Source organism: Manis pentadactyla, chromosome 16, assembly GCF_030020395.1.
Source record: "Manis pentadactyla isolate mManPen7 chromosome 16, mManPen7.hap1, whole genome shotgun sequence".
NCBI classification, from domain to species: Eukaryota; Metazoa; Chordata; class Mammalia; order Pholidota; family Manidae; genus Manis; species Manis pentadactyla.
In genome coordinates, this window is record NC_080034.1 from 20,017,027 (window position 1) to 20,089,115 (window position 72,089).

The 72,089-nt window shown below is 42.4% G+C and overlaps 1 long non-coding RNA gene across 2 annotated transcripts; it reads left to right on the forward strand.

Annotated features, from left to right (window-relative positions):
• Positions 1 to 24,460: 24,460 nt before the first annotated feature.
• LOC130681284 (uncharacterized) lies at positions 24,461 to 59,698 on the forward strand. 2 transcript variants are annotated; one of them, XR_008994327.1, is made up of 3 exons: positions 24,461 to 24,839; positions 31,342 to 31,474; positions 37,937 to 38,491. It is a non-coding gene; the product is annotated as an uncharacterized LOC130681284 (long non-coding RNA). The 2 variants fall into 2 exon arrangements; XR_008994326.1 differs by lacking the exon at positions 37,937 to 38,491 and adding an exon at positions 59,486 to 59,698 and having other exon boundaries at positions 24,462 to 24,839.
• The last annotated feature ends 12,391 nt before the right edge of the window (positions 59,699 to 72,089 follow it).

Here is a 72,089-nt window from a genome sequence, read left to right on the forward strand (position 1 = left end):
AGTAGAACTTCTCATTTACAGCTGGGGACACTGAAATCCCTTCGGGTAACACAGTTTGACTGGGAACATACAGTAGCAGTGTCAGGAATGGTCTTCTGAGTCCTGATGCAGTGACCCCACCTACCATGCTAGCTGCTTCAGAAATCTGGAGAGCAGCAACAAAAACGTAAGCTTGAAGAGAGGTGGGGTTCATGCCCAAAGGGATCATGAAAGGAGAAGGAAATGCCATAGAGCCTATCTTCATGATTTTGCAGTTTCACTCAGGCTTACTATATCCCATGCTCCTAAAGCAGTTTTATTTATACCTGAGAGTCTGCTACTGATGTCATTGTGAGACTAGTACAGTGACTGGGGCCCCATCAGCACTGAATAAATATTTGATAGATAACTAGTGGGTTACCAGTGCAGATTTTCAAAGACGGAGGAGAAGGGGAAGGATGTCCCAAATGCAAAGGAGAAGCCAGAGAGGGCAATTCTGATTTCTCTCTCACTCTAACAGTCAATACAGGTTCAGTTGCCAGAAGCATCTCTGGTTTTGTCAAAGACTTTAAGGATTCCAAGGAAACTTCCAAGGATCTCCTATGAGATAAGGCAGTTTTCAAACTCTGCATAGGTCCAGGAAAATTTTTAACACAGAACCCTTGGGGATTCTGGAACTACTCCTTAATTTTTTCTTTTTTAAGATGCTCTGGAATTAACCTAAGACCTCAGTAGAAATTAAGGGTCTTTAGAAGGGCTTTTCAAATTTTAATGTGCATAGGAGTCACCTAGAGATCTTCTTCGGCTCCAGATTCTGATTCAGTAGGACTGGAGTCGGGCCTGAGATTCCCATTGCTGACAGGCTCCCCAGTGATGCCGACCAACGCTGCTGGTCCAAGGGGTAGGGTGCCAGATCAGCTTCAAGCCAAATCTCGTTCACAATTATAATGCAAATCAACAAAGCAAATGGCTGCCTAATCTTTTTTTTTTAAGTTTACCAGTATATTAAAGGATACAATAAAGGATCTGGGTTAATAGTCAGATGAAGAGATACACAGGGAAGGTTCCAACCAAAGGAGCTTCTCCGAGCCTCTGATAGGAACTAACTTCTTAGGAATTCGGTCTTTTCTATTTTTGCGTCAAGATTACCTGGGGGGAATTTTTAAAATACAAGTTCTTGAGTCACATCTGTGAATTGATAGATCTAGAATGTCTTTGCTAGGCCATCAGAAACCTCATTTTTGAAGAGCTCCCCAGGTTTACTTACATATGGCAACTTGAACTCCTTCATTTATCTTCACTCCCTGCTGATATGCTACTGAATTCATGGGACTATGGCTCATTAGTCCTATACTCCACTCCTAGAAGGGCATTAGGGGAGAAGTGAAGGGAATTCTCAGGATAATGAAGGGCGGGCCCAGGATAACCACGTGTGGCTGTCTTTGGGAGAATCACCCCAATTGGGATGTGAGGAGAGGTTCCAGGATGGATATCTCTGATGAAAAAATAAAACATAATTTTTCTGATGGGACTGACAAAAAAGGCTTAAACTTCATTGGAAAGTTTAGGCCTTAATTATTTGTTGGAAATAGTAAAAATACCTAAAATTTTTCAGTTGCTTACTACATACCAGTTACTGTTCTAAGTGCTTTTCATGTAGTAAGTCATTTGTTCCTCACAACAGGTCCTCCGCAATAAGTACTCCTATTATCATCCCCATTTGAAGGATGAGATATGTGTGGCACCAAGAGGTTAAGTAATGTGCCCAGTGCAAGGATAGAAGCCTTGCAGCCAGGAGGCCACACCAAGCATCTGGCAGCAATGTTCATGAGAAAACAAAAATCGTCATAATAGTTGTGATCACTCAAAGCTTCAACCAAAAATCATGATATAGCCCCAACAAGAAGATGAGTTGGGAGAGTTAATATGTAGGGTGGAGAGGCACGGGTGGGTGTGTGGCTGGTGGGGGTGCAGGAGAATAACACCCTCAGCTAACAGAATGGATGCAAATAATGCCTTCAGTGGGAAATTTAACACATAGCATTATAGGCATGTTTTTAAGAAACTGCCGAAAGAGCTAAAAGTGATTGCCTATGGAAGGCAGACATCCAGAGTAGGGATGGAGCAAGGAACCCAGGCTTTTAAATTATATGCCATGAAGTATTATTTGACTTTTTAACTTAGGAGCATATTTTGCTTTGATGATAGTTTAAATTAGAAAAGTAACAGATTATTCTGACACCCAACCAGATTGATCAAACACGGAGGTAAGCTGCACAGTGGGCAACGACAAAAGGAGGAGGGACAGAGCAGCAGTTCTCAAACTTGTATACATAAGTTTATTTGAAGAAGTGGTAAAATTCAATTTATTGGGCCTCACTCCAGACTCACTGAATCTATATCTCTTAAGTATTGGTCCAAATATTTGCACTTCTAACAAGTACTGTCTTTGATTCTGATGCAGGGGTCTTTGCGCATATTTTCAGAAACATTGAATTATAGGGTGGGTAGACCACTTAGAAAGCTGTTCTACCTTTTTCCAATTAAAAAGAAATAAGCACTCCTGAGGGAGAGTTGTATTTGGAAACCTAATGTTGATTTTTCACCAAAATATTAACAGTATTTGTCAAAAGGATGTTGGAATGCAATCAAATATCAACTTAAGAATGGTCACTGTGGAGAAAGTGAAGGTTTCTACGGCCAGGATTCTCACCTGGCCCTGGTCAGTGTGCTCACTACACACATGATATGGGCAAAACGTTGTTATGGACTCTATATAATAAAGATCTCTGCCCAGTGCTCTGGGCTGCAGGGCTGCAAGGCTGCAGGAGAGCAGAGAGTGTAGTGGGGGCAGCTCCGAGGAAGAGACGGCTGCAGGGGTGGAGATGCCCAGAGGCAGAGACTGGCTTGCTGCCTGCAGACTCACTCTGAGTGGACGGGATTCTAGTGATTGACCTGCCACCGTGGAAATAACCGTGGAAAGTTGGGTATAAACTCTTTCACGCCAAGAATGTTCCATTGCCATTCTTCAGTTTCACTGAATCCATAGTGAACTTGTCCAGGGCTGAAACCCATTGGCAAGACAGTCACTTCATTAAAAAGAAATGGTAATAAAAAGAATAGTAATCATAGCTAACACTTTGGTAGCGCACTCTGTGCCTGATACTGTTCTAAGTGCTTTGCACTCATTAAGACCTCAGAACAGCCCAAGAGGTGGACACTATTATGATCTCCACTTCATAAATTGGGAAACTGAGGCACAGACAAATTAAATATCAGGCTTGAAATCACTAGCTAGGAAGTAACAGAATATCAGGCTTGAAATTACTAGCTAGAAACCCAGGTGATCTAGCTTCAGCTGCCATACATTTAATAACTACCGTAACTAGTCTCAAAGTATTAATGTTAATAGGTCAATTCAATTAAATCAGGCTTTGAATCCCAGCTCTGCTGGGTGAATGGGGGCAAATTATGTCACCTACCTCAGAGTCCTCATTTATAAACTAGGAATAAAAACACCTGCCTCATTGAGATATCATTGGCATTAAAATAGGTGATCAATAGCACATAATAGGTGCTTCTTAATTAGAAACTAATTATAATAATAATAATTATCTGAGCTTGGGGATGGAGGGCACATAAAGAATGATCTTGAGACCCAATCTGGATAGTCAAGTTTAGATATTCTCCCCAACTGAAAGCAGAGAACCGGAGTTCATCAGGTCTGTGTTGGAGACGTGGATCAGACCTGTGCTGATGAGAGTGTAGGGCTGACATCATGGGACTCTTTTTACCACCGTCCAGGGAGAAAGCAAAAATAAGGAAGAAAGGACAATCCAGAAGCTTAGGATTAGTCTCTCCAGACTGTGGGAAGAGGAGCCCATGAAAAAGCAAGGAAGGACCCAGAGGACAACCAGAGGAGTTAGCATCATAGAGGAGAGTCTCAGGAGGGAGGAAGTGGTGGCGAGGGCCCGGAGGCTCTGATTCACTAGGAAGGAGGCATTGCAGCAGAAGTCCAATGGCAAAGTGTTTAGTGATAACTGGAGGTGAGTAGAAAGTGGAGAAGGAATGAAGAAAAAAGAGCAATAGCTTAAATAGGCAAGAAAATCGAAAGCAGACCCTTACAAGGTAAGGGAGACCTGAGTAACAGAAATGGAGGAAGGATGACAGAGAGAAGCGACCGTTGAAGGAAGCAAGAGCAGGGTTGCAAGTGTTAGTTCCAAGAAGGAAGGCAAGAAGATGGAAGGAAATAAATGAAAATACTAAGGAATTGGCTGAGGTTGAGAGGAAGGAAGTTGAATCTCACCGAGAACCATCTCCAAATTCATAGTAAAGGCACGAGGCAGCTGTGTAGAAAGGTTGAGAAGCTGGGGCTTGAAGCATGTGGGGTACTGCTGTAGGAAATATAATAGGGACTAAACAAGAGCTGATTCAAAGTTTGAATTCAGCCAGGCCACTGAAGATTAACTTTAGTGCACAACTGAGTTTCCCCAGGGTGGGCAGCCCCAGACCACCTTTACTAAACAGGCAGAATACTACACTATTTCCTCTTCATCTTGAAGCCTACAACTCTGTTTGGATGCTTATGGCATGACCCTTGGCCATACCAGTCTGTTTGAGACCTGAGCCCTTCACATAACTTGTGTCATCTTTGAGCATTAGCTGTATGTCCCTGGCACCCATCAATGCCCACCTGGACTCTTCAGTTAACTTCTTGCATGCTGAAAAATCCTCTAGCTTCCAAAGGATTTACTTCCAATGGTACTGATTTAATTTAACAGTATGTGACATTATTAAATCAGAGAACAAAATCAGATGGTAAAAATTATGCAGGAGTGAGGATAGGAAAAGTGAGAACTGAAAAACGTGTGTGGGGTAGTCATTTTGAGATACTATTTACAAAATTAAATGATTGAAATAAATGAAGCCAGAATACAGATTATAGTCTAAATGGAGAGAGAACATCAGGACAAGACAATGACTATGTTCAGTAAGAGTCAGGAAATGTACCAGCAATAGCACAGGACTTGGAGTCTGTCAAACATGAGCTCAAATCCCAGCTGTGTGTCCATGGGTAATACGCTTTGCCTCTCTGAGCCTTGTATTTTTCAGTACAAATAAACTTGGGTGCTCTTAGTTGACCAACACCTATTAAGTTTCCTCTTTGAAAAAATGAATTAATGGAATCTGCCTTCTATGATTGTTGTAAAAATGTATATAAAACATCTCTCTCACGACTGGCATACAATGGATGCTGAAAAAGTGGTGGATGTTATTATTGCTAGGGAGAGGTAGGGAAGTTTGATTAGGGGAGGGGATTCTGAACGTCTTCCATGTTGGTTAAAGTCAGCTTTGACTGGATTATACATAAGTTTGAACCAATTCAATGTGAGGAAGAAGCAACTGGACATATGGTAGACCACATGCAGTTCTCTGTATTGCAAAGCAAAGTATAGTTGCAGCCAAATCTCATGTTTCTCTGGAGCAGGAAGGAATCAGATACTGCAGTTGTGCCAGATGGCATATTAATTCACTAACCTCGAAACAAAGGTCAGGTTGAACTTGCCCTGCCCCTGTCACATCAACTTGCTCTCCCCATTTCCCCTATTTCTGCTGCTGGTGCCACTACTGTCATTCGTGGTACCTCCCGTCTTTCCCCTCCTGCCCCTGCAGCTGTTGATCCCCTCTCGATGTTAGGCCTCTCACATGCCCTCTTACTTCCCATTCATTGCAGCCCCTGCTCTAGTTGGGTCTTCTTATCTTGTTCTTGAGCACCTCACTGGTCTCCTTTCTACATACAATCTCCACTGCTAAAAGAGAAACTGAGGCATATTAAAAATGTATTGGAAGTGAGAGACTTTCATAGGCAAAAGGCAGCAGCAAAGAAGGAAATTATTGATCAGCTACAGCTCAAAGCCTATTTGGTTGTTTGTTATTGGTTGTTGCATTTTGGTTTTACAACCCTGAGGTATTTATAGACTCAGATTTTGGTTTGCTTAGGTAAGCCCTGGAGCCTCCTCGGTCTGACAGTATCCTTGTTCAAGTATTTAATGCCACTAACATCCTCAAACATCGCTTGGTTTTCCATGCAAATATTGTCCATATGTATTGTGATGTACAGAATGAAGTTAAAGCTGTAACCTGACATTTAAGACTCTCAAAATCTGGTTCCTACTGACCTCTTCAACTTTTTTCCCAGCCCCTTTGCAAAGTCCGAGGTTGGAGGTCTCTGAACTTGCCTCATGTGTTCCTGCCTTCCCGCCTTGCTCTCATGATTCCCGGGCATCTCTTTCCACAGGGACTCTGCTCAGCTGCATGTTGCCCATCTCATGAGACTACTTTTCCTCCACCTCCCTGAAGTGCTTCCCTAGAACAGCAATTCTAGCCCAGGGTGATTCTTCTGTCCTTACCTCCTCAGCATAGTTCTTCAGCAATAGCAGCTGCCCCATTTTTTGTTTTTATTTTTTTGAATGTTAATACACATTATACAAAAACGTGTTCTTTGTTCAACTAAATGGGGAACTCCAGATTAACAACAGGTGTGCAGATTATATTGTGGCAGGATCTTTTACTATACTAATATTCATGGAGGATCTCCAAGGAAGGGGCATAGTCTGAGAGTTTCCCGAACTTAACTGACTGTGGGACACTCTTCACAGAGAGTCTCAAAGGACTAGTGTTTCTCAGATGAGTTTTCTGCATCATTCATGTAATCATGTGACATTTAGCATATGCTACCCTGCAGTTGCACTTTGCATTTAATTTCAGCCTCCCTACAGCATGTGGAAGCTCCAGGGCAAGAATAAATCCCGGCCATATGTGCACAGGAGATGCTCTATAAATGGGTTGATATAACAAAGCATAATCCACATATCAGCTGGCCCTTAATTTAGGGTCACTGCAGTTTGAGAACATCACAATTTTATGGGGCAACATTCCCCTGTATTACAATGAGAGTGACATTTCCCCAAACAGTGCACTACCTGGGTGAACATACATACCCAGGGCACCCCACCACCACCCCCTTCAGCTGCTGTACACAAGAGTTCTGCTGTGTTTCCTTCACAGCCACCAGCACATGGAATATTGCAAATCTTCCCATACTCTTAAATATCCCACTCACATAAGATCAATAGTACCATACAATTCACTGAAGATTTTATGAGAGAGAGAGCAGAGGGAGCCGGCACAGTGCACCTTCAGTGAACATTTAAACAATGCCCCATTAGACATTTCTGCCCTCCTAAAGGCACCCTGCCTTCAGCTTTGCCACTAGTGTGGGCATTTTTTTTCTCTCCTTCCTCCTAGAGGCACACTGACTTTCCTCCTTTTTTCTTTAATTTCCCTGAACCACTGTGACAATGCATAGAACAAGGATGTACATAGTCTCAAGCCACCACAGAAAGTCTTTATTACATCCAGTAGGAACAACTGGTGTTTGAAGGTTTTCAGCAATAGTAGGAAGGCCAGCCAAACAAATCAGCATGGAAGACTATTTAAATCTATTTAAATGGATCAATTATACATATCTACATGTATCAACTGCTGCAAATCACAGTGGGACAATGTCTACACCGTGTTACATAAATAATTCCTGGGCTGAGTTGATGAATACTTTTTGGTTCTCAGCACTGCTCTACCTTGTCTGAAACCTTCAACAGCTCATGAAGTGCTGCTAGGCCTGTATGAGCCCTGAGCACCCCCAGCAGAGAAACGAGTTGGGCTGCAAAGCCTTTTAAAGGGCAGCATTGAGGGTCATGCTTCCCATGGGCAGAGAACTTTATGGTCAATCTTCAGGCAAATGCAGTTTGTACCTGAGGTGGGTAATGATGGGGGTGGGGGGAGGGAGAGGTCCGTATGAGGCAGGATCAGCTGATTTCCCAGTCACATGAGTCCAGAAAACAGTCCTCTCTCACCTCCTGCTTCTCCTGAAGCTGCTATTAAAGGCTAATGACCTTCTGGGAGGGCAAGACCCCAGGCTGAGGAGAGCCCCTTTCTTTTACTGAAACAAGGTTCAAAGCATAGAAAAAGTAAAGCCATCCTTCAGCTGTGAACTACTGAGAAGCCCAGGGGTCTTTGGACCATTTTATGAAGCAGTTTTCAGTCCAACCCTGGAACTTCCCACAGAAGGGCAGAGCTGTAAGTTGATTTACACCCAACTGTATTATGTTAGACTCTTGTTTCTCTGATGAAGCTACTTAATGCAAAAATAAAAAAGACTGGGAAAACATACCATCGTGTGCCGGTGAAACCCTGAGCCAGTAATTAGTGTAAATCGGCTGAAAATATTTTATTAGGCCTTTTAGTTACCTGCAAGCCTGTTCTAGCTTCTGTGTACACTCTCGGATAAGCCTTTCTTGTTTCTTTTAACTCCACTCACGTGACATGGGACAGTGCATGGCAGGCAGCAGTGTCCTTGCAAGCTCGTCTAAAGCAGCAGTCTTAGCGTGACAGAGCTCTCCTACTCCCTTTTCCAAAGTGAACCCAAATAGCTGCTGCTCAGGGTTGGATCCACTGACACACAAGAACATTGGAAATGTCCTCAGTCCAGGAGAGCAAGGCTCTTAGCATTTGGATGCAATTTTCTGGCCCCTCTGGCATCCTGCAATTCCTTCAGAAGATGCTGACTGTGTCCTTGGGATGCATTCTTTAGTGCCCTGGGTTCTAGTCCCTGCTTCTCAAGTCTGTACTTTTCTCTCCAGCTCTGTGGGTTTCTGAAGAGCTTTAGTTTGGCCAGCATTGCATATAAGACAGCCCAAGTGATAATGTTTTTAGTTACAAATAGCAGAAAAAAATGTTTTTCTGGTTATGTAACTAATACTAGCACATTAAAGAACATTTAGAAGATATGAAAGAGTATTTTAAAAGGTGCCTGTATTCCCATCACCCTGAGATAAATCAATTCAATCTTCTCTCTTGTGGAATGTGTAATTAAGATAACAGGCAGTTGGATGTGGGACAGAAGCTACAGTGCATGGAGAGACACAGAGACAGAAAAAGAGCCGTGATATTGGTCGAGCGCCAGAATAGGGAATCAAGTAACCCTCTCAGCTGAGGAATTTAGATCCTCTCTACTCCAAGTGTGATCTGCCGACTAGGAACAACAGACATACCACAAGTGCTGTTTGCAACTTCAGAATCTCAGGCCAAATCCCAGACTTAATAACCAGACTCTGCAGCCTAGATTCCCAGGGGATCCCCACTCTAAAGTTTGGGAAGCACTGCTCTTGGTGAGCTAGAGGCCACGGTATGCTGGAACCTGAAAAGCCTTCCTCTGGCCTTACTGAGCCCTGATGGGATGTGTCTTCCTGTATTCCCATGAATCCTGTCCAATTCCAAGTTAATAAACTGAAGAGCTGGGATCCAAACAGGAGTCTGACTCCTTAGTCCATCTACTTAACTATGATACTATATTTCTAGGCCTGTAAACTAGAAACACACTGTATTTTTTCATTCATTTAAATCTAGTATGTATCTCAAAGTTTTATTACTTTTTTCATATGGACCTGTGCTATTTTGATTGACAATAAGAACTATATATTGAGTCTTCATATACTGTTCCTGGCATGGAGCTCCTAAAACCCTTGGAATTTCCTTAAATGACGAGAGTCACAGATGTGTCTATTTTAGGTTATTAGGTTAATGAGGTGACTTTTAGAATAAACCTGATGTTTGGGGGCTGGTTGCCAGGAGAACCAGTCACTGTGATTAGAGGGTTGGAACTTTAGTCCTTTTCCCCTTGACCTCCAGAGAGGGGAGAGGGGCTGGAGGTTGAATCAACTGCAGGTGGCCAATGATTCAATCAGTCGTGCCCATGTCCTGAAGCCTGCAGAAAAACCCGGAAGGACAATGTTTGGAGAGCTCCAGGTTGGTGAACACACGGAGGTGCTGGGAGAGTGGTGTGCCCAGAGAAGGCGTGGGAAGTTGTACACCCTTCTCCTACACCTTGCCCCATGCAGCTCTTCCATCGGCCTGTTCCTAAGTTATATATCCTTTTATAATAAACCAGTAATCTGATAAGTCAAATGTTTCTCTGAGTTCTGTGAGCAGCTCCAACAATTTAGTCAAACCCAATGCTGGAGTTATTGGAAACTCTGATCTATAGCCAGGGGGTCTACAGCTGGCTTTCAGTTGGCACCTGAAGCAGGAGTGGGCGATCTTGCGGGACTGAGCCCTTAACCTGTGGGACCTGATGCTGTCTCCATGTGGATAGTGTCAGAACTGAGTTGAATTGTAGGACACCCAGCTGGTATCCAGAGAATAGCTTGTTGGTGTTGGAAAAACCCTGTCACAAGTTAGAAATTGGGTCCAGAACCCATTTTTAGGAAACTATGTGTTTTAATAAGAAATTGTCATTTTCTGTTTGTTTACAAAGCAATTGTTAATGCTACCTTGAACTATTCTTTGTTGTTTCCATCATTTAGGATTATATTTATTGATTTTATGTTACCCTAAACAACTAACTACTTCTGTCCTTGCTTGACTACCAAGATTGGCCTTTTTCACAGAAGGAAAATTAGCAGTTAAGTCATAGAACAGGTTTCAGAAGAACTACCAGAAAATAGGTATAAAGTGAGTTGACAGTTCAGAGTCCCTTCTAGTCCAGGGCTCAATCAGATCAAGTTTCTATTATGACTTTGCTAATTACTTTTGGATGTTTTGAGATGCTAAGAGGATGGTAGCTACTAGATCAGTGGTTTCTAATCTTAGTTTTGCATTCAAATTATCTGGGAAGCTTATCAAAATCTTTGTGTCCTACGCAGGTTGCACCCTTACCAATTAAATCAACATGTCTGGGGGTGAAGGGGCCAGGCACCGGTATATTTTAAAGACTCCCAGGTGATTCCAACGTGTAGTTAAGTATGGGAGCTGATGTATTAAATGATGCTTTCCCTACTACAGGTATCCCTGCTTTTCAGAAGTTCATATCAATCCACTTTTCTTTTATGAAGGACCTACATTAGTACCTGTTTTCACTAACTGAAAGAAATCCAAAGAGGATTTTCACTTTTATGAAAAAAGACAAAAAATGAAAATAGTGTTCAGTGTTTGTATTGCAGTGAGCCTATAGAGGCAGCACGCAACCCCAAGCAGCAACAGTGGCCCCCCAGGCTCCCTCCCAAGAACCTCTCTCAGCATCTCAGCACCAAGCCTCCAGAGCTGTGAACACTGTCTTTGAGCATCTGTGCTTTATCTCGATTTGCTTTGTTCATGTTAGCAGGATGTGAAAAAAGGTATCAGAAAAACCTAAATGAGGTTGTTTTTTTGGGTTGGGAGCACTAAAAAAATTTCTATATAAGTTAATGGTAATTGCTTCTTAACTTTATGGTGTTTTGGCTTACAAAAGTATTTATAGGAGCACTCTACTTTTTGATAGCAGAGGAAATCTGTACAGCAAATGAAAGGCCCCTGATTTACCTGTTCATCAATGCACACTTGCCAACGGTGAGTTTGTTTGCTCAATGAGGCATATGTGTAAAATATTTGATACTACTGATAATTATTCTCTCTCTCTGTGTATAAGCAAATGGAAAATCTTAGACCCCACTCCACAACTGCTAGACTGGAATCTGCAGTTAGGTAAGATTCCTAGTTGATTGTTTTGTACTTCAAAGTTGGATTCGACTGTACCTCCTGGAAGGCCTGGACCAGACCGGAACTATCCTTGTTTCCCTAATGGGCCTAATAGGGCCTCGCAGATAGAGGGAGTTTAGGAAGAGCTATTGGCTGAATTGTGTTGGGAGTGAGAATACTGTTGGCTCAGTGTCAACGCGTGGGATGCTAAAGGCCTTGTCAGCACTGAAGAGAACATAACATTCTTTAAATTGCTTCTAGAGCAGTGAGTCCATGTTTAGGTCTCAGACCCCTTTGAGAACCTAATGAAATTTAAGACCTATTTTTCTATCCTGCAAAATGCTGCATACAATATTAGGTGGCTGTAGATTCCTGGTAGCCCATACATGAAATTCCTATGTACATGCTAGATACAACTTGAATCTAAAGTGGTAGTTGGAATCTCAGGTACATATGCAATTCCCCTTCATCTTCAGAATGGACAGAGGGTGGAGTAGCATTTTTTAAAGTACTAGTGACAATTTAATTAAAAAGCTAAACCAGAAATAGTTTTACAAGGACATGGCAAAAAAATGTTTATTTAGGGCTTTACACACACATCTCGGGAATATTTTGATTAACACTTCAGTTTTCATACTTCTTGCTTTGAGTGTAAATTTCTTTTGAGGCTTCTTTTATTAACTTTAAATAGATCTATGGTCTAGAATGACCATGAACTTTAATAGAACAAGAAAATCATGCATATTACCACAAATACCCAGACTCAGTCTAAAACCAATCAGGCAGTTGTACAGGGGAAAAAATGTAAAACTCCACATGCATGGGCTCCACACCCAGGCAATTAGTTCTATTATTGACACATAAAGCAGAAAGAGAGAAAACATGCTGTCAAATGCTCTGTGAATATATGTTTAGGAATGGGATTGGAAAAGACTTATAAATTAGGTGTGGCCCACAAAACCAGATTGTGATTAGCAGTAAAAAATATTTTCTACAGTTCCCTTGCCTTTACTGATTTGAGTCACAATCTATTTAACTCTTAGTATTTGAGGAATTAATAATTTTATTTATTTACATCCTGTTTTATTCCATATAACAGGTAAAGTGGATTATTCAGATACATGTGCCATAGAAGAAAATAAAATTTTGAATAAAAGAATGAGGGAAATAAGTCAAAAATAAGTAGAAAATGAGAAGATAAATCTGAGGTCAAAAACTACATGCTCTAGGCTTTGTATGTCTGAGATATGAAAGCCACTAGTTGCTAAGATAGAGGGTGACTAGTTGGGCTCTAAATTTTATTGTATCCAAACAGTATATTCACAATTTCCTAAAATAAAAGTCTGTTACTCCTGCAACTAATATTAGAGGGGGAAAATGTGTCCTCCATGGTCTTACATGACCTTGTAAAAAAACTGAAAAAATATCCTAAACTTCTGTATAGTCTAAAAGTTCACAGGATTATGGCATCAAGTCACTGAAGCATAAATTTAAAGGAAGGGCAAAGAGAACACACTTTTATCCCCTGCAAACGGCTATCTGAGCTGCCAAGACACTGTCCCTCTTGGCCCTGACTCCTGCAGGGGCAGATCCTGGCGCACTTCAGGGAGGGGGGGTCTGTATGCCTCTCATGCAGCCAACCCTTAGCCAAGGCACTGGTTATAAGGACTACATGCCACCTTGTATTATTTCTAATGTATTTCTCTAATGGTCAATAAAAATACAGTGAAGATTAGCCACAGAATAACTGTCAGCTTCCCACTCCTTAGGGAGAACCTTAGTCTAAGAAACCCAGACTGGCAGTTTATCAAGGCAGGAAATGTATAATAAAGTAATAGAATTCTAATTTATGGGAGAGTAAAAGGTGTAACTTAAAAAAAAAAAAAAAGAGAATCTGAGCCCACCATTTTCCATCCACTCTGCTGGAGGGAAACCGCCCCCAGGTGCAGAGTTGAGTTGGAGGTGGGACCTTGGTTTGGGTTTTAAATTAACAGTATTTCCCAGAATTCATTAGCATTTGACTTCTATTATTTTTGCAACCTTTACATACCATTTGCATTGTTAATATTTTTCTTGAAAATGATTTTTAAACCTTATACATCCTAAGCAAAAATACTTGTGAAACTGACAAGTGACGCCACACTTGTGAAATATTTTTTTTCTAACTCACATTAAAGTAAATACATGGTACTTTTAAACATTTCTTTACGAACTTCCTAAAATTGTCTCTCATATCCCACACTGAAGAAACTACAACTTACAGAATATGAAAGCACATGAGATGCAGTGTAGCATAGTGGTCTGAAACTATAGACCCTGGAAATAGCCTGCCAGGGTTCAAACCCAAGCTATGTTACTTTTTTTAGCTTCAAGACATTGAGCAAGTTATTTAATCTTTCTGTGTCTGAGTGTCTTCAGCAGCAAAATGGGGGTGATGTCTCTAGTACTTTTGTCATAGGATTATTCTGAAAACTACATGAATTAATATATATGAAGTACTAACAAGGCTTGGCATGTAGTAAGTGCTATAAGCTGTGTGTTTTTACCACAACACTATTATTCATCATTCTTAGTGGGACACAGTAAATAGCCTTTGTTCTAAAGAGTTCTAGACTTGTGACTCTAGAACTGGGGGAAAGTGAGCTTTGTGGGTAACCTCAGGAACTGATTCCTTCCTTTTTCTCACCAGTTCATACCTCAGGTGGCTTGTGCTAGTAGTTAGTTCCCTTTCATATTACATCTGATAGACAAAATCATATCTTCACCTGTGGATCTATTACACCTAAATTTTCTAAGTAAATGCAATATCTATAATGAGATTTATATTTTTAATTTTGGTGAGCTGTTTGTTGTTTATTGATGAATGGCAGATGTAAAGGAAATAGGGGAAGGGGAGAGGAAGAGAACGGACAGAGGTGGGAGGGAAAGGCCAAGCCTCAGAACTTCAGGAAAACCCAGTCAGTAAGCCTCAAAAAGTCATGGCAGGATTAAAATAAAATGTGAAAGCGGCAATGACTGAGTGGTAGGGTAGCAAATGAATTTTATTTTCTTCTTTCTGCTTTTCTGTGTTTACTACATTTTCTACAATGAATAGGTGTTGTTTTTCTAATGAGAAAAAAATGGAAAATGTTTTTTAGAATAATTAAAAACATGTAACTGGAAAACTTAAAATAACGAGTTCAGGGAGAAAGGAATTCAGATGGATAGTAACTGAATATATAGTAGAAGAGAAACGGGCAGAGTAAAAATTTTATGCTTATTCACTCATAAAAGACCTACAAGAACTTCAAATATGTAATTCAGTAAAAGCATTAGCGTCCAAACAACTTTCGCACAGTTCTACAGTTATATGGAGTACTCAAGTGTAACTTGCTTGGGAAGCAGAGCTTCATCACATGGGAAGAGTTAAAGGAGGAGGAGGCTGGGGGCAAAGACCATAAACCCTCAAAGGCCCACCTTCTACTTTCACAGCACCAGGTGGGCTTTGACCAGCAGTGTTTAGTTTCCTTGGAAGATTTTACTTGTAGAGCGAATCGCGACTCTGCGGCCAGTGACCACCTGCACAGGGGAATCATCGGTTTGATGATACTGAGACCTGACTTTGAGGACTGGGCTATCCCCTAATTATAAACTAATTATATCCTAAAATGTGGTGACTTTTTGAACCCCCAAACCTATTTCTTTAGAAATGATGTTATGATTGTTTAATAGAATTTTGTGCTCTAGTTGGGTTTTCAAAGATATTTTGCATCCTCTTTCTCATTTAAATCTGGTAAAGACTTCCTTTTTTTTTTTTTGCTTTATTTTCTAAGGGGGGAGTATTGAAACCTTCCTATCAGCTTCTAAAAGAGTATAATAAAACCTCCCACTATGACTTATAATGTGCCATTCTCTCCCTGTGGCATCAGTTTTTTTCTTCACAACTTATTTCATGACCCTGTTACTAGGTACATGGAAGTACATGTTTTTTTAGAGGTTTTTGAGTTATGACATATAATGTCTGTCTGTATTAACCTTGTCTTAGTGCTGACATGTCACTTGGGAGGTACAAGTCCAGGGCAGTGAAGGCAAGGAGAAAAGAAGTGAGGTAAGGAAAGATGCAAGGCTGCGTGAGGCAGTGAGTTACCCTGTGACCCCCTCTTCCCAACTAGCACAGAAAGCAGAGCAGTTTGCTGAACATGGTTCTGTCCTGCAGGATTAGGGACATTCTCCACAAGGATAGCAAGAAAAGAAAGGATAGAGTCTACCTGCCTGGCCCCCTCCTGGCTCCCACTTACCCTTGATTGGGTTTCATACCGCAGGGACCTAATTCCCCCAGATTTCAGAGTTGTGTCATCTGGCCCTTCAGAAGCTCCCAGGAAGCCAGTTCCAATGTCATGAAATGTGGCCTTTCATCCAAATTTGGATGGAGTGGAGGTGCGTGGGTGAGGCAGCTGAATCTGAGAAGGTAGATAACATTGTTGTCTGGCACATCCTTAATAACATATGGTCTCATTTCATAGTACTACTCTCAGGTGAATCAATAAAAATTGGTACCCTCCCCCCAAAGAAATATCAACAAACTCAAAGTCAATCCAATAAATATGTGTTGGGCATTTGCCATATGCAACTTACCGTGCTAGGTTCACTGAGGGGTAAACAATGTGCAAGCAAAGACTCCGGGGTCTTGGGAGAGACAGTCAGTCTCTGGAGGAAAGACTGTGGGTTTACACTGACCTGGGTTTGAATTTCTTCTCTACTCCTTGCTGCTTTGTGAATCTCAACAAAGTATTTAACTTTCTAAGCCTCGGTTTCCTGAAGATAATAAATCTTGTTTCACAGGATTGTTTAAGATTGAAATGAAATGACACTTCTCAGGTAGCCAGTGTGTTTGATTAATGTTAAGCGCTCTTTCCCTCTCACGGGCTTAAACCAAGGGTCAATTCAGATAACCCCAAAGCCAGCCATTATAGAGGACGGGTGAGTGAAGAAGCCTGGAGCACACGATGGGAGACGGGAGCTGGAGCCCAGGAAGGCCGGGAAGGAAGCCAGGTCTGGGGCAGGAGGGGGAAGCCCTTCCCCTTCCCTGGGCCTGGTCAGCCCTCCGTGGATTTTCTTTTCTGGCAAATCTGGGCTTTGGCACCCTTCCTCCTTTGTGTTCCTGCCCCATCCCCTCTGTCCTTTAGATGCTCAGGTGGCGGTGAGCCCACCCACATCCCCTGACCTGGAGGAACAGGCAGGGTGGCCGCACCGCCAACCCGACCGCGGGTCCTCGGAGGCACTACCACCTGTCAGAGAGCAAACTGATTGCACTGGTCCTGTCAGGTGGCTGCTGGCCCTTTGCCCTCCTGCTGCCTTGGACCTCTTCCTCCCTGAAGCGTACTTCACGAATCCTCCATGGGAATGCGCCGCTGAGATGCCTCCCGCAAGCGTTTGGCTCCTCGGGCGTGCCGATCCCCACTAGGTCCACAGGCTTTCTGGAAGCCCCGGGTTCTCCGTAGCAGCTTCCCTGGCGGAGTTCCGGCCAGCTGAGGGGCAGCTACCTAGTGCTGTCGGGTGTCTGCAGGTCGGGGACTGTTCATTCAGAAACCACAAACCACAGGGGGCTGGGTTTCCATACTGCTCCTCTGCATTTTTCATTTCATTTCGTTTCCTCTCATAAAAATCCTTTCTCAATAGTTTCCTCTATTATCCTAGCATATATTCTATATATTATTTAAACACAGCATCCATATACAAGTTTTTTAGTTAAGGAGAGTCCTAAAGAGCAGCAAGGTTTTAATTTCCTGTTCAAAGAAGTCATATTATTCATACAGGAAACATGTGAAAACAAATTCCTTATTTAATCAGATAAAAAGGGTGAGGTTATCAAAAATTGTGACACCCACTTCTCCTTCTGCGAGTCATTTCTTCTGTTTTCCAGCTAGCCTGAGTATTTCTCTACAGGAAGTCCAATATGAAATAGCCCCATCTTAATATCCTTTTCATCTGGTATTTCAAGAGGCCTGTTAGTAGAGATGGAGAGGGCAGGCTGTACAAATCTTAGAGGACATTTTGAGTTTCATTTAGCAAAGTCTTCCAGAAATGCTACAGCACAGCCAGCACTAAAGTACCATCCTATCCCATTTTTTGGTGGTTGTAGCAGATTAAGGAATGAGCAGAGGAAGTGTGCTACAGTGGAAGAACACTGGATTGACAATGGGACATGGTATTTGCTCAGCCACTTACTAGCTACGTGTCATGACCAAGTTACTTAATCCCGTGGGTCTCCTTTTCTCACATTTAAGATGTCAGGAACAAACCATACCTCATGAAATCAACAACAAATGTGATCATTTGACTTATAAAACATTGGAATACCACTGTGCCCAGTGCTTGCTAAGTACTGGGGAAACAGATTTGAGCAAGAATAAAATTCCTGCTCTCAAGCAGTGCAGAATCAAGCAGAAAAGTCAAACATGTAAATAGGTGTATCCAGTATTCTAGAAGCATATTCCACTGTGGTTCACAAGATGAGAGGTTATATCAGACACACAGAGGGAGATTTTCAAATTACATACAGCCACCCCTAGAGGGAAGGTACAACATTTTCAATAATGCTCACTTCTTCAAAGCTGCTACTACACATATTTAGCAATGGAAGGCAGGTCAACTTCCTGACATTTTCAGGTAGAGAAATCCCCATGGAACATGCCTTTCCACCCCAGATCTCCAGAGCCTCTGGTCTAAAAAAAAATCACTGGGTCAAGTAAGTCATTACCCAACCTTCAGCTACTAAACTTGCTTGCTAATGAGTCTGAAATCTGCATCTTCCATCCCGATTGCTCTGCTGAGCTCCAAACAGCTGTGTACTGGTGGATACTAATTTTCTGGATGATCCACAGATTCCTCATTTGCATTAAAAGCAGCACTGACTGCAGGGCCCTTCTCCCTTCTGCTGGTAAGTCTGTTTTTCCTGGATCCCCACTGTATTGAAGGGCACACAATTTGCCCAAACTAATTTGGAAGCATTCTAGACGCCTCCCCTCCTTTGCATCATTTTTAGTCAGCCACCAAATCCTGTAAGTGCTATCTCTGAAATACATAATATGTATCTTCAACTCCCTATTCCCACTGCCCTGATATCAGTTAAAATTGTAATAATCTGTAATTGTTTCCTCTGGACTAGCACAATCACCTTCTTGTCGACTTCACAGTGTTGTTCTTGCTAAACTGTAATGTTTCTTTCCCACTAGTAAATCTGATGATGTCAGCCCCAGCTAAAATTCTTCCAGTTGTTCTCCTTCCCCCGTCTTAGTCCGAGCACCCAGAACCGTGTCCTATTCCTCTTGCTGCTTCATCGATTCTGTGGCAGGATGAGGAACTGGTGTGTACTGGGGAAGGAAGACATGTAAGTAAAGAATTGTAGAAGAGATCATCCTGCATTGAGGTAATTTATGGTCTGATTTGGAAGGCACTGGAAGAGTCAAATGCCACAAAGGTTAGTCAGTGATCACTTACTGAATACCTGTGATGTGTCAGAATCGAAGCCAGATGCTTGGCTGCAATGATTAAAATACATGGTTCCTACACAGGAGTTGGGAAAATTGCAACATAATGAGTTTTGTGCCACTGTATGTGGACTGAGTACTGCCAGAGCATAGAGCTTGAGATGTGACTTAAAGACTGAGTAGGAACTTCGCAGGCTATGGTGGTCTATGTGGGCAGATATGAGAGCCAGAAGTTTGAGCAAGAAGCCTGATGTTTGGGAATAGCAGGCAGCTCATTGCCTGGAGTACAGGGGGCTCAAAGGAGGACGATAAAGGAAGCATGAGAGTATAGGGGTAGGCTGAAGCATTCGTGCATTTATTCACTTACTCACTTACATGTTCATCGACAAATATTTTCCGAATTCCTTTGCAGAGTCTCCCATTAGTCCTGTCAGCCCTAAAGAGCTATGTTGCATGCCACGGCTTAAGTCAAGACCTTAAAAGTACCTGTGAATAGATACAGATTCTAAGCAATCAGCATTGGTCTGTTGTTTACCCCTCCCCAACCTCTACTCTCAGTCCCCACAGCAAACCTTTCAAATTTTAAGTATTTCTTTCTAATATTCCAGCCATAGACTGGAAATGTCATTCCTTTAAATGATTTAGAATGAAAGAAAACAAACACATTTGAAGAGAAAGAAAGGGCTTCAACAGTTACACAGAAACCTCTTTGCTATTATAAATATTTAGGACAGGAAGGCACATGGTTTAAGTCAACTCCCTGACACATTCAGTGTGTAGTTTTCATGTTTTAAACGATCAGTATTCAATCAATGCTCCCGTACTGGCAGTCTTTTCTTTTGTGTATGTGAGTTTCTCCCTATTAAAAAAGCCTCTCTTTTGGAAGAATTCTTACAGCAATGACTATAATTACAATTCAAGGCTGAGCTGAAAATGCAATGATGTGACAGCTTCTGTGATAGCAAGGGTAGAAAAAGAAGGAAAGCTTGTAATTTCCTTGAGTTATCCTGCAGTCTGACAGTAGCCTGGCCCTTAAGATACAAATGTGCGGTAACCTGGAGACTCCGGAGAGAATAAGACAGACAGACAGGCTAAGTCCCTGCTGCGTGAGCTACTAGTTAACAATCAGGAAAGACTCAGTATAGGGCTGAATCCTCGATGACACCTTTGAAAGGCATCATAGAACAGTAGTTCCCACCATTCGCGAATAACGTCAAACTTTTAATTCCTCATATGAGATAGGTTGTTCTTTTTGTGTACATCATTTGAGTAAATACATGATAATAAGTAATGACACATTTGTTATTACTTTGAAATAAATTCGTTTCATTAATCGCAATAGCATCTATAGATGCCTAAAAAATAGAACATAGATGTTTTGAAAATACGATGTATTCAGTCTACCCACAAAGCTCAGCCCCTTTTGTACTTGATGACATTTGCAGCAGCCCAGAAATCTGTGATTTCCTCCTCCCCTTCACTGCCCCAAGGTCACAGCCTTGGAATAGTATCTCACTTGAATTTATTCATTTGTTCACTTGTTCAATTGTATCTTTTCATTAAAAAAAAAGCAGAGGGGCCTCCTGTATTTCAGACATCAGGAAACTTAAATTCAGTTGTGGAGACAGATATATGAATCTGTAATAGCACAGCGGTCTCCAAAGAAGAGATGGCCAGTTCTACTCAAGAGAGTCATTAGACAAGCTGCCGTGTAGGAAGTGTATCAGTCAGCTCTTGCACAACAGCACCGTGTAACTCATTGCACAAAGACATAGTGACTTAAAACAGTAACCTTCAGGCTCTTGGTCTGCAAGACAACAGACAAGTCCTTGGGCTGTACTTGACTCCAACCTTTGGGCTCTAGGCTCTAAGCTGCAGCTTGAGTTCAAATCTGCTCCACATGGCTCTCATCTTCCTTGAACCAGATGTTCTCCTGGCCAGTGACCAAAGAGCAAGAGAGCCCAATTATACAAAAATAGTCCCCATCTCTGCTTTTGCCGCAGTCACTGAAATTCTATTGGCCAAAGCAAGTGACATGGCCAAGCCCAAAGTCAAGGGACAGGGATACTCTGCCTCTCCTTGATGTGGGTGTGGATGCCACTATAGGGAAGTGAAGAACGGGGACCCGAAATTCAGTTTACCTTTACAGAGATTACAGAGAGATGATTATAAGTTTATCAGGGAGATCTTAACATCTAAAATAAGGACTAGGAAAAATAAAGGAACATCAGTGCACAGTATTTGGCTTATAAGAAATGTTACGAGGGATAGGAATTGGGGCTGTCCTGGGGATCCATGCTTAGTGTCCATCACAGAATATTCTGGGGCCATGAGTGTACAGAAATGAGCACAACCCTATGCGCGCCAGAGCTGGTTAGATCTAGAGGCACTTTAATGACACGTCTCATCCTGCTAATTCTAGGCCAAGATTGACCATGAAAGGGCCATTTTAACCCAGTGTCTCCAGGACAATGACAGTAATATTTGAGAGAAGTAGGTCTTACATTTTGCACTGCCTTCTGCTAACACATTCTTCATGCTGTTGTCTTCAAAGTATTGAGGCTGTGGTTTGTATTAACTTCCTATTGTTACTGTAAACAAATGACTACCACTGAATGGCTTAGAAACAAATTTATTCATTTATAGTTCTGGAGTTTAGAAGTCTGAAACTCCAGGCTTGAGTCTAACAGTCTTAAGTCAAGCTGTTGGCAGGGCCACGTTCTTCCTGGGGACTGGGGGAGAGAATCTGTTTCCTTGTCTCCACCAGCGTCTAGGGGCCAACTGCATTCCTTTGGTTTAGTTTGCTTCCTCCATCTTCAAAACCAGCAGGGTAGCATCTTCAAGGCTTTCTCTGACTGAATTTCTACCTCCCTTCTCTACCTTTAAAGGACCCTTGTAATTATATTAGGTCCACCCATATAATCCAGGATGATCCTCTTATTTTAAGAACGGCTGGTTAGCAGCCTTAATCCTCCTTGCTGAGTAACACAGGGATGTGAATATCTTTGAAAGGCTGTTATCCTGCCTACCACACAGTTTGGGGGCATGGGGAGGGAGAATGCCTCATACTGGTATTACGCTTTATGACATACCGAGACTTTTCATTGTTTTGTGCTCTCACTTTTGAATCAGCAGATTAGTAAGCAGAGAACCATTTTATAAGTGAATAAATTGAAGCCAAGATATGTTAAATGGCAACATAAGATAGTGTAATAGTTGCCTGCTGCTCTTTCAATTACCTCAGAGTACTCTGAATATATTAGGTGGGTCCTCGTCTCACTATATTGCAATTATTTGCTGCATGCCTGTCTCATCTCACCACCTCAAGGCAGGTGTGGAGCCGTTTTATGCTCTATGCCTTAGTGATAAAGGAGGGTCAAAGAATGACATTTATTAGACACTCCTTTTGACCATCATATGCCAAGGACTTTATATGTGATTTGTAATTTATTCTTCTCCATAGTTAGAGATGAGTAAATGTCAGCCCAAGGTCACACAGCTGATAGCACAGAACAGGCTGGAATTCACACCAAGATCTGCCTGACTTGGGAGCATTGCTCTTCCCCTGCTATGGGCCAGAGACTCCCTCCGTGGAGTTTTGAAGAAGGGGCAGTGTGGGCTCCCTGGATTTAAATGTCTGCAATTAAGACTTGTAGAAACAAGGAACAATTACACTACCATGGTCTTTGCTTGTTTTTAAATGACTTGTGACTTTTCTAATGGAGAAAACGCCCAACACTAGTCTGTTTCACCAACAATTGGTGTGCGGCCTTGGTCCACTCACTGCCTCTCTAAGCTAGTTTATTTTGTAATGAGAAAGTTGGAATAGGTGACCTTTAAGTTTACCTCTGTGATTTGAGATTTGATATTCAAGGTTAGTACAGGAAGAGCCGGGACTGGAACACGGATTTTGTGTTCAGAAGGGGGCAGATTTTTCCATTATCCCTTCTAAATCTGTGGAGCACTGCAGTTTTAAGATAGAACTTTGAAACAAGAAGTACATGATTAATACATTCATCCAAACCCCTAAAATGTACACCACCAAGAGTGAACTATGGGCTTTAGGTGATTGTATGTGTCACTGTAGGTTCATCAATTATAACAATTGTACCCACCCCTCTAGTGGGGGCTGTTAGTAATGGGGGAGGTGTGCATATGTAGAGGCAGGAGATACGTGGGGAATCGCTGTACCTTCCCCTCGATTTTGTTATAAACCTAAAACTCATTAAGTTTATCTCTCTAAAGCTACATGTATTCTAACCAAATTAACTGTGGCACTTAAAACTATTTCCGTTTTTCAAAGTTGTGAATTTTCTTGAACTGTTTGCATTGCCTTTTTAAATTAAAAATTATGAAATAATCCAAGTTTCCCATTTTTTAGAAAGGGAACATGGCATCCATAAACCCAATGACCAGATTTCATGAATACTGACATTATACAATATGTTTCAATTTTTTTATGGAAATAAAACTTTACAGATAAAATCAAGTTCTCTAATCTCATATTCCTTCTCACACTTCCCAAAGGAAAATTGCTATCCTGAAGTTGATGTGTAATCTCCCTTCCATAATCTTAGTAAGTATGTTCATATCCCTCAGACCTTTATATAATGTTGTTTTGAGTGTTTTTGAAACTTATGTAAATGGCATCAGACAAAGCAGATTCTGCTGACATTTTTTTGTTCACTCAATCTTTTGGTTTCGAGATTTATCCATGTTAATATGTGTAGATCTAGTCTATTCATTTTAATTGCTATGTTGTAGTTCATTGTATTACTACCATGTTTATTTTCCCCTATGATAGTGACTTTGAAATTTTTTATATTTAAAACAGTGCTGCAATGAACATTCTTCTTTAAATACATCCACTGTCTCTGTGGACTGACTTGTGCATTTAGTGCTCCTCAAACTGTGGACTGCAGACAGTTACCAGATCATGACCAGAAAGCAGAGAAATTGAGAATAAGCATTTCACAACTTTAAAAGCAATTGACTTGATTACCATGTCTACTGAATCTAAAAATAAAAAGTTATTCAGGTTTGTATTTTGTGTGTCTATTTTTCATTTGTTTTATGAATTACTCTTTACTGTATTTTACAAAAATATTGATCCTCAACAGGTTGCCAAAAGTTCTTTAAAACACTTGGTTTTTCATTACAGAGAGTTTGAGAATCTCTGCACAGTCTCTACTTAGAAGTGGCATGTCTGGCTTGATGACTGGTGTATCTTTAGCTCTCTAAGGTGTTAATAAATTGCTGTCCCAGACAAGTCACACCAATTTCCAATCTCATCTGCTGTATATGAAAGTATCCTTTTTCCCACAGTTGCATTATCAGACTTCAAAATCTTTGCCAATATGATATCTGTGAAATAGTATTTCATTTTAATTGCATTTCTCTGATTAATAATCAGGTTGAACATCTATGTTTATTAGGTTTCCATTTGTGTGACTTTAACAAGGTAGATTTTCTCAGCTTGCAATTATGGGGAAAATATGTCTTTAACAGTTGAGCTATGGGAGGCAGAGAATTATAACAGGTTTAACTGGTTTTGATGAGGAAAAGCCTAGGAAGAGCTAGTTTCGACTTGATGAAGGACAGGAAAGGCTGGTTGTGGTAGATTAATGGATAGGCAGGTACTTCAGTGTGTGTCCTTCCTGGTGTTTTGGGTCTGGGACCATCACTCAGTGCTCACCATTAAGACACTTGAGTGGAGCAGTTTTCACTGACAGTTCTGTCTCTGTCATCCAGTTCTGATCTTCCTGTGATTTTTCCGGTGTAGTGAGATCAAGGACACAGGACCCTGAGAGTGCCTCTGTGAGCTTCACTGTTTTCCGGAGCTAAGGTTGGCCTCTCGTCCACTCAGCCTTTGGAGCTGGGCGAAAGGCGACCTTGGACAGACATGTGGAGGGGGGGCACGATTAGCCAGGCACTCCCTTCCAATCTGTCCTGCAGCCAGCCTGTCTTTTAAAAATGCAAATCAGAGCATATGCTTCTACACTTAGAGCCTCTCAGTATCTTCCTACGTGATAAAATCTGAATTACTTGGCATGGACTTTCTTTTCTCTTCCACCTCACCTCACCTTCCCTTCCTCCAAGCCCATCATATGAAATTTCTTGCGGAGCCCCAATTTATGGCAAACTGTTTCACACTTTGATTCCTGGGCTCAAGGAATCCCTATTCCCCAAATATTTTCTTCCCCCTGGTTGACTTGGTGCTCATTTCCTCCTCATTCATAACTCAGCTATGAAGCCTCTCCCAGGCAGAACTGATTAGTCTCCTTTGTATGCTCTACTAAATTTCAAAATCCTTCCTCCTTCTTACTTTTGCTCAGGTTCATAGCTCAGTGAATTACTACAAAAAGAACAACTACTGAAACAACTCATAGCCAAGAAATAGAACATTACGAGTCCCTCTCCCCACTAACCCACTAACTAGTACTTTATATGAATGAAATCACACAGTATGTACTTTCTGTGTCTGGTTTCTTTTGCTTATTGTTGTGTTTGGGAGATTGAGTCATGTTGTATATAGCAGTTCATTCCTCTTCCTTGCTGTGTAATATTTCATTTATAACTATATTACATGAGTTGATTTGTTTTAGTTGCTGATGGATATTAGAGTTGTTTCTCCTTGAAGACATTAAAAATAACACCTCTATGAACATTCATGTACATGTCTTTTGTGTGCTTGTATGTATGCATTTCTGTTAAATGTACACCTTAAAGTGGAATTGCTGGGACATAAAGTATGTTTTATGTGTAATAGATATGACACAATTTTCCAAAGTGATTATACAAATTTATATTACCTCCAGCAATTTTGCTTATAATCAGGTTTATTTTAGCCATCCTTTTGGGTAGCATTGTGGTATCATTGTATTTTTAATTTTAATTTCTCTGGTGACTAACGAAGCTAAGCATTCTCTCATATATTTATTGGCCTTTTAGATACCCTGTTTTCTGAAAGGCCTATTTACATTCCCTCCCCATTTTTCTTAAGTTTTTTGTCATTGATTTTTTTTTTAGAAGTTCCTTATAACTTTAAGTACTCCAATTTATCAGCATTTTCCAAACAACCCACAGAATCATAAGAAATAATAAATTGTTATTTTAAGCTATTTAGTTTTGAGAGTGTGCTAAGAGCAATAGATAAGTGAAGCAGAAAAGTAGGAAGAAGACTTTTATCTAAGAGAGTCAGTTTATCATTTGATACATCAGAAACTCACAGAAATTTTTGAAGAACTGTGCTGGCTTGGGCAGAGACATTTCAAAATGAAAAGAGGCCTCCAAGTCCTCATAATTAAGAGGCCCCTGGGTCCTCAAACTTCTATGGGAAGGAAGCAGGTTACAGAGGTTTCTTAGGTGCAAATAGGGTTCATTTATAATGAGAAAGGGAGGATGTTTCAAAGGGCCCCCTAGAGGGTGGAGTGCAGAGCCTGGAGAACCACTCTAAGAAGCAGGTGTAGTAGTGGAGTTTGGAATTGTTGTGGATCAGTGACTGCTCTGCGCTTCCTTTCATTCCCTGCTTTTGAATGCAAGCATCTACTTTTAATTATCCTATCCCTAGCTTATGAATGTATGTTGAGTGGGTGTATGTATGTGTGTTGGGTAGGGAGGTGGACATAACCTGTCTTTTCGATTCACAATCTGCACAATTCATTATCTGTACCCAAGGAACCACACCCAGGAGAAAACTCTGAAGAGCCCCATCTGAATGGGAACATGATTGAGATGACAAGATGCCATAATGGGTTGAGGCTTTGGGAGTCCAGAGAAAGATAGGCATAAGTACATTTTGCCTGCAAAGCATGTGAATCCTTGAAGACCAGAGAGTACACTGTGATAGCCAGTCTCTAAACATGGCACCCAGTGAACCACACCTGCCAGGATTCAGGCCCTATGTAGTCAGTCCTCTCCCACATTAAATCTGGGTTGACTTTGTGACTTGCTTTAACTATCAGAATATAGCAGAAGAAACAGCTTGCCAATTCTGGACTCAAGTCTTAACAAGGCCAGGCAGCTTCCACTTTTGCACTTTGGTGATCCCTGAGCGGCCATATAAGTTCAGACACACTGCTTGGAGAGCATATAGAAAGGCTCTGTGGAGAGAGAAAAGCCCTGGATTACATGCAAAGATGGAGAGAAGCCCAGCCTCCCATCCATCTCCACTAGGGAGTCAGTCAGCGGGTCAAGACATCTTAGTTGTTGTAGTCCTAGCTGCCATCTAATTGCAGCTGCGTAAGACCCCAGGTGAGACCAGCAACACTGCCCAGCCGAGCCCTAGTCAAGCCACAGAATCATGAGCAATGATAGACTTGTTGCTGTTTTAAACCACTACCTTTTGGAGTGGTTACGAAACAGAATTTTTGTAATACTAATCTACTTCATCAACATGCTATTTCTCTCCATTAGTTAGATCTTCAGTATCTCCCAAAAATGTTTTGTAGTTTTCTGTGCAGAGGTCTTGCACACTTTCTTTAGACTGGTTCTTAGACATATGATTTTTGTATACTGCTGATGAATGGTATTATATTTAACATTTTATTTTCTAATTGCTTACTGCTGGTTTATAGAAATTTAATTATGTACAAAAACGAACTATGTGATTTGTTTATTGGCCACATACAGTGCCCTTGTTCGATTCTCCTACTAATTCTAAATAGTTTATCTGTAGAGATTTTGAATTTTTCTGCATGTGAAATTATATATGAATAATGACAGATTTATTTCTCCCTTTCCAGTCCTAATAGACTTCGTTTATTTTTTTCTTATCTTGTTGCACTGGCTAGAACCACCAATATAATATTATATAGAAGTAGTCATCCAAAATATGTTTCTTGGGAATTTTTCTCAATACTTTGGGAAGGCAAGAGTTTTTATTATAAAGTGAGGAATTTCATCAAAAGCTTTTTCTGCATCTATTAGATTATCATATGACTTTTTCCTAATTACGCTGATTTTTCATTTAAAACTTAACTTACATATCTGAAATGAACCCAGTTTGGTAATGATCTATCATTCTTCTTATCTATCACTGTACTTGATTCATTATTGTTTTTCATAGTCTTGGCGTGTATGTTCATAAGAGAGAATGGCCTGTAACTTCTTTGCTTGTACGTCTTGTCAGGTTTGGGTATCAAACTATGTGGGTCTCATAAAAAGTACTTCTTTGGCTATTCTCTGGAAAAGTTTATGTAAGTTTGATGTTACTCTTTACTTGTTTGGTAGCATTCACTAGTGAATTCTAGGATGGGAAAGATTTTATTTATAGGCTACTTTCCTTTGCTAGATATAGACCTATTCAAATCCTTCTATTCTTCCTGTGTCCATTTTGGTACATTGCGATTTTCTATGAAGTTGTCCATTTCATCTACATTTTTCAAATTATTGGTATAGAATTAGTCCCATGAACATCTTAGGATCTTTTCAATGACTCTGCATTCCTAAGTTTATTTGCTCTTTGTCCCCTCTCCCCTCTACCCCTCTGTCCCCTCCTGCTCCCTTTCCCTTTCTCTCTCCTTTCTTGATCAGACTGGTCAGGTGTTTGTCAATTTAATAGTCTTTTTTAAAGATAGTGGTTTTAAATCAAATAAACCTCATTGTATGTTTTATGTTTTACTAGTTTCTACTTTATTCTTTATTATACACCTTCTCTACTTTCTTTGAGTTTGCTGATCTTTTTCTCACATCTTGAAATGGATACTTAGATCGTTCACTCTCAGTTTTTCTACTTTTCTAATAGATGCATTTAAGCCTATAAATTTCCCTTGAAGCCTAGCTTGGATGCAGCCCACAAGTTTTGATAGGGCATGTTTTCAATATGTCAATTAAAAATATATTTGAATTCCCGTGATAATTTTTGGTTTCATCCACTGGGTTATTTAGTAATATATTAATTACTTTCTAAAATTGTGGGAGTTTTCATATTGGTATTTTTGTTTTTTATTAGTAACTTAATTATATTGTGTGGTCAGGGATCATACTCTGCCTTATCTCAGTTTTTGATGTTTGTTAAGACTTGCTTTATGGCCAAGTATCTGGTCAAATTTCTTTGTAATGTCCCATATATACTTGAAAAAAAGTGTAGTCTGCAGTTAATTGGGTGTGCTTGTCAATATGTATGTATCAAGTACCTCGACTTTGTTAATCATGTTCAAATCTCACATTTTTACTTATTTTTGTCTGCTCATTCAATTTATATTCTTTAGTGTAAGGATTTCCCATTATGATTATCAATTTGTCTATTTCTCCTTTTAGTTCTGGAAATATTATTTTACATATTCTGAGGCTGTGCTGATAGGTCGGCACAAAATTTGAGTTGTTCTATCTTCCTGGTAGATTCTCTTCTTTGATTCTTTATTTTGAATAAATCTACATAAGGATTCTGCATGTTAGTTCATATTTATTCTGCATTTATATATAAAATCACCCCCTTTCCTTTTTTAGTCTTTTTTCAGTTATATTCTCCCTTTAAGTCCCAATCACTTTTCCCATGTGTTTCTCTCTACCAGCCTAAGAGGGAAAAATCTGCCTCTACCCTCAGTGGCAACTATGGCCATTTTTGGTTATACATGAAATTGAAAAACTGTAATGATAAGATCCCAAAGAACCACTCCACTAGGCAAGCCTGAGTGTCATGTTATCAAGGAGGACCTAAAGAAAAGGAAAGGTGGCTGGCCCTGAGCACTCACATAGCTCATTTTTGCTCCTGCTCTTCCATGCTACTGGCCTTCCTGTGGTTTGGTACATGCTTAACACACTCCTGCCGTGGAGCCTCTGAATTGTCCATTCCCTTTCCCAAGAACACTCTTCTAGGTTTCCTCAAGTCTTGCCTCAGATAGATATAAAGCTTAGAATAATACCTAGCTCGCAGTGGTTATTGTAAGAGGAGGGAAGGAATGCTCTTAAGTTTGAGTATAAGGAGAGCTAGCTCCGTGGAGAATCATTAGAGAAGAACTGATCTGCATGGGGGACCTAGTGGAGGACATTCTAGTAAACAAACACATGGAGCTGTGAAGGTAGGAGTTTCTCTAGACACACCACAGTGAGTCCAGGCTTCAGTAGGAAAATAGTAGATGGTAGGCAATTAGATTAGAAAAGTAAGCTGAGTCACAAAATAAAAGTCTGGGAAAACTGGGCAAAGGATTTTGGACTTTGTATCATCCCTCCAACTCTGCGACTCTTGACTTCATTCCTTGCTAGAATATAAGATTCCTGAGGACACACCTAGAAGGATGCCCTCCACATAACAAGCAAGCTATGCTCCACTTACTGGTGATTCAGCATTCAGGCCCTGAGGCGAGACTGTCTGGGTTCAGATCTGCCCCATTCTTTCCTGACTGTGTGGCCTTAGGAAAGGCACTTAACTTCTCTGCACAACCACGTCCTGACCTGTGAAAAGGGGCTAATAGAGGTACCCAGCCCACTGGGTAGTTGTGAGGATGACATGAAATATTACATAGAAAACACTTGGTATACACTCATCACATAGTGAACATTAGCTATTACTGATTTAGGAAATGCCTAATTTTGCTAATATTCTCCCTTCATTCAATATTCAAAATTCTTCCCCAAGGGAGAAACTTGTAAGTAGGGGTGGAGGAAGCGATGCTCACCGGTCAACCCAGCCTAATAACTAGACCCCTTCCCACTGCTCTCCCCCATTTCTGTGTGATGAGAATCGTCTCTGTTTTCAAAATGCTGTCCAATCAAGTGACAGCATAGCAATGACTGCCGGGATTTTGATCTGTTTCTGTGACACTTAAAAGTTAATGAATAAGGAGAGGATGGTTGGGAGACCTTGTATTTTGATCCTTACTTTGGTTCCAAGAGCTATTTTTGCCCCCTCCCAAAGCCTAGCTATTCAAAGGATGGTTAGAAAGCAGATGTGTGTGAGTCCATGACAGTTTATTTTCCCAACTGATGTATTTCCTAGGCAAGTAGCATGGAGCGGAGTACCTTGCCATCAAAGACTAGAAGTAAAAAGACTTAACTAGAGCAAGTAAAGCAAAACCCGAAACGCAACACAGAAGCATGAGAAAGCTCTTCAGTCCCTGGTTTGTGTTCTGACTTGTCCCGAAGCGTGTGCTGAAAAGCGTCGGATGGGGTGGGCAGGATGGTGACAGCACTGAGGCAACACGCGGACTGAGAAAAGCCACTTGACAAATCCTAATACTGCAAAGAGCCTCTCCATTTGCAGCTCTGATACTAAGATTAAATTAAGACTGTGCCCTGGGAAAACACAGCTGTGCTAGGATACTCCTCCCACTGAATGCTTTTCGTGTCTAAGCTTAATGTTTTCAACACTCATCTCTAGGTCGGTTTTCAGTTGCTGTGCAAAGGATTAGTGAAAAAACTCCATCTAACATGATGAGTGTCTCAGAAATACACCCCATCAGAGAATTCATGGAAGACCCAGACTTCCTATGGAAAGGCCTTCAAAAAATAAGGTAAAGAAAATAAAGTCCTATATGTCTAAGTATAAAAATTGAAAATTGTATTTTGGCATGGTATTCAGTAATGAATCTTGGTCAGTGAATGTTTGTTTTAAAAGAAAACTCAAGCATGGCAGCCTTCCTGCTAATGGCTGAAAATTACATAGCTATTTAAAATACTGAGTTACTGCAAATTAAGGTATATGTTGACATTATTCACTTAGTATGGGGAGGAACTGGACATTTCACCCTCACTCTGTTCTCAGTATTGTGGTCTCATGGTCAAATCAGTCCCCCTTTTGGACTCAGTTTTCAAATCACTGTAAAAGAAGGGGAGTAATACTAGTTACCTCCATGTTTACCATGGAAATGAAGTGAAATCAAGGAAATAGTTTTTAAACTATTAAGAGTATATAGTTATTAATGAGTAATAGTACAAGGAAGGAAGACTTAATACAGTTCCAGTTTTTTTATTTTGATACTGTCATAATAAATATATATGCACATATTTGTGTGTCTGTTCCTGTGCTTAACATGAAGAGAGCAGTAGAAATCAACACATAACACAAGTGTATGGGAATTTTACACTTAAAGCTAGAGGTTTTCCTATCAACATATCAAGTATGTTGTTTGTTTTCTAAAACCATAACAGCAAATTTTGTATCTGTTATACCAGAACATAATTAGTGGTTATTGGAGTGAACACAGAATTGTATAAAAACAACAGGTGCAAGAACTCATATAAACAGAGTCATTAGTTGTAAAGGCTGTGAGGATTTGGAACAAGGGGTCCAAATACCGCAGAAGCAGGTGTTCTAGGTGTTCTTGTGGCTCGTGTGGGCGCTTAGAAATATTTGATGTGGTAGATGACAGCTTGCTTAAAGACAAAGCTGAGCAGGACAGCTGGCAACAGGATTAGCAGCATGTGAAAGGCGGGGGTTGGAGGGTAGAAAAGGTACGGTCAGAGCCCCAGCCGGGGCCAAGTCTGGCAAAATCTGTGTCTGTGTTCCCAGCCCCTCCGTCTGCTCTGGTTTCTCACTCAGGCTCCCAGCACACTCGGCCAGCTCCGTTGCAGACTGCGTCAGGCTTGGGAGCTCTTCCCTGGCCTTCTCCTGGCTGGCCCCTTCTCATGGTTTAGCACTCCACTCCTGTTGCTACTTCATGGAAGCTAATAGCTCCCAGTCTCCCTCCATCCCTCTGCAGCTCCTCTATCACCATCTACACCTATGTTACTTAAACATTTGATTAGTGTTCACTGTGTGTTGCTACCCATCCACAGGTGAGCTTTGTAACAAAAGGAATTGCATCCCTTGCTGTTTCTGGGTCATCATCAACATGCATCAAATAATTGATGAGTGAATAAATGCATGAATACATTAATCTCCAGGGTCCCCTTCAGCTGTACAATTTTCTGCTTGATTATTATACCTCAAAAAGCATTATTTTGTTCTCGATTCATTCAAGTCCCCACCCCCTGCCATTCTCAATATTTGAGGTCATAGTATGCTAAGCATAGCGAATTCTGTCTAGCATGTTAGCCAGATGATATGGCCACCCTTTCACATAATATTATTTCACCTAGTTAAAATTCCTTTGTGATCTGTTTCTCAGAGTGTATAGGAATGCACATTTCTAACAATAGAGAGAATTGTAGACCCTCCAATTATAAAACACTTAGAAATGCTGGATGAATTATACCAAACTTCTTTTTAAATGAATAGCTGAAATTATTAAAAAGTATGGGAAATGTTTAGCAGCTAAAATGAAAAGGAAACGGAAAACCAGAGTGGTGTGGAGGAGGTAAGTGTGTGGCCGCTGGAGAGGAAGAGGTTGATGGGAAAAGGGTGTTCACCCCAGTAGCCCAGAGCTTGTCGTGTAGATACAGACACCTGGAGACAGGAGACAGGACCCGGCTCCACATACAGCTCCACACAAGGCTGGGAACTAGAATGGGACTCCAAGAACTTTGTTTTTAGTGATTGGCAGGTCCTGAAATGAGTCCGGCTGCTGACTGGGAGATGACAAGGAAGTTAATTTCCATCTGGATTCTGAGTAAAAAGAAAGCCTTCTTTAATAATTCATAATGGAGACCTGCCATCACACGGATCTGGGGCTTGCACTTGTGGCTCAAGAACTCCCAATCTGAGCGATTTATGTAAAAACTGTTCCAGTTTTTTGACTGCTCAGGCATTTGACAGCAGCAAATGTAAAGCCTTCTGAAGGACCAGACATCTAATCCAGGCCTCACAGGATCCTCCCAGGTAGAGGCTCACTGGGGGTATGACTCACAATCTAAAATCATAAAGCACACAAGCTATAGTGAGCCAGAGTCAGCAGATACCACCAACAGCATGGTTGAATGCCTAAGAGTGAAAGACGTAAAACAATAAAGATCAGGAGAAAAGTAAAACTGCAAAGGTGACAAAAAAAACAAACATAATGCTGAGAAATGAAAAGTGCATTTATTGAAATTAAAAACTCAACAGACACTATTAGAAAGAGCTAAGTGAGCATTAGCAAAGTGGAAGATAGATGTATCACAGAGAGATGAAGAGGTGAAAAATACGGAGAGGAAGAGACAGTGGGATAGGGTGAAAAGGTATTTATCTAATAGGAGTTCCAGAAGGAAAATAGATTAAAAATAAGGAGGAGACAATATTGGAAGATACAATGATTAAGAACTTTCCAAAATTTATGAAACACATAAATCATCAGATTCAGAAAGTTCACAGTCAATCTATTCTTAACACACTGTAGTGAAACAGCAGAATATCGAAGATGAAAATCTCACCAAGCAAGTCAGAAAAGTCAGATTACCCAAAATGAACAATAAATAGATTGATGTAAGAATTCTCAACAGCAACCCTTGAAGTCAGGAGACAATACGCCCTCTGACAGGGCTCAAGTCAGAAATCAAATTAAATGAGAGAAACAAGATTGATGGAAGCCTTGTTCTTCATGCCCTCTCAACCAAAGTTTGCTCAGTTAAAGTCTTCTTTCAATACTTGTACTGCTAGGACAGAGGATGGGGGTGTTTTTGAGGTCAGGTTTTCAATCAATGGGATTCAGAAAGTTCATCTTCAAGATGCTGAAAAAAGATGGCCATTAGCCTAGACTTCTATGCTATACTAAACTATCATTAAAATAACAATAACAATTGAATGTGCCCCCAAAACACACCCTATTATTGCAGGAAGAATAAAATTGAATTCAAAAGGAAGGTGTGGGATGCAAATAAGATACAGTAAGCAATTACTAAATATTTAGATGATTCTAAATAAGCCTTGATTGTATAAAGCAACATAATAACAATGATTAATTTGTGGTTATAAAAATAGGATGGAATTAAAACAGATGGAGATCATTAGTTTATTCTAAAGTCTGTTAGTTGGGAGGTAGAAAATATATGCTAACCTTACACTTTGAAAGTCACATAAGCATAATCTAATTTTAACTATTACCACCAGTAGAAATGAAATGTATACCTTTCTTATCAATACGTACTCCCAAAAAGCTTGTGGTCCAGTGCAGCTGACAAAGTATTTCACAGCACTAGAGCTGAAGTTCTACCTGTTTTGTGGAAGGTCCTTCCCTCCTTCAAACAGACTTCAAGTTCTTTCCTCTCTGTTCTTGGGTGTCATGGACCAACCTTCTTTAAAGCAAATTGTAATGGCCTGTTTCTTGGGTCAGTTTCCTTTGCCTTCCTCACCATTGTATCCCAGCTCCTGGCACATAGCAGGTACTCTCATGTTTTTAGCATGAATGGATGCAACTTCTTCAAGGTCACACAGCTGCCAAGTGATAGCTTAGAGAGCCCAGGTCTTTGCATGCCCAGGCTTGTTCCTTTCAAAAGAAAATCATATCTGGGAAAAAAAAATACCGTGTCTCATGAAAACAGTAGCTGCTTCATTATAGCATAAGAAATCCCTCTGAGATCCAAAAGCAAATGAAGACAGAGAAACATTGGTAACTATTATTAATCTTCTGTTTAAGGAAAATTCACACTTTGCAAGTTATTCTGGCGATGGAGCAGTTCAGGCTTTCAGAGTAATGGACTTTTGCAGGAAGAACTTGATCATAACCATCCCAAAGCAGCCAGTAGAGGGTCATGGTCCCAGGAAATGGAAAGAGCCCCTACCTACCAGCTTGTCACTGCTAGGAATTAAGGCCCTTTGTTAAAATGAAGTGTTCCTCAGGACCCTATTGGTGCTCAGCTAAAAAGGAGGAACATGGAAGGGCTAATAGCAAGCTGAAGATTTGCTTCTAGAAAGTTCTGCACTGAATATAAGGAAGGAGAAGAAATTGAAGGGAGGGAAGAAGGAGAAGGGCAAGAAACTAAAAGGTGAAGGGAGATACTAAGTACCTATTTCACAATTTCACTTATGGCCAATTCTAAATCTGTTCAGATTTTCAGTCTCAGTAACCCACATTTTAAAATGAGAAATACTACATTTGACCTTCCCCTCTCTCACAAGATTAAAGGGTGGGCAGGAAGTGGAAGATCTTTTGAGATTCTTTGGTAGCCAGCAGACAGTTGCATTAGAGAGAATCTCCCAAACTCAAAGCTTTATTATCCATGTGGTATTCTCTCCAGCCCTTTCTTATCAGTCAAGAACCAAGAGAAGCAGATAGAGAAGGAAAATGACTCCAAAGGGAGCATTCCTTCAAGAGGAGGATGGTAACGGATGGTAGTAAAGGGAAGCAAGGAATGAGGGTGGGCAGCTGGGGACTGGAGGCAGAGGGAGGTCCTGAGGATGAGCACTTTGGTTTGGGTTCAAGTCTGAACTTACTGATTTACTGTGGAGATCAGAGTCAGAGTCATACTATTTCCAGGTATGTATGTACCTTTGGCAAAAAGATTAAATTGCTTAAATATTCAGGACAATCCTTTTTTCCTTAACCTGCCTCCCACACCAAGAAACACCAGAAAGGAAATACATACTCTGTTAAAAATACTAAAAGAGGTTAAGGGGTGTGTGTGTGTGTGTGTGTGTGTGTGTGTGTGTGTATTTAATTAATCTCCTTTGATACTTTTCACAAGATTGTTGTACTTTATCAGAAAAAGACTTCATGACTATCATAACATACTCACCTCCCTCAGCCTGGGACAAAGTGGAGCCCGGCAGGTTCCAAGGAGATTGTTTCCCACCATAGCATTGCACGCAAAGACTTAACGCTCCAAAAAAGAAAGCATAACGTGGGACAGAAGTTCCTAAGCCAGTTGGTTCTGATGCTGGCCTCCCTGGGGCCCAGAAGATGCTGATTGTGATCTAGAACTGAAAACAGAGCTTTATCTCTTAAGCCTTGCTGTTTATATTTGTTCAAAACACATGATCTAATACTTTGATCTGTGAATACTTGAATATTCCAAGGGCCTCACTGTACCCATTTGTTGGGTAATCTCTATTTTTCTTCCAGAAGGGATGGAAGTGAGAAGAATCCAGTTAATAGGTACATATTTCATCAGACTGGATTCGGGTATGGATTGCCATCATGGTTTGCCCAAGTCAGCTGCGGTTACTGAGAAGCCCCTTACAAAATGTTCCCTGTGAGACTGCTTTAAAGTCTGCATTGACAACAGACACTTAGCATTAGTGAAATCAACCACTGGGTTAATTAGAACTCAGCCTTACAGCCTCTCCTCAGCTCATCAAATAAACACTGTTTTCCTTTGACCTAATAACAAGATATTCTTAAACATCATCATTTTGTAATAGGAACTGGAGTACACATGGCTTCACGAACCACATTGTCAGGACTCAAAAATGTGCCTGCAAATTTGGAGAAAGTGTTTGCAATTTGCCATTAAAATGCAGTCTGTAGGGAACAGTGCTGTCCACAGGTAGTGGGCACAGTCTGTCCACAGATGATTTGTTCTTCCCCCTGCCACCCTCATCTTCTGCACAGCCCCTATCTCAAAAAGGTCCTATCAGAATGAGAATGTCCTTTTCCCCTATCAACAGATTATATGTAGTAGGTCCCATAAAGCTGCTGCCTTCGTGCTATTCTGGATTTCTTCCCCAAAGCCCCGACAACAGCTTTCTGTTGTCATGACTGAACAAACAAAAATTACCACACCACCACCACTATCAACAACAAAACTCAAGAACAAAAGTGACTTTCTTTAAGGCAAGGAGGTTTATATTAACACCTCAGGGTGCATAATGGGTGAGTTGTATCGGGCTATCGTGGATGATTATTGTAGAATTTTATTTAATATTTACCCTACAGAACTACAGTATCAAGCCTGACCTGCCCGGGTGCCCCTATATCATAATGGGAAACACTTGGGATATGGAAGGTACACAGGTGCCTCTGTCCCCAATGGGACACCACACAGGATATGGAAGATACATGGGTACCCCTATACTGTTTGGGAAAACACTTTGGATATGGAAGAAAGAAAACATCTGAAGTGGCCTATGGGATGCTGCTAAAATGGTGAGGACTCCTCTTAAACACACAAAATCCTTCCAGATAGGTCCTCCTGCTGAATGTGACTACAGACCCTTGACTACAGGACCGAAAACCTCTTATAAAAAACAGAAAAAGGCGACTGAAATAACAACTGGATATGTAATACACGGATTAGTATACAGACTGGGGTTTCAATACCACTATGGAGAGCTTTGGGAGAGTAGTGATTCCTGAAGATATTCGTCGAAGCTGTCCTGCCACATGGCCACCACTAGAGGGCGGAGCAGACCACTTTCAAGCGTTTTCTCCAGAGGTGAGTTCAAAGGAAGTCACTATGGACAAAAGGCTAAATGCTCAGCAGATATTCTCCCTGAGAAGTTTGTCCACCTCCTAACTACCCAAGGTGTGAATCACCTCTAAAGTTTAGGGGCACAGGAAGAGCTGGCAAGCACTATGAATTGCATTGAAACTTAGTATTTCATTGGAAGAAAAGATTCTTGCCTTTGATAACCTTCATTTATTAAAATATTTCAGCCCTTGCCATGTGCCAGAGGAAATAAATAGAAGTAGCTCTTTGTCATTTCCCTCCACAGGCTTACAGTGTAGGTGGCAAGGCAGACGAGTGAATTAATTGAGAATTTATAATGTCCTAAATGCGATATGGTTCAGAGAAGAGAATCTAAGTCAGATTCGGAAATGGGACCAGCAGGCAATATTCCCCTATGGACCCAATGACTTGAGCGTGCTGGAGGCTTGAAAATCAAATCAGAAACAAACCACTGGGTGAGGGAGAAAGACGAGGCAGGAAGAAAGACGTGCAGAGAAAGTGCTTTCAGTGTAACAATAAATGATAGAAAAAAAATTGCAAATGATAAGAGAGAAAAGCCAACAGCTCATAACAAAAAAATGCTTTTTTAACCATAAGCCTTTCTAGATTTCAGAAGGTTTGGGATGAAAACAACTTAGGAAGAAAACAACACCATAACCACACTGCCCTGAAATAAACCGTTGGAATATCATTCATTCCTACTGTGTGTGCAAGGGTACATCTGGGAACACTACAGACCAGCGTGGGAGGTCCCCAGGGAATGAAGAGGGCTGATGGCTGGTACGTGGGGGTGGTTTCCGCAGAGCAGTCATGTTAGAACATGTCCCCACTTCTCCAAAATGTCTACCTAATCCACCAAACATGCCTGGAATGCTAAATGCTACTGCAGAAGCTCTCCATCCTGACTATACCTTTGAATCACTTGGGAAGCTTCTGGAAACAGATGTCCAGCCTTGCTGTCCCTCCCCTATTCTGATTTAATTTTGGAAAGTTCTCTGGATTTTTCCATTGCAAAGTCATGGTGGAGGCCTGTTCAGTTATACACTGACAACATCATAGGGAAAACACACAATTCCAGTTGGTTTATGGGCACCATCACTCTCTTCCCTTGAGCACCAGGAATGAACTGAACCTTCTCTGGAACTTTTACTTGCACTTTCAACACCTGGTGTGGTTTGTAGGTAAAATCTCTTATCATGAATATAATATTAAAATTAAAAATGAATACACAAGGGTAGAGAATGTTGCAAAACACTTATTTTTACCATTCTCGTGGGTCACTTTTTAATTCCTAAAGAGTCCCCCTCTGAAGGGCATCTAAAAGGTCCTCCATTTGGTGTCTATTATGTCCTCCCTTCAGGATACTCCGGGTGCCACTCTGTCCTTTCCTGGGGACCCCAGCCTCATCTCAGAGCAACAGTGCGGGATGCCCCAGCATCTCGAGCTCCTTCTTGGCTTCATCCTGGATTTGAGGGTGGAGGGGCAGACCTCACTGTACTGTCTTATGAAGTCCATCTGGACACAGCAATTTTGAATTCTTCATCTTAGAGAATCTACAAGACTGACAAGGCTTTCTCCTGTTACTATTTACCTCTTCTCAGTATTATGCTAACACATTACCTAGTTTTCTCATGTTAACTTTGTCTCTCACATAATTTTTGCCTGTGATAGTTGATTTTATATGTCAACTTGACTTATCTGGGCCATGGGGTGCCCAGGTAATTTCGTTAAATGTTATTTCTGGTTGTCTGTGAGGGTGTTTCCAGAAGAGAGAAGCATTGAGTGGGTGAACTGAGTGAAGCAGATTGCCCTCCCCAGTTACAGGTGGGCATCAGCCAATCCACTGAGAACCTGAATAGAACAGGCAGAGGGAGGCTGAATTCTCTTTCTCTGCCAGACTGCTTGAGCTGAGATATGGGTCTCCTGCCCTGGGATGGGACACCATCAGTACTCCTGCTTCTCACACCTTCAGATAAGACTGGAATCTCACCGCAGCTCTCCTGGGGTGCCAGCTCACAGACAGCGGGGCATGGGACTTCTCAGCCCCCATAATTGTGTGAGCCAGCTCCTTATAGCCTATGTCTACCTCTGTTCTGTCTGTCTGTCTATCTACTGTTTCCCTGGAGAACTCTGACTAATGCATTCCTCGTCAGGAGAGAATGTGAGAGGAGGGCAGAGACAGAGAAAGATACAGATGGTGTGAAAAGGGGGGCGGTGGCCCTGCCACATCTCTCTGATGGCTTGCACCCCTTCCTCCAGCCTGCTGAATTGAAGGCTCACATCAAAGGGGGCGGATCCCATAGCTATTACTCCAGAGTGGCATGTTCTTTGCAGCAGGCTGTCCTTTCTTGGGCACTTTGACTCAAACTAGGGTCCAAGACAGCTGCTGTCCGTTAAGGTTGATCTTTTCTGGAAAGAAAGCTGCATCACTTAAGAACTCCACCAAGAACTCTATTACTGAGAAACTGAGGGCTGACGGTCATCCTGGACGGCCTGGAGCAGCAAGAAGGCAGAGGAGCCGCTGGTCTGACACCAGCGTGCCACTAGAGGGCAGGGCAGAGCAGCGGCCAGGCGCGGGATGCGGGTAGTTGAGTATTTCAGCAGCTGTAAGCGGTGGCCAGGTAGCTCTTAATAAAACAGGCACAGGATTAAGTACCCAGTAAGGAAGTTTCTTTTGGAATTTTACCAGGGAAAGACCCGAAACTAAAGGTAAAAGGTAACATTTGCTTTGAACACCTTTGAGTAATGAGACTTTCTTGCAGCAAAGTGACAGTGCTCTCCTTTCGGGATAAGGAGAGAAGGAGGGAATTTTGAGGTTGTTTGAACAAATGGTTCACCTCAGTCGAGACACGGCACATGTCCACTTCAGGGATATAAAATTAGCTGCTCAGGGGCTATGCTGGCTTTCCTAGGTCCCACGAAACACTTTGAATAATTCCCCACACTTGCCCTGAGTTCATGCAGCAAACGCAAAGGGAACCATAGAAATGGGTTTGTTTCACATGAGAACAAGCCCAGGAAACCAACGACATGGGACGACACACAGAACGTCTCCCGTGTGGACACAGCAGTATTCAGCTTCATCATCTCATTTCAGGTGGAAATAGACTACTTTCAAGGAAAGCTTTTTGTGATTGCATATTTTATATTTGGTAAAGACAGTACTTCTATTAACCTTTATTGAACATTTCTCCCCTGAGCACAGAGCTTTTTTCTAAGAGAGAATCAAAAGCGAAAAAAAAAAAAAAAAAGTGGGCTCTAACTCTCAGTTTCCAGAGGCCAGGGAAAGCTGGAAAGTGTTTCAGCCAGGGTCCCAGTGTCCAAGTTGGGATAATTGCAGGAGGGTTATTTACTAACATGTAGGAAAGGGTTATTTACTAACAGGTGTAGGGGACCCACAAAATATAACACAGAAAGTAACACAGAGCTTTAGCAGCAGAGCAGGTAGTACCTGGGAATACAGGGCTGAGAGATGGAGTAGTAATAGAAATGCAGAAGGAGAGAGTCATGGAGAGAAGGCCACCTTGTGTGGAACAGTGATTTAGGTTGCAGCCAGCCCCAGGTGACCACACAGGGAGCCCTGGGGGAGAAACTGCTGACCTTAGGATGCCCCCCTCCCCCAGGCTCCTTTCAGGGCTCTATTGGCTGAGCCCAAAGGGAAATCAGGGAGCAAGGCAGGTCAGACTTCCAGGGAATACATCAAGCTGCACACAATCACCTGAAACAAGCCATTTGAATGTCATTCTTACTGCACGTGCAGAGGTTCACCTGGGACCCTGCAGGCCGGTCTGGGCAGTCCCCGGAGTGATGAGGGCCGCTGGCCAGCATGTGGGAGTCTTCTCAGGAATCGTGACATAGAGAAGCTGCTCTTGTCTAAGTTTGGTTCTTTGCAGGTAATCCATTTTTTCTCAGCTTTTGAGAGCTTCTCTTTATCTTTGATTATATGAAAATGTATCACGTGCCTTGATGAGGATTTATTTTTATTTGTTCAGGAACCCTTAGGGTTTCTTGAATCTATGTACTATCACATTGTATCACATATCACTTTTTAAAGTTCTTTGCTAATATCCCCTTTTTCCTCCCTCTGGAACATCAGTGTTAGATCTCCTTATTTTGTATTTCTGGCCTGTGTGTGATGGTTGCCATTTATTTTGTCTCTCTGTAGAGCAGCCTGTCATTTCTCGGGATCACTCCCAGGACACCAGTGCCCCGCCTGCACCCAGGCTGCTTCAGTCCATCCCACAGATATTCTTCTCAGTTGTTTCATTTGGATGGCGCTGGGTGACTACACAATAGCTTCTGTTTAAATCTCCCTGGTCAGTTGACAGTCTCTTCTTTTAGTTGTGTTATTTCCTAATTTCTTTCTTTGAACATCTAAACATTTATATTATAAACATTAATGTCAATATCTGAAATCTTTGTAGACCTGATTCCTCAGCAGGTTATCTCAGCCAACTCTTAGATCTAGGGCCTTGTTTCCTTTTTGATTTTTTAAAAAATATTTTGATTGTGAGTTCATGGTACTCGACATGTTGTCTGTAGGGATACTTTCAGGCCTAGGTTCTTGGTGGTTTCTCCAAAAAGGGCTTATGCTTGCTTTGGCCAAAAACACAGGGGAGGTGAGTGCTACCAGCCTAGTGCAATTTTCACATTCTTTGCTTGGGATTGTTGGGGGCCAGGCAGGCAGTGGGAATCTGAGCGCCAGTTCTGCTTAGGAACTGGCTTCTGTTATACACGAGAGGGTTTTTGTTCTGGGTTTTTTTTTTTCCGTTTCACTCAGGGGAAAGTTGAAGACCAGCAAGATCCCCAACTTTTACTCTTTGTGGAACAGCCCTTTGGGATTCTGGCTTAAATGGTCTGTACGAGGCCCCCAGTCTTTGTCCTCTGTCTTCCATGTAGCCCTGCTTCTCAGGATGATATTAAAATCAAATTTTCAGGTCCCAGTGGATGGAGAGATGTCCTTGGAGTAGCCAGTGGCCACAATGCTCAGTTTCCTCTCTGTGCTTATGCTGTGTCTGTCTGCGTGCAGGCATTGCTTTTGAGGATTTTCCTTATTCGCTTGTCTGTTTTAACTGTCCATTTTAAGAGGTCTTTAAAAAGTTCCGCATCTAGCATTTGAAGTTAAGCAGAGATATTTTTAGGATATTTTCTCCTGCAGTGTTCCCAGAAACTCTCAGATTCTGAAATAAGAAATCTATGAAATAACCTTTTTTTTTCTTTTTTAATTTTGTACCAGATACTGGCTAAACATTAAATGAATTGTCTTACTTAATCCTTACAACAATCCTATGAGGAAGACATGATCAATTGCACACTTTATGGCAGGGCAGTATGAGGCTGTGAGAAATTAAATAAGCCACCCAGGACGGCATACTTCTTAATTGACAAAGCCAGTTTGTCTGACGGCCAAGTCCATGATTTTACTCACAATAAATAACATCTATTATGACTGCTATTTTAAAGGTTAGGAGACTATCTAGTGAATGTTAACATATCTCTTCATCCTTAAGCACTCAACCAAGGTTTTATTTTTTAACCTAAGTCAAACTTAAAATGACCTGTGTCAGGTCAGCCAGTGTTCATGCAGGAAAGCGGTGTCGTTGCAAGTTACCGGGATATGGGGCTGAACACTGACACGGGAGCTTACAGAAGGTGACCGCTGCAGGGAGGTGAGGAAGGCCCTGGCGGAGAGCGGGCGGAGCAGAGAACCATCACTAGCAGACGCAGCCCGCAGCACCAGCTGGGTGCGTGGGCCGAAGCCTGTGGGAGCCTGCGAGAAGCTGTGTGACAGCCACCGCCGTGGGACCACCAAGGAAGAGCTCACGGAGGTCTGTGGACACGCCCGTCACCATGGAAACTCCCTGTCCTGTGCTCCTCAGCCGCCTTGTCTTGCCTGTCCTCCGCTCCTGGTCCAGCTTGTGTCCCATCTGCGGGTTAGATCAAGACAAGGTGGCCCCACGTGTCTGTCAGTCACAATGTCTCAGCTCCACAGCCCTCCACAAGTAGTGGCCTTTCGCCCACGTCTGCCTCCCCTCAAATTCCTCTCTTGGCAACTCTAACCAAAACTACGGAGGAAAGAGGCTCCTGGAAACAGCCCCCTAGCCCGAGGAGAGCTGGTGCCAATTTGCTTATCAACAACCCAACACACGCATCTGTGATGTCTAAAACAGGTGGTTCTTTAACTATCTCGGATATAACATAAACATACACATACTTAGAGCACAGTAAATAATTTTTTTAAAATGGAAGAATGCAGTCTTTATGCTCTTGACTTCATTTTCTGCAAGAGAAGTATGATAAAATTTAATATAACTTTTGAATGTGTGCCTGGTAGTTATCATTAGGCTGAGTAGTGTTAGGCTGCAAGCAATCCTGCTCTTGTCCAAAAAAAACTAAGGGGAAATTTTTAATACCTTCATTAGCAGACTCAAAGTAACTTCCATTCTGATGATGCTTAAGTGAGTTAAATTCCCACCAGACTAGATCTATAAAGAGGTCTGTCTACTCAAATTCAAATCATTACAGACAGAGTTTCTCATTTTTCATATTGTTTCCTTATGGCCTGGCCATCAGTTTTTTATTTTCTGGGTTGTGTTTGTTTTTGTTTTTGTTTTCTTGTTTTTAATGCTCTCAATAATTTGGCCTTCACAGAAACATTAATATTAAATACTACTTTAAATGTTGGAGTGGATTCTCTAGTTGGGAGAAGCCACCTTAGCCACTATATGTATCCCAAAACTTATATCACTCAGTACCTGCATCTGGTTAATCAGTAAGAATTGGTCTTATCCTGCTGAAAAGGAGAAAGAAGCATTGAAGATGGAGAATAATTAAAGAGCATACAGGTGTCTTAATTTTTTCTGCCTTTTAAAAAAAATCTTTCAGAACTAAATAGACACTTCTAATTATTATCATCTCATGGACATTTCTGGAATTATTTCTCTGATTTCTATGTTCTATTTTTCTGATGTTGAGAAATTTCTGAATATACTCATTTTGAATTATTTTTCCACAAGAAAAAAACTAATTTTAAAGCCAAAGCTTAATAAGTCCATTATTAAGCTGAACAACTGAATAGCTAACCAGCAGAGGGTTCCAGAGCCTCCTGTTTCTGCAGAAACATGAACCCAGTGGCCTCTAATAGACACACTGAAGCCAGAATGCCTAGTGTCAATGCCTGTGTCGTTCACTGAGTGACAGAAGCTCCATTTGTTTTGATCTGAAGTAGTTCTCAGGTTCTTAATAAAAATCATAACTGAAGCAATATAAGAAAAGGGGCCCTTCTTCTCCACCTTCATCTCCAATCTCTCTTCTTCACATCAATCAGGAAATCTGATGGATAGAAATTCTTACATGTTGTTGTCTCTCATCCACCACATGCCTCTCATTTACTTATGAGGATTTCAACAGCTTTCTAACTCAGCAGTGGACAGCCCTGGGGAGTACCTGAATTACTGTGTGGCTTTAGGAAAATACAGGTGCTGGCTTCACCCCAAGCTTCCTGAATCAGAATCTCCAGGTGGGCCTGGGAATTATTCCCAGAAGTTCCACATAGGAGTCTAATTCCCTGCAGAAGTCAAAACCACCATCTTCACAGCATCCCCTGCCTACACCATTTTCTTCAGTAAAGATGTATTTTTTTAATGTTCATATTTAAATTTGACTTTTTGAACAAATGATATTTTTATGGATATAAAACCAGTGTGAAAAATACAAATATTCATATATCCCTTGGAAATGTTTCCCTACAAATCCCCCCATATACTGAAGCCTCTACACATACATGTACTAAATAGCCACAGTCTTTATGTGCTATCTTTGTGCAGGTACACGTGAATACAAACACATCACCATTTCCCCCAATTTTATACAGGGAGCATACTATACAAAGCGAAGTATACTATAATATAAAAAGGTTTTGTACTTGGCTATATCTTTTAGACATTTTCATATCAGTGCATAGAAAGCCTCCTCATTCTATTTTTTAAACTGCATGTTACTTCCTCCTATAGAATACCATAATTTCTAACTAGTCTCCTGTTAAGTGGATAATATTTTCCCCAACCTTTTGTTATTGAGCAATGTTCCAATGGCTGACCCGGCACATAGATGTCCATGTGTGTGCCAGTATATCTGTGGGAAAAAAAAAATTCCCAAAGTGGAACTGGTAAGTCAAAAATAATTTTGTAGTTTTGATATATATTGCTAAATTGCCCTCCATAAGGGTTTCCTACAACTTTATTTTTAGAAAGTTTTATTGAGGTACCATTTGCTATTATAAACTTCACTTGTTTTTTAAGAACACAGCTCAGTAATTTTTAATAAAGCACTCTGGTATAATAAAAAGTTTGATCTTGTGTTCCTTGCACAAAGATAGGAATATTGGGGATTTCCTGAGTGATAGGAGTGTCTTTTGTTATTCAGACAAGTCCCTCTTGATGGCACCAGATTTCTGCTAATGAGATGACCCATGAGAGGACCCCTAGGTAGCCTCAGGTTGGGGCTGCTTTCCAAAAAAGCCAGCCACGTGATTCGAGGGTTGGAACTTCCAACCTCACTCCACCCACCCCACCCCAATCTCATGCGAAGAGGAAAAGGACTAAAGATTGGGTTCAATCCTATGGCCAATGGTGCAATCAGTCATGCCCACATAAAGTAACCACATATAAAAACCGTGGAAGACAAGACATGGAAGAGCTTCCTAGTGTGCCAGGCAGGTGGCACACCCACAAAGGCCATGGAAGCTGTGTCCCTCTCCCCCTATTTCCCTATTCATCTCTTACATTTGGCCATTCTTGAGTTGCATCCTTGACTGTATTATTGTAAGTACACAAGTCCTGTCTTGTCCAAAGGGGCTATGTTCCAAGACTCCCAGTGACTGCCTGAACCTATGTGCCAATACAAATAGTACTGAACCCTATAGATGTGATGTTTTTTCCTATACATACATACCTATGACAAAATTTAATTTATAAGTTAGGTGCAGTAAGGGATTAAATAATAAATAATCAATCATAAAATAGAAAAATGATAACCATGTACTGTAATCCCGGGAGGTTCCATTCAGGTACTTAGTGTCCATACCTGCCGAAGCAGAGGCCTGGGTGGTCTCCCAGTGCTGAGCCCACTTCCTCTTGGGAAAGTCCCCTCCAGGCTCATTCCATCACGTAGGTCACCAGCCTCCTTCCAGATCATGCCCCGTCCATCCTTCCTCTGAACTCCACATCTGCACAATCCTAACTTAGTCTGCAACTGTTTCCTCTCCTCTTATTATTTAAGGCACAGACCCTATCCTCTGATTCCTTCGGGATTTAGCACTTTTGATTCTCAAATGCCTTTGTTCTCTTAAAATAATCTTTGCTTTTGCTTTGCCTTTCAAAGCTCTTTCAAAATCTCTGTTACAGAAATTGAAAAGATCAACACTATTTCTTTCCCTTTGTGCTCTTCCTGTAACAACCCTGATGACTTCCTTGGGGAAAGGCTGCCTCTCAGTCGGTGGGGCGGTTGAGTGTGACAGCAAGGGAACAAGGTGTTCTTCAGAACCCCCCGTTTTGTCCTACCTCACGTTACCTGAGGGCTGGGAGTCTGTGAGTCCAGTTCTCCCCAGCTGCAGAGCAAACAAATTCAGACTTTGGATGTAAGCCAGTTGGAGCTGAATTTCTTACCTCACGACTGAAAGACGCAGCTAATCCAATGGTTACCCAGATGTTGGACGGTTACCCAAACCCTCTCTCAAGAAGTGAAAAATGGGGTCCCCATGAGTTCCAACCTATTTATTTGGCAGAAAATGGCAACAGGAAAAGCCAGTTTGGGATACTTAACGTATGATTTTAGGTTTGAGCTCTCATTTCAAGCCCTGGAAATAAAGTCAGTTTCACGTACTGGAGAGCAGAGCAGCAATGCCAAGTCTGCCCGGCGGCAGCAGCCTCGCTCTTCATCGGGTGTTCCAGGCCGGCTCTGCGATGTGCACGGGGAGGAAGGGAAGGTCCGGGAACCCGAGAGACTTCATTAAAATGGGATGGGCTGGACTTCTCATTTCTGCTTAAACTTCGATAAGCTATCCTTTTCCCTTTCAGTAGACGCCTTATCTTAACACGAATAAGAGTTAAAGAAAAAAGCGTCAGCAGGGGAGGGGCGGAAGATGGCGGCGTGAGTAGAGCAGTGGAAATCTCCTCCCAAAACCACATATATCTATGAAAATATAACAAAGACAACCCTTCCTAGAATAAAGACCAGAGGACACAGAACAATATCCAGACCACATCCACACCTGAGAGAACCCAGCGCCTCGCGAAGGGGGTAAGATACAAGCCCCGGCCCCGCGGGAGCCGAGCGCCCATCCCCCCAGCTCCCGGCGGGAGAAGAGCAGGCAGAGCGGGAGGGAGACGGAGCCCAGGGCTGCCGAACACCCAGCCCCCGCCATCCGGGCCAGAGTGCAGGGCCCTCGATACTAGGAAAACAGGGCAGCAAGAACAGTGAGTGGGCACCGGTGGCCTGGCGCCGGAGGACACCAAAAAAGCGCGCGACCTTTTTTTTTTTTTTGCTGTTTTGTTCTGGTGAGTGCTTTTTGGAAGTCTTAAAGGGATAGGGCCCCCAATACTAGGGAAACAGGGCAGCAAGACCGGTGAGCAGATGCCTGAGGCTGGTGCCAGAGAATAAAGAAAAACGAGTGGACACCTTTTTTTTTTTTTTTTTTTAATTAAAAAAAATTTTTTTTTTTTTCTGTGGTCGTTGTTTTGTTTTGGCGGGTGCTTTTTGGAAGTCTTAAAGGGGCAGGGCGGGACACTTAATCCAGAGGTAGGGAATCCGGGGATCTCTGGGCACCCTAACCCCTGGGCTGCAGGAAGCAGGGAGGCCCCTTACGGAGATAAATAGCCTCCCAGCAGCTCCCACTCCAACGCGACTCCACCACTTTGGAGTAGCTGCCCGAGCCAGGCCACGCGCACAGCAACAGCGGAGATTAACTCCATAGCAGCCGGGCAGGAAGCAGAAGCCCTGTCTGCGCGCAGCTGCCCAGCACAAGCCACTAGAGGTCGCTGTTCCCCCAGGAGAGGAGGGCCACAAACCAACAAGAAGGGAAGTTCTTCCAGCCGTCACTCGTCCCAGTTCTGCAGACTATTCCTATCACCATGAAAAGGCAAAGCTACAGGCAGACAAAGATCACAGAGACAACACCAGAGAAGGAGACAGACCTAACCAGTCTTCCTGACAAAGAATTCAAAATAAGAATCATAAACATGCTGACAGAGATGCAGAGAAATACGGAAGAGAAATGGGATGAAGTCCGGAGGGAGATCACGGATGCCAGAAAGGAGATCGCAGAAATGAAACAAACTCTGGAAGGGTTTATAAGCAGAATGGATAGGATGCAAGAGGCCATTGATGGAATTGAAACCAGAGAACAGGAACGCATAGAAGCTGACATAGAGAGAGATAAAAGGATCTCCAGGAATGAAACAATGTTAAGAGAACTGTGTGACCAATCCAAAAGGAACAATATCTGGATTATAGGGGTTCCAGAAGAAGAAGAGAGAGGAAAAGAGATGGAAAGTATCTTAGAAGAAATAATTGCTGAAAACTTCCCCAAACTGGGGGAGGAAATAATCGAACAGACCACGGAAATACACAGAACCCCCAACAGAAAGGATCCAAGAAGGGCAACACCAAGACACACACTAATTAAAATGGCAAAGATCAAGGACAAAGAAAGAGTTTTAAAGGCAGCTAGAGAGAAAAAGGTCACCTATAAAGGAAAACCCATCAGGCTAACATCAGACTTCTCGACAGAAACCCTACAGTCCAGAAGAGAATGGCATGATATATTTAATACAATGAAACAGAAGGGCCTTGAACCAAGGATACTGTATCCAGCACGACTATCATTCAAATATGACAGTGAGATTAAACAATTCCCAGACAAACAAAAGCTGAGGGAATTTGCTTCCCACAAACCACCTCTACAGAACATCTTACAGGGACTGCTCTAGATGGGAGCACTCCTAGAAAGAGCACAGCACAAAACACCCAACATATGAAGAATCGAGGAGGAATAAGAAGGGAGAGAAGAAAAGAATCTCCAGACAGTGTATATAACAGCTCAGTAAGAGAGCTAAGTTAGGCAGTAAGATACTAAAGAGGCTAACCTTGAACCTTTGGTAACCACAAATTTAAAGCCTGCAATGGCAATAAGTACATATCTTTCAATAGTCACCCTAAATGTTAATGGGCTGAATGCACCAATCAAAAGACACAGAGTAACAGAATGGATAAAAAAGCAAGACCCATCTATATGCTGCTTACAAGAAACTCACCTCAAACCCAAAGACATGTACAGACTAAAAGTCATGGGATGGAAAAACATATTTCAAGCAAACAACATCGAGAAGAAAGCAGGGGTTGCAGTACTAATATCAGACAAAATAGACTTCAAAACAAAGAAAGTAACAGAGATAAAGAAGGACACTACATAATGATAAAGGGCTCAGTCCAACAAGAGGATATAACCATTCTAAATATATATGCACCCAACACAGGAGCACCAGCATATGTGAAACAATTACTAACAGAACTAAAGGGGGAAATAGACTGCAATGCATTCATTCTAGGAGACTTCAACACACCACTCACCCCAAAGGATAGATCCACTGGGCAGAAAATAAGGAAGGACATGGAAGCACTGAACAACACACTAGAACAGATGGACCTAATAGACATCTATAGAACTCTACATCCAAAAGCAACAGGATATACATTCTTCTCAAGGGCACATGGAACAGTCTCCAGAATAGATCACATACTAGGCCACAAAAAGAGCCTCAGAAAATTCCAAAAGATTGAAATCCTACCAACAAACTTTTCAGACCACAAAGGCATAAAACTAGAAATAAACTGTACAAAGAAAGCAAAGAGGCTCACAAATACATGGAGGCTTAACAACACGCTCCTAAATAATCAATGGATCAATGACCAAATCAAAATGGAGATCCAGCAATATATGGAAACAAATGACAACAACAACACTAAGCCCCAACTTCTGTGGGACGCAGCAAAAGCAGTCTTAAGAGGAAAGTATATAGCAATCCAAGCATATTTAAAAAAGGAAGAACAATCCCAAATGAATGATCTAATGTCACAATTATCGAAATTGGAAAAAGAAGAACAAATGAGGCCTAAGGTCAGCAGAAGGAGGGACATAATAAAGATCAGAGAAGAAATAAATAAAATTGAGAAGAATAAAACAATAGCAAAAATCAATGAAACCAAGAGCTGGATCTTCGAGAAAATAAACAAAATAGATAAGCCTCTAGCCAGACTTATTAAGAGGAAAAGAGAGTCAACACAAATCAACAGTATCAGAAACGAGAAAGGAAAAATCACGACGGACCCCACAGAAATACAAAGAATTATTAGAGAATACTATGAAAACCTATATGCTAACAAGCTTGGAAACCTAGGAGAAATGGACAACTTCGTAGAAAAATACAACCTTCCACGATTGACCCAGAAAGAAACAGAAAATCTAAACAGACCAATTACCAGCAACGAAATTGAAGCGGTAATCAAAAAACTACCCAAGAACAAAACCCCCGGGCCAGATGGATTTACCTCGGAATTTTATCAGACATACAGGGAAGACATAATACAATTCTCCTTAGAGTTTTCCAAAAAATAGAGGAGGAGGGGATACTCCCAAACTCATTCTATGAAGCTAACATCACCCTAATACCAAAACCAGGCAAAGACCCCACCAAAAAAGAAAACTACAGACCAATATCCCTGATGAACATAGATGCAAAAATACTCAACAAAATATTAGCAAACCGAATTCAAAAATACATCAAAAGGATCATACACCATGACCAAGTGGGATTCATCCCAGGGATGTAAGGATGGTACAACATTCGAAAGTCCATCAACATCATCCACCACATCAACAAAAAGAAAGACAAAAACCACATGATCATCTCCATAGATGCTGAAAAAGCATTTGACAAAGTTCAACATCCATTCATGATAAAAACTCTCAGCAAAATGGGAATAGAGGGCAAGTACCTCTACATAATAAAGGCCATCTATGATAAACCCACAGCCAACATTATATTGAACAGCGAGAAGCTGAAAGCATTTCCTCTGAGATCGGGAACTAGACAGGGATGCCCACTCTCTCCACTGTTATTTAACATAGTACTGGAGGTCCTAGCCACGGCAATCAGACAAAACAAAGAAATACAAGGAATTCAGATTGGTAAAGAAGAAGTTAAACTGTCACTATTTGCAGATGACATGATACTGTACATAAAAAACCCTAAAGACTCCACCCCAAAACTACTAGAACTGATATCGGAATATAGCAAAGTTATAGGATACAAAATCAACACACAGAAATCTGTGGCTTTCCTATACACTAACAATGAACCAACAGAAAGAGAAATCAGGAAAACAACTCCATTCACAACTGCATCAAAAAAAATAAAATACCTAGGAATAAACCTAACCAAGGAAGTGAAAGACTTATACTCTGAAAACTACAAGTCACTCTTAAGAGAAATTAAAGGGGACACTAACAGATGGAAACTCATCCCATGCTCGTGGCTAGGAAGAATTAATATCGTCAAAATGGCCATCCTGCCCAAAGCAATATACAGATTTGATGCAATCCCTATGAAACTACCAGCAACATTCTTCAATGAACTGGAACAAACAATTCAAAAATTCATATGGAAACACCAAAGACCCCGAATAGCCAAAGCAATCCTGAGAAAGAAGAATAAAGTAGGGGGGATCTCACTCCCCAACTTCAAACTCTACTATAAAGCCATAGTAATCAAGACAATTTGGTACTGGCACAAGAGCAGAGCCACAGACCAATGGAACAGACTAGAGAATCCAGACATTAACCCAGACATATATGGTCAATTAATATTTGATAAAGGAGCCATGGATATACAATGGCGAAATGACAGTCTCTTCAACAGGTGGTGCTGGCAAAACTGGACAGCTACATGTAGGAGAATGAAACTGGACCATTGTCTAACCCCATATACAAAAGTAAACTCAAAATGGATCAAAGACCTGAATGTAAGTCATGAAACCATTAAACTCTTGGAAGAAAACATAGGCAAAAACCTCTTAGACATAAACATGAGTGGCCTCTTCTTGAACATATCTCCCCGGGCAAGGAAAACAACAGCAAAAATGAACAAGTGGGACTATATTAAGCTGAAAAGCTTCTGTACAGCAAAAGACACCATCAATAGAACAAAAAGGAACCCTATAGTATGGGAGAATATATTTGAAAATGACACATCCGATAAAGGCTTGACGTCCAGAATATATAAAGAGCTCACACGCCTCAACAAACAAAAAACAAATAACCCAATCAAAAAATGGGCAGAGGAACTGAACAGACAGTTCTCCAAAACAGAAATACAGATGGCCAACAGACACATGAAAAGATGCTCCACATCGCTAAATATCAGAGAAATGCAAATTAAAACTACAATGAGGTATCACCTCACACCAGTAAGGATGGCTGCCATCCAAAAGACAAACAACAACAAATTTTGGCGAGGCTGTAGAGAAAGGGGATCCCTCCTACACTGCTGGTGGGAATGTAAGTTATTTCAACCATTGTGGAAAGCAGTATGGAGGTACATCAAAATGCTCAAAACAGACATACCATTTGACCCAGGAATTGCACTCCTAGGAATTTACCCTAAGAACACAGCAATCAAGTATGAGAAAGATCAGTGCACCCCTATGTTTATCGCAGCACTATTTACAATAGCCAAGAATTGGAAGCAACCTAAATGTCCATTGATAGATGAATGGATAAAGAAGATGTGGTACATATACACAATGGAACACTACTCAGCCATAAGAAAAGGGCAAATCCAATCATTTGCAGCAACATGGATGGAGCTGGAGGGTATTATGCTCAGTGAAACAAGCCAAGCGGAGAAAGAGAAATACCAAATGATTTCACTTATCTGTGGAATATAAGAACAAAGGAAAAACTGAAGGAACAAAACAGCAGCAGAATCACAGAACTCAAGAATGGACTAACAGGTACCAAAGGGAAAGGGACTGGGGAGGATGGGTGGGTAGGGAGGGAGAAGGGGGGGGAGAAGTAGGGGGATATTAAGATTAGCATGCATGGGGGGGTAGGAGAAAAGGGAGGGCTGTACAACACAGAGAAGGCAAGTAGTGATTCTACAACATTTTGCTATGCTGATGGACAGTGACTGTAAAGGGGTTTATAGGGGGGACCTGGTATAGGGGAGAGCCTAGTAAACATAATATTCGTCATGTAAGTGTAGATTAGTGATAACAAAAACAAAGAAAAAAAAAAGGGCAGTTCCTCTGTGTTGACCTCCAATGAGTTCTACACAAGAGTATAAAGGGCATATAAAAGTGTAGGCAAAGGGTCTGTTTGTATTTATACAGAGAATCAAAGCCTAATTGGGCTACCCTGAAAATGAACTAAGATACAATATGAAAAAAAACTTCCAACATCAGCACTCTCTGGAAGACTCATGCCAGAAGATGATCATCAAAAAACCCCAACAAAGATCCACGCACTGCTACAGCTGTAGATGCACTCATCCCACCAGTTCCTGGACTTGCCATGGGAATGAAGGAGATATCTAAGCTGGCCTGTGCATACAGTAAAACAACAAATCTGACTGGATCTATACTGTTGGAACTCAACCAAGAATTAGGAGAAGTGCAAATTGTAGCGCTCCAAAATCTTACAACTACAGACTATTTACTGTTAAAAGAACATATGGCATGTGAACAGTCCCCAGGAATGGGTTGTTTTAATTTGTCTGATTTCTCTCAGACTGTTCAAGTTCAGTTGGACAATATCCACCATATCATAGATAAGTTTTCACAAATGCCTAAGGTGCCTAACTGGTTTTCTTGGTTTCACTGGAGATGGCTGGTAATTACAGGTATGCTTTGGTTATGTAACTATACTCCTATTATGTTAATGTGTGTGCACAATTTAATTAGTAGCTTAAAACCTATACATGCTAAAGTTACTCTACAAGAAGATATGTCAAAGAAATAATCAATCTTCCCAGGTTTTCTGCCGCCTGCTACTTCTATAGCTTTTCTTCTTCCTTCCTAATTACGACCCTTAAATAGAATTCGTACCTCATATCAAATTTACCGAGTATCATAATTCTTCCAAGTGGTAAAGATACCTCAAGACAAATGCTGGGCATAGAAGCTACAGGGCATAAATATGCAAAGAAATAAAAAGCTAACCATTTCAAACAGTAAGGCTTCTCTCTCACTTACCAACTTTACATTTCCCTGTATGGCCCCGGAAGATGACTGGTTAGCCAGAGACAGGTAAGATTCCTCAAGGGAGGAAAAACCTAAGACAGGCACAGTCGCAGGGGGATCATCAGGTGAGAAACTGGGGATCAACAGAGGTGAGGCTTAGAACCTCACCCCCCCTGTTCTGAGAGAAATCTTCTGCATACGTGGATGTTTTATTGCCCGTGTCTAGCTTGGATTAACACATAGTCTACAGGCACACACTGATCATCTACATTTGCTCTCTTACAACACTAAACTATGTTTTCTACCTTTATCTTGTATCTACCTACCACTTCAGCATTTTATTAAAAATAATAATAATAAAGAGAGAAATGTGGTATCCACATATAAATCAAGTATAAAAATCAAATGAGTATTCACATTTGAACTGACTGTTTATAGTTCATAATGCATGAGCAAAACCGAAGGTTTCTGTGATGGCTGCCCTTGTACTGTTCACCATGTAAGAACTTATTCACTATGTAAGAATTTGTTCTCCATGTAAGAACTTGTTTGTTATGCATCAGAAGATTGGAGACTGACGAAAATTAGGCTTGGGGTGGATTAATGATTGTGCATTGAGCATTGACTCCCCTATACAGAATTTTATTGTTGTTAACAACCATTTGATCAATAAATACGAGAGATGCCCTCACACACACACACAAAAAAAGTATATACTTCCAATGGTAAAATAATAAGTAACTGGGATGTAATGAATATAGTCAAGATATTGTAACAGCTTGGTATGGTGATAGCTGGTACCTAGAATTGTCATGTATATAAATGTTGAATCACTATGTTGTACACCTGAAACTAATGTAATACTGTGTGTCAACTACCCTTCAATAAAAAAATAATTATCTACAAAAAAAAAAAAGCATCAGCAAAGCATTACTCTTTCCTTTCTTGATCTTCAAACCCATGTAAAAGCTCAGGGACTGTGTTTCTGAGTATTCAGAGCCTTGTTGTTCCCCCAGAACATTAGTTTTGTCTTCTTTTTTTCTTCAGTAGACTTACAACAAAAAATGATTTCTTAAAATATCTTCTTTATGCTGACTTTTCTGAATGACCAACATAAATCCTTCCACTTTTTAAAGATCTGCTTTCCCTTCCTTTCTCTCCATCATCTGCCCTGGAGAGAGATTTGCTGTCAGGTTTGGAAGGATTCTCCTCCTCGCCTGGGTGGTCTGCTTGCTCTGCAGACCCCTGGACCATCTCCTCCGTGGAAACAGAGGTTCCCTGCCTCAGCCTTCCTTGTTTCCCTCAAAGGCACATCTCCTTTTTCATGCTGAACACAGTTTTAGCACGAGAAGCAAGCATTCTAGAGATGCTGCAATAGAGGAGCATTTGCCATCGTTGCCCACCCCCAAAATGAGCACCCAGACACTGGTTGACAACCGCCTCAGGCCAGACACCTCGAGGGACGCGGATCCTTAAGGGGCCGCAGGGGTGACAGGAAGCCACCTCCGCTCCTGCACCACCATCCGTGGGGCCTGCCCCGAGGCCACACACTGGCAGGGTGGAGGCACTTTCACAATTAGACACATTCCATTTGAGGTTTTAAAAAAAATGGTACAGTTAACCCCCAGCCTTACCCAGGGGGGAATATGTTCCAGGACCCCCGGGGGAAGCCTGAACCTGAGGATAGATAGTACCAAACCCTATGACTATTACACTTTTCCCTGTACATACATATCTAAAATATGCTTTAATTTTTAAATTAGGCACAGTAAGAGATTAACAATAACTAATAGTAAAATTAATAAAAACAATATACAGTAATCAAAGTTATATGAGTGTAGCCCCTCCCTCTTTTGCCCACCCTCAAGTATCTTATTGTACTGTATTCACCCTTCTTTTTGTGGTGATTTAAGATAATGAAGTGCCTATGCGATGACATGAAGTGAGGTGAGTGACGTGAGCATTGTAACACCGTGTTAGGCTACTGCTGACCTGATGGTTCATTAGGAGGAGGATCATCTGCTCTGGAGCACAGCTGGCAGCACGCAACTGAAATCATGGGAAGAGAAACCGTGGATACTGTATATATTGATTTGATTTTGTGATCTCTTATGCTTTTCTTTCTTTTTTTCTCCCTGATGTCTTTTGAATTATTTTTTTCACTCTGTTGTTTGTACATTACACAGTCTATTTTATTCTTTTAGTGTACCTTTGTTGGGGAGAAAGTTGGTTTGGAGACACAGGGAAGTCAAGTAAAGTGGGACATGAAACCAAAGTTAGGAAGGCAAAGTAAATTTTATTTTGCCCTGTACAGCAGAGCAGGCCTGCCTAAGGTCAGACAGACACAGGCAATTTACTCTGAGGCTTATTTTGTGGGGTCCTGGCAGAGCAGAGAAGTCCTTGGCCTTAGAGATTTGGTCTAATTGATAAAAAGAACACATGGGCTGCTCTGATGATCTCTGTGCTTGTCTTCTGTGTGTTTTCTGATCTGGGAACTGTTTTGACATTCTGTGTAACCTCCCTGTAAGCATATATTTCATGAATAATTTTTCTATGTTCTATATCTGAAAATTCCAATCTCACATTCTATGGGGGTCTAGAACTGTGTTTAATGCTTCTGCTGAGTCTCACTCATGGTGTCTTGTTTCCCTAAAGCGTGTGGTGATCTTTTTATTGTAAGCTTGTATTTTGATGACTTGTGGGATCTTGGTTGAGGCTGTTCCTCTCCAGAGAGGATATGCATGATTACCAGGGGTGCCACTTTCCTGGGGTCACTTCATTTCTAAGTTTGGGGTGTCCCTGAGGGGATAGTGTTAATTGGAATTCCAGATTCTTAAAGGAGCAGGTGTTTGACCACAGATCCTTAGAGAAGAAATTAGTATTACTGCTATCATTAATTTCTTGTTCCACCAACGGTTTTCTTTGTAGGTGCCTTTTGCTGCCAGGCATATTTTTCCCAGCCTCCCTTTCACTGAGAATGTGACCTCTTCAGGCATCTTGGTTGTATTGGGGTGGGCTGGGGTCTTGGGATGAGCTTCTCCATCTTGTGTAAACCCAAGATCCTTGATCTGTCATCCCAGTGCTCTAATTTTTGGCCCAGCATTTTCACCAAAACTTGGTGTATATATATGTATACATTCCTAAAAATAAACACCTCATATTCTGCATTATCATACATTAAAAACAACATGGCTTGTGGGGGATAAAAGATATAAGGAACCCAATCAATGTGACCCTGTCACCTGGGAACAAACAAAATACAGATTCTCTCAAGAATATTCACAGAGCGACATATTAAGTGCCAAGCAAATAAGAAATACTATGGTAAATATAGGCTTTCCCTGAGGAGAAGGTGACTGGAGCTCGTGGGCAGAGGGTGAGGAGGGGCCGTGTTCTCAGAAGCAGCTGCTGGAGAAGCAGGTGCAGGCTCTGTGAAAGGCAGAGACTGGTTCCTCGACTAGCATGTTTCATTTTATACAAAGATCCAGGAAACTCATGCAGTTGGGACTTCTAGAACAGAACAAATGACCAACTGAGCCAAGAGTGAGAATTTGGGGTGAATGCATTTCATATACACTACGAAATTCCTCCACCATGGTGTTGGCAAAAACTGCTGTTTCTTGTGGCACAAAACATTTACCCTGGGGGCTGCAGAGGGGTGGGGATCATGTGTGAGCCAAAGAGATTGCTATGCTTTACCTACATTTTCCGATTTACAGACATGGTCTGGAATGACTCGTGTGTAGGAATCATACCTAAAAGCACAATAGACCAGCTTTTCACTGGCTCCCAGGACAGCCCTGGCTTCCGTGCCGGTTTCTGGTTTGCTTTTTATTCTTAAGATTTTTGCCCTTCAGGGATTGCCTTACAATCTTGGAAGTTCAAAAATGGACTGAAAGGGGTGTTTTCTGGACTTTTCCCCCCATGTGGATGGTTTTAGTGGGACGGTGTTTCAGATCACCTGGTCTTCCCATCCTCTCTTCCAGCTTCTCTGACCTGCGCCACACTCCCCTGTCCTCCGGGAGGTCTTTGCTGGGAGACCACACTGCGTGGCTACATCGGTTCACAGAGAAGCGCTTGGACAGCAGTGGCCTGAAGATAACCACAGAGCCAAAGCCCAGATGATAAGTAGCATTGAGACAGAAAAGGATTAAAAAGGGCAAGAAATTCCCAGCATAAAGGGCCAAGAATCCTTCTCTGAAAAAGGTAAGAATGAACTGACACTTCCACCTTGAGCATTTTGAAGATAATCTCATAGATCATAACGTAGCACATTACCCTGTGAATCTATGAACACCACATTGGCCACGTTTTCATGGATTTTTCACTGTGTCAAGTAGCAGCTAAGATTAGAACCAAATGAAACACACTTACATAGGTCAGCTGAATAGCAGGAAGTGCTAGAAGGCTTCAGGAAAGCCACACGGCTCCAACACTGCCACTGGACTAAGCCCACCACCCAAACCCCACATCCACTCACTCCCCTCATCCATCGAGGTGGGTCCTTCATTTCTCCCGCCTCAAGTTGCAAATCCTCATCATTGCCTCCAGTGACAGGATGGCCACCACACCACACACCTGGCATTTTCTGGTAAAGTAAGTTCTTGCAAATGAGTTGCTATGGCTTTAACAACACTTTGCTTCCTAAAAACTATTAAATGTTTTTCCTATTGCAATTTTCAGGTTTAGAATGTAGAGAGAAAAACCACAAACTGGCAGTCACATTGAATGGTGATCAGTGTAATACTGACCCTATATTCCAAGAGGTAGCAGTTCTGACTTCCAATGACATTACTTTAAGTCCAAAAAAGTAGATCTTGTTGGACTTGGAGGATAATAAATGCAGGAGGAATTTATTCTGAAAGGATATCCAAGTTATTTTTGTCTTAAGTCTAGAGCAATGTAAAAGCAACCTGTATTTCCAATGAAGATATCAACCTCAAATGATCAGCAAGATGAGAATCATGTGTCACTTACATAGCAAGTTAAGATTTCGAATGACATTACATCATTTTTTTGAAATAATGAACCACAAAGCAGTCTCCCTTCCCTGGGCTGTGCCGCCTTCTGAAGAATGCTTAGCTTGGCTCTCAGAAATAGTCTGTGGAGGCCTCACTCACGGTATCACTGGCCTCTGAGTGGAATGAGGCCTGGTCCACAGGCAGCGAGACCCGGGGTAGGTGAGCCGTGCTTGGCCACTGGCCTCAGGAAGCCAGAGGGTTTGGGCCAAACGCTGGGGCTGGCACACTGACTCAGGCACAAGAGGTAATCTCAGTCCTCAAGAGGCCTCAGATAGACACAGGCCCCTGGGGAGGCCAAGCACGTGCCTCCACAGAGTTCAGTCTCCCTAGGATATACCTGGACTTTTAATGAAATCTAGGAACTAAAAAAAGGTAACAGTGGTTCTTGACACATTCTAGGGACTTCCATGTATAACGTCAGTTCACTCAAGTGGTAGATGTTGATCCTGCTGTTTGACTTGCTTGGCCCTGGCTTGGATCACTCCCGGTTTACCAGGAGAGAAGGGAAAATTGGGAGCCCACAGAAATGAGAGGAACTTCTAGTCGGGTTTAGGCTGTGGGCTCACGGGAGAAGTCCAGGCTGGGGTTATGCATTTGGCTGGTGCTCTGTGCCACGGTGATGCCTAGAGTCATGGGGAGCTGAGGGAGCTAACAGTTCTCCGAAGAGCTGGGAAACTTGTAGGCCACTTGCACCATTGGAATGGCCTGTGATTTATTCTGGAATCTTTTTAAGTTGTGCCCCTAAGATACCAAGGACTTTGCTGTCCACCGGAAACATCACGTAAAACTTTAAAACATTAGGCTGTGTCGGACACTGGCAATTTTACGTGTTTAACCTAATCTCTCTAGGTGGCACATAGGCATGACTGGGCCAGCTGAGATTTTTTTTAAATAAAAATCATGCCCTAGAACTTCTCCAAAGTTTACATGTTTCTCATCCTACTTGATAACATATTTTAATTTTTGAACCCCCCCACCTCCTGCCCCTCAAAACAGGCTATCAGACAGACCATTTGCTCTGTTTGATTCTATTTTTAGAAAAGCTTTCCTTTGGACAAGGCCATTAGAGCAGCTGCAAGAGCTGATGTCTGTTCCTCTGTGACCAGGAAAAGCCTTCACAAGAGAGGGGACACCAATGCCCCTCTGCCAGCAACTCCAAATATAGCTCCAGGGTGAGCCTGCTGGTCAAAGGATGGAGCATCCCCTTCTCCCGAACCAGCTGCTGCCGGACTGAAGGATAGCCACAATAAATATGTGAAAAATAAAAAAAGAAGAGGAATTTCTAGCAGTTACTATTAAACATTACTTTTTTAGGATACATCATCAGACAGTATTAAAGACTTAATAGAAGTGAAGGATTTATTTCTGCCTTGTGTTACGTTGTTATCAAGGAGGATTCAAATATATGGTCTGCTCTCCAGAAGTTAATAGGTTAGGACACAGCACAGCAAGTGACAAGTTTTAGGAAAAATACCTACTATTTTTGCCTGCTGACTATGTGCTCTCACTCCACTAAGCACTAACTTACTTTAGATCATCCTCCCAACCACCCTTTGAAGCTGGGAAACCAGACAAGAACGGCACAAAATAGTCATCACCAGTAAAGTGGCGCTAAAAATGTGCAATTTCACTTCCTCATTTCCAAGCCATAGACTAGGTAAACTAACTTCAAATACCAATTAAACGGAAGTTTGGGGTCGGGGAAGGACGTGTGCTCCACTGGCTGCGTGTTGGGTGACCATCTGCTCCCCTCTCCCGCCAGCGGCAGCCGTGGCTTGTCTTCGCCCCTGTAGTCCACCCGCGGGGTCTCAGACCATCCCGGGGCCCCTTAAATGGCCACGACCAGCATGTCAGTTTGAGCTTCTGGCAAGAGGGAGAGAAGGACATGACCAGCCTGGAGTCAGAAAGGCAGGTAGCCACCAAAGCTTGCTTCATAAGAGATAAAATATTTAGCCCCAATAGAAGCCCATGATAGGCTATTTTTACCCTGGCTGCCTTAAAGGAAACTCACTTCTCCCCAGAGTAACTCAGGCATGGAGAATCTGGCTCCCATAATGTGACCTCCAGTCATATTAAATACTTTCAACTTATGAATGGCTTTAGGGTAGTTAAATAATGAACCCACTCATATACCTCCTCACTGTGGATGGTATCATGTAGACCTTGCTTCCCATGTAAACTTGAGCAATAATTAGGAGCAGAGACCTTGCCTCCAGTGCTTGGTGTTGTCCAGAGCACGTGGCAGCACTGGGGCACATAATGCAAGTTCAATCCACCCTGGCTGAATTTATCACTCAGGCATAAACGTTACTTTGTCGTGGTGTGTCCTGACGTTACACAGAGAATCTAAGGCACCAGCAAAGGGGATGTATTCTACTTTTCCTCTTGGCAGGCAGCAAGTGAAAATTTCCTTTTACACTCTGCCTTCACACTTTCTCCTCCCCCAGAGCCTACCATTGTCCTAGAATATCACCATTCATGCAGGGTTACCCCCGTGAGCCTTTTTTAGACAGTGTTCTGTCATGAACTATACGTAGCAGTGAGCCAAAAGAATGATCAGAGACTAATTTATTCCTCATCCCTTCCCCCACTAGCAGTACTGCACAGAAGCACAGGACTTGTTCATATCACTGAGGAACACCCAGAGAAGTGTTTGTTAAAATTGAATCCACACAAGTTGGCAACTCTCTCTCAACCAGCTTATGGCCTTCACCCACTGCCAGTCCACACACATCACTCATCATGGGCTGGCTGAGTGCCCTCCATGGAGGGCACAGAATGCATAAAACAGGGACCCTTTCCCACAGAACTTACAGAACAGTGTGGGAAATTATCAGACAAGTTATCAGACAAGCAGCTGGTTGTACTGTGCTGAAGGACAGGTACACACAGGAATATGGGGATTCCCACAGGAAACCAGGTCCTGTTTGGGGGGAGTAGGGCCAGGAATGCTTTGAAGGCACTTGAGCCAGGCCTGCAGCAAAGGGTCAGATATAGTCATGTGCAGTCAAGCCCTGGCAGAGAATGGCAGAAGCAGGGGCACGAAGACAGGGAACTGCATGGACATATTCAGGAACAAGCGATAGAATCATTTGGTTTCATCAGCATGAGGACACATGAAGAATAAGAGATAAAAGTTAGACTCCTATCAGATCAGGAGCTCCGTAAAATTGCACGCTACACATTTCAATTTCCTCCAAGGGCAAGCGTTTTTGTGCACAGTGGTGGCATTAGAGCTGCATTTGTAGAAGTCTGAACCAATGTGTGCCCTCCCGGGAGGTTGGTGTATGAGCCAACCTCTGGGTACTGCTCATACGGAGCCAGAGGGCAAAGGAGCTTATGGACAGAGGCACAGAACAGAGTGGAGAAGGGCAGAGTGCGGTCTGGCGGGGCACATGGAAGGTGTCCAGCACAGCTGATGTGTGGCTCATTTTGACAGATGAGCAAACTGAGGCACACACTGTGTTGTCTAAGGCCATGTCAGCTGTCAAATGCCAGAGTCAGGACTTGAACCCAGGCCCATCTGACTCCAGTGCTGGTGTTATCGCACGGTGTTAGCCTTGACGTCACTGCAGAAATGTAAGACATCCCATTTGACAATGTAGACATGCGGTCTGATTCTCACGCACCCACTCCATTTCAGCAACCAGCTGATGGGCCAGCCTGGGGGGCGAGGATCCGGAAAATTGGAGGATGTTACTGTAAACTGACAGGCCAGGCCCCTAGTTTGGGTAAGGAAAAAAGAGAACCCATAGAAAAGTACTGTCTCTCAAAATAATGAGGGATCCAGGAACTAGAAGGGAAGAAAAGAAATAACAATATACATAATAATAGTTAACATTTTGATAAGTGTTAATATTGAAACACTTTATATAGATTATCTCAATTTTCACAGTTCATGGAAGTGTAGTAATTAATGGCACAGAGAGGTTAATTCATTTGCCTAAGATCACACAGATAAGAGAGTGGAAGAGGCAAGATACAAATTCAGGCGTTTCCAACTACAGGGTCTGCGCACTGAACCTCCACAAACTGTCTCATTGAAAGAAGTCAAGTGATATAGGAGAAAAGACACAGACCCTTTAATATGAAAGAAGACTCTTTAGGATTTTGGAGGTTTGCTTACTGGAAAATCATGTACCCCACAGCTATCTAGAGATGACTTCTTCTAAGGTAGCCATTCATTCTTTGTGTCAAGTCAAACTCAGCTTCCTTTAAATTTGCAACCATACACTTTTCCCCCCGCAGTCTCCCCACAAGTCCAGTCCTGGCCACAGCTCATGTCCCCTGCCTCTCATGCCTGGAAACCAGTTCTGTTTCTGCCATTGCTTGGCTAGCAACAAAAAGACTGGGTTGTTTGAAGCCAGAATTTCAATGGTACACTTAAACGTGTCTCTCTTTTCTTCAATAGCAATATTTTTCTCCTAGTGGATTCAACCTTCTTTTAATTTGGAAACTTTGATCTCTCATGGCACCTCTGTATTGTGGACAGGGATAGTTGACATTATTGGGGATTATGGTGAGCCAGATATGGCTCTTAATTCTTGTTCTGTGTTAGCTCATTTAATCCCATAAATAACCTGATGGGATGATACTATTATTATGTCCAATTTGCAGATAAGGAAACAGGTTCAGAGAAATTAATCTATCTCTTGTTTCCTGGTTAAGTCAATGTTGAAAGCTGGCCGAATCCAAGTTATTGAATCCTAGAGCTGAGTTAGGGGTCTTTTGCAGTTTACTACAGTCCTAGTGAGACCCAGGATCCTGAATATTAACAAAGTTATCTACTCAAGGATGATAGTTAGAAGCCCTAGTGCTTGAAAACATTGCAAAAGGCATGGAATCACATTTAAATCATTTCAAAAAGTCATATTTATGGGCCTGAAGGCTTATAATCCATATGCCAAGGACACCACATTACGTGAGGTAGGAAAGCTGATCCCTCTCACTTGCAGGCATAGGCAGCACGGTGTCCGAGCTGCCAGGGTGCAAAATTACATTACCTAAAACAGTTGCCATGGACAGGCAGTGATTTGTGACTCCTGGGCAGCACCTTAAATAGGAAGATCCTCTGAGACATGTAGTTTGGATTATTATTTTTTAATCCTCATTCTTAACAAATGGCCTTATCATATTTGGAATCAACTAAGATATTGACTAACAATGTTTTGTTTTTTATTTTTATCTTCATTTTATACACATATCAGGAAAAGAAAGTATCTATTCAGATAGATCAATTGATTTGCATACTCAGAAAGACAAATTAAGAGGAATTCCTTCAGGAATGGAAAAGAAGTAACAACCTTCCTTTCATGAAATTCTCTTTCATGCCAAGTCTCAGTAACATTATCTGAGTGGCCTCATCTGATTATTTCTTTGGTCTGAGCTCCTAGAAGTAGAACTTTTATGTCAAGGAATACTATGAGGTTTATAATACACTTTGCCAAACTGCCTACCAGAAAGGCATTAGGCAGCATTCTCGAAGAACCCTGGTTTCCCCCCTCCCAACATGCTGGTATTATCCAGATATTTTGAATTTTACCACTGAAAAGTATGTTCAAATTCTGCTTAGTCCATTTTTCTTTACTCCTTGGGTTTGTGGCGCACAAAATCTAGCCCACCTTCCTCTCTGACGTCACTTCACAGCGCACCTCATCATGCTCAGCTTCAGCTCCACAGGTCTCCTTGCCTCTCCTTCAGCAACTTCTCCCAGCCCCTGATCTGCACATGCAGTTCTCTCCTGGAGTCTGGAGTCTCTGCCCACTCTCTGCCTGGTGGACTCCTACTCATCCTTGAGCTCTTTGTCTAACCAACCACCTCTTTCTCAGCAGTGCATCTCTGGAGAAATTTATGTACTATGTGACTCACTTAAGGTTCTGTCTCCACAGCTAAACTGCAGTGCCATGGACCCATGTATTTTTTGTTGTTACCCATTCATTGCATTCTTAGCCCAAAGTGCCTAGGATGTGCTAGATACTGAACAAATAACATTTCAGTAAACAAATTAGTAAATATTATGAAATAAATAGAACTTATTTTCAAGCTGCTATTGACTTCGAAAAATAAAGAAATGCAAAAACTATTTTTTTGGTAATACAGTGTAATAAATATGTTGCAATAGAAGAAATACACAAAGTTCCATTCAGCAAAGAGAAGGGGCAAATGCCTGACTTTACCAGCAGTGATCCAAGAAGGCATCACGGGGCGGGTCACCTGAGCTGAGATGTGAAGGGTGAGCTCCCAGAAGAGGGTCAGGGCGGCGTAGGGTGGGCCGTGGGGATAGAGGAAGGAGCGGCGCTGGGACACAGCAAGGAGAGCATGGAATGAACAGGTGCTGAGAGAAGCTTTCTAGCAGTGAAGCACAAGGGGATACAGGAAATGACAGGGCTGAAGGGGTGGCTAAATCTTTATTACATAGTTTACACAGGGCTCAGTAGACACCCCTAGAATCTGCATTTTTATAGATTGCTTTTACAAACTGGAGAAGGCTTTGGGGTGGAAGGGCCTCAGAGAGGAGACAGAGACATGGTGAAGAAGCTGTTGAAACTGTCCATGAGATAGATTTGGACCGGAACCAAGGAAGTGGCTGTGGGGTTGGAGAAGAGGCTGAGACAGAAAAGGGTAATTTGCAGCGCCCATTGCAAAATGGAACCGGGGAGCCGCTTGTTCAAGGAGAAAGTGCTGTGAAAGGCACACGCATAGCTTTTGTCCTTTCTCCCACAGTCCTACTACCTCAAACTCCTCCCACGTTGTCCTGGTGTTATTTGCTATTTAATTATTTCTCACTAAGGAAGAAATTAATTCTACATTATTTGAATGGGTTTTACCCTCATCTTTATATTGTGCAATATCAGTCTTAAAACAAATATCAGAGCATTTAACTCTTACGCAGTCACTGCAGTTACACGACTTGAATTTCGTGTCTCATTCCGGAGGGTGCCTCAAGCTGGCCACGAGAGGTCACTGCAAGCCAGACTGGGCAAGCGTGGAAGGAGCGAGAGGCTCCCGGGCGCAGAGGTGCTCTCGGGGAGGGCAGACGCCGGCAGGTGCGCCGGGCCGCACAGGACGAGCGCGTTTGCTCTGCCCACGCCGGGTGGATGGAGAGGTCAAAGCACGCGACCCCGCTTCCCACCGGCCTGCAGTCCCAACCCCCGCAGACTGGTAACTACCAAAGATCTTAAACCGCGCCTGGGGGCCCTCGTGCTGCTTGGGGGTGAGCGGAACGCTGGCTCCCATGCGAGAGCGCCTCCCGCCGGCCACCCTCCGTCCGCACCGCGGGCCTCCGCCCCGGGGCAGGGAGAGCAGCCACCGTGCCCACCCGCCGAAGCACCGCTGCCAGATGGCACCGGGCGCGCGTGTCCAACCCCGACCCTAGGCTCAGCCGCCAAGCAGGGCGGGCCCCCCGGGCCCACCCCCGAACCAGGCTCCCAGAGCAAGCGCCCTTACCCATTAGACTCCATTTACAAAATAGAGATTCAAAGATAAAATTACAAAGACTTGCAAGACAACTGCAGAGCATTAAACCCCAAGTGTGATGCCCTCTGAGAGCCAGGCCCCCTACAGCCCGAGGGTGCCAGCCTGTGCCGCTGGGCCCTGCGCAGAGACGGGAGAGACTTACAGGTTAAGAATAAGATGATGGGTTTCTTGTGTGTATGTGGGGGGTTTCTGGGAGGCGTAAAGGAGAGGGCCACCAGTAGTTTGTACCATCAACCCAGAGAAGGAATGCGGGGGCATCAGGTGTGTTTGTACGCATGACCGCAGGGTCGGGCATTCTCCACGTAACCTGCCCTCGCCGTGGAATGACTGCCCTGTCAATGGGCAGGTCACTCCGAGGAAAAAGGGAAGCCTCTGTGTACACGCCAGACTGGAGCACATGAATAAGGCCGTGCACATCTCTTGGCCCAAACTGATAATTGAGTAAAAGAACAGCTAAACTATTCTTTAACTTACCACTCAACTTAAAATTCTGGAGAATTTTCTAATGCTTTCTTTATAAAGAAAGGAGAACATCTTGACATCCATTAATTTCCCTCTTCGCCCAAAATATTCAATAGGTATGCGTTCTGATCCAATGTCTGGGTCACACACACGCATACACTCACACACATGCAAATATACACACAGAGACAGTGGATTTACTCCGATAATGCCAATTCCCATCAAACATCACGCAGTTCATCCTGTTTTTCTCGCTTTCCATATTTATAGGACCCCCGCCCCCACCGCCACTGACAGTGAGAAACCGGAGCACGTTGTTCTTGATATGATTACTCATCTATTCAGTCCCTCCCCCTGTAACCACACTCTTACTGCTGCAGCCACCCCTTTCCCCCATCTACGCTCTGTTCGCCCCAGCCTGCTTCCACTCCCACGCAGGTATCTTGGCGGTGGGCAGAGGCTCTCCTCACCCCACAGTGCATTGGCAGCCCGCCCGGAGTGCCGCCCTGCATGGTGCCCTCCTCCGCTCATCGCCTCATGTAGATGCCAGTACCTGGAGCAGTGCTGTTCCTCCACATGGTGACCCACCCCCTCCTCCCGGGCTCTGATTTCCCGGGGCGGACAGACCAGCTCACCCTGTTTGGGCCGTGAACCCCAGAACAGCTGCCCCTCAACATGCACTACCTCCTGCCTGTGCTTGGGAACCTGTGCTCTTATCTAGCTTGTCCAATAGGCCACAGAAATAAAGAAACAAAAACCACCGAGCTCATGTATGTATTACTTAAGGAAGTAGGACAGGGGAGGGCCAGTCCCAGTGAGCAGCTCCTGCTGCCATGGAGTGACTGTTCCATCTTAGTTGGTTGAAGCCATTCATATTCTATTAATCGAATTGAAATTTAAACAACAGCAGTGGTCTCTGTCCACCAGTGCAAGGGGGGAAGTTCTGTCATACTCCAGGCATTTTTCCACCAAAAATAAGTCAAGTCTTAGGATCTTGTACTACTGTTTTTCAAAAACTTCATCTGAGGTCAGGTTGACCTGCAACTTCAGTGGGTCCATTGATAAGATTTTTTGTTGTTGGTTGGTTTTGATTTATTTTTATCCAGAATACCCCCCACAGCCTGCACAGGGAGAATAAGTCAAACCTCACTAGAGAAGACTGAGCGATGAAACCCTGATTGATGAGTACGTCTTCTCACCTTCCAAAGATCCTTAGTTTAAAGAGTTCTCCCTTAATTTCTTGCTGCCCATCTGATTCCTCTCACTATTCTCATTCCCCACATTCATGCCTTGACCTCTTCCCCTGGCTTCCTCCATTGCTCTTGCTCTCCAGCCCAATCCTGGGTTTCCTTTCTAACGCAATGACAAACGCTAGGATCCCACCCCAGGGACCAGGGATGACCTCTTTCCAGTATTTGACAACCCGCATGGCCCAGCCACCATCTGTCTTAGCCCGGGGCCATATAAACAAAATGTTGAGTGTGTGTGCGCAGTGCAAAGTACATAGCGCTAGCCAACAAGCCAGTCCCTTTCCTTAGCATTTCCTGAGTCACTCTCTGCCTGAACAGCCACTTAGTTGTCACACCCTGAGCACGGCTTTGAGAGAATGAGAAGATGACTCAGATCTAGAAGCCACCCAATGGCTTTTCTATCATCTCTCCTTAGAGTATTCTATTCAGCACTAGACCACAGTTCAAATTCATTATATATTTGATACAACCCAAGATCCAACCAGATTCTGAAGGTTTATGTCAGGGGACTTAAACTGACTGCCCCTGGACTGAATCCAAGACCACAAAAAGTTTATATTTGTCCAGAAGGTGAATGTCTGCAGGCAGCATGCACCCTCTCTAGCCAGCTGCAGTGCCCCATCATCAATGCTGCCTTACAGGGCAGCCACCACACCCTTTGCACATGTATGTTGCCTGTTGTGCAGCCCCTGGTATAGAACCCAACAGACTGTACTTGTTACTTCCACAGCTGATAATAATGATGACTCTTTCCCCCACATACATATTGTCCTCTATTTGTTATTATGGGGTCTTGTAACCATCCCGGTTATTTATTTTTATTTTTTTATTAAGGTATCATTGATAGACAATCTTATGCTCAGGTTTCACATGAAAAACATTGTGGTTACTACATTCCCCCCTATTGTCAAGCCCCCACCACATGCCCCATAACAGTCACTTTCCATCAGCATAGTAAGATGCTATAGAGTCACTACTTGTCTTCTCTGTGCTATACTGCCTTCCCTGTACCCCCCCCCATATTATCCATCCCTGTTATTTTAAGAGGTCTTATAATATTTTCTTCCAAGTCTTTCCTTCCACCTTCCATCATACATTCCTTTTTACTGTTCACCCAACCACAAAATCTAATTGCTTTGGAGCCTGGCCCTGTCCACAGTTTTTGTACAGAGGGTGCCAGATTGAATCATGAGATTTCACTTTACCCTGGACTCTGCCCCAGTGAGCAGTGTGGTACTAGGCAAGTTACCTTGGAACTCCAGCCTCCACTTGCCCATCCCAAAGTGAAGGAATGGGAGTAAATGGTCTCAGTGTCCTATTAACTGTCACATGCTACCCTTCTGTGATTTTTTGGTCATGATCCAACCAGAAAATGGCAGGAGGAAAGTAACATCCTTTTCATTTACTCAACAATTCCTAGTTGAGAAATGAGTTGGTTCTGGGGATGTAGTGGTGAATGAGACAGACTCACTGCCTCCATTAGAGAGACGCAGTGGACATGTAAGCAAAGAAAGGCCAGGTTGTGCTGGATGCTGTAAAGGGAAGAAAGCAGCATAGCTTGATGAAAAGTGACTGAAATGACAGCCAAGGCCCCGAGGGCGGCTCCAAGGAGGTGACGGTTGAGCCACAGCTTGAGCGAGAAGCAGTGAACTTTGCGAAGAACATCCAAAGCAGAGGGAATGGCAGGTGCAAAGGCCACAAGGCAAGTTTGAGGAGCAAAAAGCAGGCTGATGTGTCTGCGGTGCACTGAGCAACAGGACAGAAGGCACCAAAAGACATGAGAGGAGGGAGGGGTCAGATGGTGAAGGATCTCCTGGGCTGAGGAGGGGACCCACTGCAGGGCTGGGAGCAGAGAAGTGGCACAGCAGTTGCCGTGACCGCTGAGTGGGGTATAAGTGGGAGGCCAGGTAAGAGCTACTGGAGTGGCCTGGGGCAGTGGAGATGGCGCAAGGAGGCAGGTTGGGTTACGTTTTGGAGGTGAGCCTGGCAGGACTTGCTGATAGATTGTAAAGATGGATGTGGAAGGTGGTCATCTGGAACCACCTTTTGGGTTGAAGAACTGAATGGGTGCTACACACCACTGGTGGTAGCAGACCCCCGGATCACAAGCATTAAATCCAATGGCCCTTCCGATCTCCTCCTTACACCTCCTTGCTCACCATATAAATACCAGTTAAGACAGCTTTGTTCTTCCATTCAACATATAATTTATTGATTGCTTACTACATGTCACTTTTAAAGTAACATGGTTATTTGGCTAATTTTAGTATGGTTGTTTTAAACAGCTCAAATTGGAGCCTATTTAATCAGTAATCTAAGCTACTGATGAATTCTTTTTTTAGCATTGGCAGGCTGTTTGCAACAAATGAAGATGCCTTAGC